Below are 72,089 nucleotides of genomic sequence, written 5' to 3' on the forward strand. Positions count from 1 at the left end.
CATTGCCCACATTGGTCTTTTTTGATCACATCTTTTTTTCCCTAGTAGCGTTCTGGCCTCAAACACTGTTGATTGCTGCTAATCAATAAATTGGTTCCATTCAATTAGGATGATTCTCCGAAGTTGGGGATTTTAAAGAATGTCTAATGGTTGGATTGCTCTTTTTGCTGCTTTCATCTCCTTGGTTGTTCTGCTCAGATCTGAAAAGCTATTTCATGAATACAGATAGAACTAGTTGAAGAGGCCTTAGAGGCCACTGAATTCAATCTTGTCATTGGAGATGAGGAAACTAACAGAGAGGCTAAGTAATGATGGTAAGGTAGCTGGGTGGTGCAGTGGATAGAGTATGGCCTGTGGTTAGGAAGATTCGTCTTCCTAAGTTCAAATCTGGCCTCAGATATTTCCTAGCTATGTGAGTCTGGGCAAGTTGTACAATCCTGTTTGCCTCAATTTCCTCACTTATAAAATGAGCTGGAGAAGGAAATGGCACACTCTTTCAATTTCTCTTCCAAGAAAACCCCCAAAGAAATCACAGACAGTACTGGAAAATGACTGAACAAGAACTAATAATAATAATAGCCAACATTTATATAATACCTACTATATGCCAGGTAATGTGGTAAGTATTTTACAATTATTACCTCATTTAATCTTCTCAGCAACCCTGGAAAGTAGGTGTTCTTATTATCCTCATTTTTCAGATGAGGAAACTGAAATTAAATGACTTGCCCAGGCTCACACAACTAGAATATCTGAGACCAGATTTAAACTCATATCTTACTGACTCTGGGCCAGTGCTCTATCCATTGCACCACTTAGATGCTTATCAAAATGACTAAAACAAAGTTACATAGCTAAGTATGTATCTAAGGTAGGATTTGGATCTAGGTCTTCTCTATTTAAATCCAGGGGATTCTCCACTACACCAAACTACCATTCGACCTGGAAACCTTGAACCTAATTCGATTCAAAAGAGATTTATTCAGTGCCAACTAAATGTTGGGTACTGAAGATAGGAAGATGAAGACACTGTTGTGGTCTCAAAGAACTTTTGAGAACTTTTGAGGCACATATTGGTGGGCCAGAGTGAATACTGAAAGGTACACACCAGAGAGGAAACCCCTGATTTAAGCCTTAAAAGAAGAAAGCTTATGAAATATACAGGACTAGAGGAAATTCCTTTTAGCTATGGGAGATGGACTTGAATGTCAAGTTCAGGAAACAGTTAATGTGCAGTCCATTTTGGCAAGATTATAGAGTTTATGAAGAGTAATTATGTGAAATAAAGAAGCAAAGGTAGATTAGAGTCAAATTTTGGAATGCCTTTTATTGCCAGCAAAGGAATGTATATTTTATCCTGTTTTTAACTCTTCCCAATCCCACCATGTGTGTGTGTGTGTGTGTGTGTGTGTGTGTGTGTGTGTGTGATCCTTTCAGCAGTCTGGTGAAGCCTGTGGAACCCTTCTCAGAATAATGTTTTTAAGTACATATAATAAAATACATAGGATTACAAAGTAAACCAATTATTTTGGAATACAGTTATCAAAATATTTTTTCAATGTTTTATCTTTACTTCATTCAAAATACTCTTTAAAAAACCCAAATTTGTGTGCCCCGGTTTAATAACTTTTATCTAGAAATAAGAGAGGAGGGCCACTGATGGTTTTTGACCTAAGTAGCAACATGGTCAGATGTATTGCAAAAAGATTTCTTGAGAAGGTAGAGAACAGAAGCAGGAAGCCAGTTTGGAAGCATTAACATTAATCCAAATGATAGGTAATGAAATCCTGGATAAAAATGGAGAGAAAGGGTCAGGTGGGAGAGATATTATGGATATAAAATTGGTAACCCCTGTTTACATCAGGAAAATCAATCCCATTCTCTACTCCCATTGCTATGGTGGCAAATGATGACTCTTAAAGGGATTATCCATTAAATGAAAGACGAGAAAATATCATGGACATAACATCACATGCTAGTGGGTTGATTATTGTCCTCTAAACAATTTTCAATCTGCATTTGGCAAATGGATGCATTTGTAGTGGACATACTTGGATAGATACTAAATTTTCTCTGAGGTCACTAAATACTCATTCAGTCTACTTGGATTAGTTCCAAATTAACATGGCTGACATAGTCTTTGGAGCTCAGAGTGCTTTGCCCACCAAAACTATCCCTATGTGCACATCAGTCTTATAATAACAGAAATAATATTCCATGAGAAAAGCAGGCCAAATATCCTAGTTGGCCTGAAAACATGAAATTGCTTTTCTTCTCAGCATTCAAACTCTCAGTTCCCATAGATACCACTATTTATCTGTTCTGTACATAAATTATTTGTGTAAAATAGTCCCTCCTAAGCTTTTTTGAAGTTGTACAAATCCTGGTATCATTTTCTCCCTCCACTGGGAACACAGCAAGAGCACCGAATACCAGTGTGGGAAAATTCTTTCTTTTGTTTTTGATGGAAATTCTGAGATTATTATTATTATAGATCTAAAGTAATTTTGGCATTGTCATGCTATTGGGATAGGACTCTGAAATGTCACTCCCTTAGAAGTGGTGGAGAGCTGTAGGCTGAGGCATTGTTCTCAGGAATTACCAGTTATATCTGCACTGCCAATGAAATGAGAGTTACATGTGTCCCTCCGAATATATCATCTCATCTCAGCTGAACCTGAGAGAATAGTGGCACATCAGGTTGTCCACAATAGAGTACTGTTGGTCCATTTCAGTGCCAATAATGGCTGAAGCAAGGGAGCCGTTGCTCACTGTGGGAAGCCTGAGGATATCAGAATCCCATGACATTGGTGCCTAGACAAAGGATTGCTCAGGAGTCTCTGACTGGTCTGAAGAAAAGGAGAGCACCAGGGAACAGGCATCATGTCAATGAAGAATTGAAGAAAGAAGTCTGAGGCTGTGGGACATTGGTGCTTAGCAAGGGATGATGGTATTGCAAATTGCGTTTGCCATTCTTAGCCTTCAGAAACTGTGGAAGAAGACAACCCAGGGAATTGACTACATGCAGAGAGAGTTGGCAGTCTGGTACCAGAGGCTAGGCAGATTCTTTCATCTAAGGGGTATCCATACTGACTAGCAAGAGACCAAACTGAAAAAAGAAAAAGAAAAAACACAACAGAACTGAATCTTTTTCAATCTGTCTACTCATATGCAAGAGGGATTATTTTCAACCTTCATGAGATAATGACAATTAGCATTTATGTAGTGCTTTAAGATTTGCAAGGTATTTTACAAATATTAACTCATTTGATCCTCACAATAGCCCTGGGGGATAGGTGTTATTATTGTTATTATTATTTTACAGTTGAGGAAACTGAGGCAAACAAAAGCTAAGTGACTTGCCCAAGATCATACAACTATTAAATATCTAAGGCTGATTTGAACTAGGATCTAACTAAGATTGGGGAGTACATTACCAGAGTGTTAGCTGCCAGGTAATGAACCCCTTGGACCACAGTAATTAGAGGCTGTAACAATTGAAATTCTCAAGAGGTAAACACTGGAGACTGAGTTGGGTCAGAATCATGCTTTGATCTGCATTCTGACTTTAACAGTTTTTTTCTTTGGAGGGGGTAGCATTCTTTGTCTCAATTTTGCCATATTCCCTCCCACATTGATCATTTTCCTTCATTGTCATATTGGCCAATTTGATATAGAGGCTTAACTGGAGTGATGCAAATTGCTTATAGTTGAGTCATGTAAATATAACAAAAATGATAATATTCCCTCTGAACCAATGAAAATTGGTTTGCTGTATATGGCCCCAGCCCTCAGGATGCATGAATATCCAGGCTAATAAACCAAAAGACTGGATATTACCTGGTCTCTTGATCCATTTAGAATTAAGTTCCCTGTGTCCCTGCCCCTTATTCCTCGTGCCTTATTGGGTAATTTTTAAAAAGCCCTCTTTTCACTGGCCTCAAATATGTTATTATCTCTCCCTATGTATGACAAGGCAGTCTTTGGTGCCATGCTGGCTCTCTGTATAAAACCCTATATGTTTGGGCCCAAGGTTTTGGGCCTTTGACCAGTGAACAAACCATTGCATGTTTCCACATTCAGAAACCACACTACTGTGTGCTGCGTAATGAGTTTGTACTCTTTTTTGCATCTATTTTCTTCCTTTCCTGCCAGGAGCCATTAAAGACCACACTGTTTGACATGGTCCATGTGAAAACCTGGGACTGCAAAGCAGCCTCCAGGAAGGATGGAAACACCCACTGAAACCCCCCTAAGTGACTTTCCTTATTAACATCCCCTTATTATTGGAATCGCTGATTATTATTCTTACTTAGCCCTAGGAAAAATAGATGAGAGCAACATGCTTGCAAGGTTAATACAGATGTCCCACTCTGTCTCCCCAGTATATTACCAGGAGATCCCACTTACAAAATTAAACTTAAGGATTCTTATATACCCTCTTAGATAGGACCCTCTTATCTAGGCATAAAAACTTCTGTATTTATGGTAAATCTGTGCTCTGAATTCCCTAACCTATATCTGGGTCATGTTGATTCTACTTTCTGATCCTGCACTTAGCACAAATGTTTTATTGACTATCTCCCTAGGCTTCCTGTCTGTTGTTAGATTCTATGGAAACATGTATGTTGAGAATGAAACTGTATGCTAAGTAGATATGTGATCATGAGGGTATAAAATAAAGCCAGGCCTCAGCCAAAGTGGAGCAGTTTATCCTATGAAACCTGTGCTGAGGGTTGAATGAGAAAGCTGTGTCCCATCCACCATTTCAGCGACACCGTCCCACCTCCAAGACTCCATTCCCTGTGGGAGGCTGACCCACCCCACTTCACTTTTCTTGTGAGAATGCAGTTTTGTTAATTGCTATCCCTGTGTAATTCTGCTGTTTTGTATTTTAACTTGTCTGTACTACATTACAAAAATTAATTTATTGACTTTATAAAACTAAGATCTCTGACTTTTCAGACTTTATGTCTCTCTCCCCACTCCCCTCCATTGCTTAGTACCATCCTTGACACATACTAGTCACTGAATGACTGGTCAAAGGATCATAGTTATAGATCAAATGAGATATTTGTAAAATGCTTAGCACAGTCCCTAGCACATCATAGGTGCTATATAGATGCTTATTCCTTTCCCTCACTTCCCCCTAGAATAGCCAGAGCCCCAAGAGGTCCTCTGGTCCAACTCTTTACTTTTGTATACGAGAAAACCGAGGCCCAGAGAGGTTGCTCTTTGTCTAGGGTCACACAAACAGTATATAGCAAATGTAGGATTTGAATCAAAGTTTTCTGGCCTTAGAGATTGCTCTTTCCATTAGATCATATTGTGTCCTAGAGTTAGGAGGATGTTTACTCCCAGGCTTGTGAAATAGAGGAGCAGACAGATGAGAACAATTTATTCCAATGACCATGATGGCAGCTGAAGCAGGTGCTATGGAGCACTTAGAGCTTGGTCAGATATCTAGGACACCAAGGTCATCTATCTCATTGGAGCCATTACATTCATCCTAATTTTTTGTCTTGTCACTGGGCTTTGATGATTCTGGAAGAGAAAGTGAGGCTGGTGACTGTATAATTCTGCCTCACTTAAATCCAGTTCACTTGCCTGTATCACCTCCTGATGTCATTGGTCCTCTGAAAACAAGAGATGAACAACAACAATTTGTTCTTGTAAAGAGCAAGCTAATTTGATGATCAACAACAACTCCAGAAAAATGATGATGAATCACAATTTTGGTAAAGATGTGATGTAGTAGAGATAAGGAATGAGGTATGCATTTTCAGACATGGGCAACAGGCAGATTTATTTTGATTTATTATGCTTATGTGTCAGAAAGGAGGACTTTTAATTCCTTGCTGGGTGAAGGGAAGTGATGGGAAAAAAAAATCACCAATCAAATACACCCAAGATCAGTGGGGAGAAAGGACATAAATAGAAGTCAAACATGGGGAACTGGTATGGTATGGACACACATTGGGAAGGACATGTAGCCAAAGCATGTGTATGAATGGAGAAGTAATTTACTCTCCATGCTGCAAGGACCCTGATATCCTCTTGGGATATCCCCAAACTGCTCTATAATGAGTTGGGATATCTTGCCTGGGCCTCTTGCTCTAATAGTTAGCTATTGTTTTTAGTAACATCATCTTCTAGATAAACTTAAATACATGCCTACAGAACTACTAGTTTCTTTCAGAAAGAACTAGACAGACCCATATCCTAGTACCAACAGAAGGCCCTTCCATGTCTACTTTCTTGAAATCTTAGCTATAAGGTGCATCATGTCCTAGCAGCAGACTCCAGGTGTCAAGCTCTATTTCTTTTCTTTTTTTAATTCTTGGAAGCAATACTGTGTATTGGTTCCAAGGCAGAAGAATGGTAAGGGCTAGGCAATGGGGGTCAAGTGACTTGCCCAGGGTCACACAGCTTGGAAGTGTCTGAGGCCAGATTTGAACCTAGGACCTCCCATCTGTGGGCCTGACTCTCAGTCCACTGAGCTACCCAGTTGCCCCCTTCAAGCTCTATTTCTTTCAAAGCTTTTGTTACATAGGATTCAGGAAGCAAAGTCTTCTCAGAAGGCATGTAAGTATATGTCTTCTATAGCCATCTGCTTTTGCAATAAGATGCCATTATCAGTGGTGAGAACAGAGGGAAGTCTCCCTTCCCTCTGAAGAGAAAGCAGGGAAAAAGTAACGAATTAACTTCTTACTTGGGAAGATAGGTGGTATAGTAAATAGAGTGCTGTAGTCAGGAAGACCTGAGTTTACATGTGATTTCAGATACTGACTAGCTGTGTGACTGTGGGGAAGTCACTCAACTCTGTTTGCCTCAATTCCTCAGCTGTAAAATGAGCTTATTTTGGGAGAAACACACCCAAGTCTGTAGCTGGGTCTCGCCCCAAGAATGGGGGATTCAAACTCCATTCAGTCCAGAAGTAAGAAAAGAATATTATTTGAAGAAGTGGTGGCTTATGGTGCTATAATAGTCTGATAGTTGGTGGAATGGGGACTAATCAGGTAGCTTCTCTGTAGCAGATGGAATAGCAGCTCTCCAAGTGAGGTATAGCAGCTCCAAGTGTGGAATAGCAACTCCACTAGAGTGGCAGCTTCTCCTTTAAGACGGGTAGCTTTTGCTGTAGAGTAGCAGCTTCTGCTCTCTGTGGATCAGGGTCAGCATATTTATTAGGGTTTAGGGACTAGTCATTTTCCATTCCAGAGAAATTTTCACCTTTTCCTGAAAACCGTGGAAAATGGGCATGACTAAATTCAGGTGGAGATGTGTTTTGGAGTTTGACATTTATGTCATAGGGAATAAGAAGCATGCACAGGTTTGGGGGATTCTTTTGGAATGCCAGATTCCCCATTGCACAGGTTCCACGTTCCTTCATTGTCCATCTTGTCATCATTTGTCAATGTGGGAAAGGTCTTGCTGCCCTTCTGGAATGGCAAAATTGGGGGGGGGGTTAATGTGGTACACTGGAGCACCATTATAGGTAAATTAATTATATTACAGTTCTGAACTAAAATAAATATAGAGAAATATGAGTAATTATTTTATTTATTTGAAAACTACCTTACATCTTAGAATCAATACAGTGTATATACACATATAACTATATATAGTTACACATGTAACTGTATAGTTTTATATATATAAATTTATATTTATTTATATGTTATATATTGGTTGTCGGGTTATTTAGGTTCCTTTACACTTCATTATCCAGTTGTTTAACAAAAATTCCTTAATTTGATCAGAGACTTCCTTGAGCCACCTCCTTTACTCTGTTTTTCATAGGGCTTGAAAGAAGTATTTCTATTGGGAATAAGAAAATCTTGGCTAAGTAATGTATTACTCCATCATCCAGTAGAAATTGTATCTATGAAATTTTTGACAAAGAAGGCCATCACTATGTGTTCTTACAACTTTTTAATTATACTCTACCATAGTGTTACTTGCTGAAAAAGTATTTAGTAATTATGTATATGAATGTGATTTTATTTATATATATTTTATTGGCAAATAGCTTTATATACATAGTTATATGTTTCTCTATAAACATATAGTTTTAAGTATATGTTTGCAACCAGCTTTACCTGTAGTTATATGTAACTGTATGGGAGATATATATGTTCAAGAAGGACTAGCACCTCTGGTGTGAGGGCTTGCTGAGTCCTTTTCAGGGCTGCTCATTGACCTTTGGTGAACACCTCTCACTCAGTTCTTACCTGTGGCTCCAAGAAGCTGTGGTATATGAAGTGGCCACATACTGGTAAGCAATCCTAACAGATGGGTTAAACCAGGCTGAGGGTAACCAGTGGGTCACAAACTCACTGGTGAATTACAGGAGTGTCTACCCCAAGCATGTAAATAAATATTTCTCCCAGTGGAATGGGTTGGTAAGAACAATTAGTTCCAATGACCATGAAAGTGCTGAGGTGGGTACTGTGGAGTGCTTAGTTTGGTTAGATATCAAAAAGGCTAAGGCCACCCACTACATACTGAGGCATCATCAATCATCCTGATTTTTGTCTTGACACTTGGACTTTCCAGACTGTGGAAGAGAGTATAAGGCTGACTTTGTAGAACTCTACCTTACTTAAATTCAATTCATGCGCAAGTCAAAGCATCACCTTTACTGGTCCTCCACAACAAGGGAAAAACAACAATATAACTATATAGTTTTACATATACTTTTTATATATAGAGATAGATGCATATATATATATATAATGTTGGCAACTAGCTTTAGATATATATTTAAATAATTATACATATAACTATATATAGTTACACATGTAGCTATGTGTGTAGTTTTATAAATATATATGATATATAAATATAAAACTACACATGTATAATATATATGTAAATATAAAACTACAGTTGTATACATATGTAAGGTTTTTATGTAGATATAACTATATATACATATATAACTATATATATACACAAAATCTCATTGGATCCTCACTACAACTCTGGAGGTTTTATTATTATTATTATTTACAGATGAGGAAACTGAAGCTGGAAGAGGTTAATCGACTTGCCCAGAGTCACGTGGCTTATATTTGAAGCCAGATTTCCCTGACTTTAAGAACAACAATTTATCTACTTCACCAACTAGTAGAACTAGAGACCATTTAGTCCAATTTCTTCCTTTTAAGAAACTGAGGCACAGGGAGGGCAAGTGATTTCCCCCGAGGTCACACAGCAAGGTTCTCAATACAGATTTTTTCACTCTAGGCCAAGTTAACTCACTTCTAAATCGGACCATCCAGGAGATTAGGGGGAAGGGAAAGAGGAAAGTCAGGCCCTGCCATTGGCTGGCGCACCTGCTGTTGTTGCTCGGACAACCTCTGTTCTGCGCCCCTTCTCCGTCTCTGCCCCACCTCCAGTAGTACTTCCAAGCTTAAAGGGAGCGTTTCCCCTTTAAAAGGCTGGACTTCCTGTCGCGTTGCCCCGGGAGTCGGAACGGGAAGTTTCCTTTCCGGAACACTCCGCCCGCGGTTCTCTACCCCCGAATTCGGCCCCGCCACGTCTTGGGGGCTGCACCCGCCGGTCTCCGCCTCCTGTGCCTGTCTCCGCCGCCTGCCGAGGCTTCCGCCTCCACAGCCTCGCGGAGCCGGAGCCGGGGGCCGGCTGCGTATCGCGGGGACAGGCGGGGGGCGGGGAGTCGGCGACGCTGCTAGTCCCGCTGACCGAAGCTGCGAAGATGTCGGATCTCGGAGACTGGTTTAGGAGCATCCCGGTCATCACGCGGTACTGGTTCGCCGGCGCCATCGTGGTGCCCCTTGTCGGCAAACTCGGCCTCATCAACGCAAGCTATTTCTTACTCTGGCCGGACGCCTTCCTCTACCACTTCCAGGTATTGGCCCTTGGCGAAGCTGGGGAATGGAGAAGACGAGGGGGTGGGGAGGCGCGAACTACAAGTCCCAGGTGGCTTTGCGGCCGTTGGAGCCCAGGTGGCTTCAGGTCTGTGAGCACTTTGCATCACGGGATTTGTAGTCTCTTGTGTGAGCGTAGGCTTCTGAGGGTAGGGTGGGGTCAAGTCCTAGGGAATAGGGTGGAGAGGTCAAAGACTTTCGGGTTTCTGACCCTTGAGAATTTTCACTCCTTTTTTTTTTTTTTGAGGATTGTCTCAGTTTTGTCTGTTCTGCAAAATAAGGCCTAGGTAATCAAAATGGGTAAGCGAGAAGAGAGGAAGCATGGTGTAGAGTAAAGTCTTAGAATTTAGCCTGGAATATCTGGGTTTGAATATGGGCGACCTTGGGCAATCCCAGTTAGCTCTGGGCCTCAGTTTCCTCCTCAGCGAGGTGAAGAGTTTGGATTGGATAGAACTTTACAAATAGTAAATCCTGTGAATGTGATGACTAATCATATCTTTCAAACACCCTTTGGAGTTATCTGCATAGTGGTCTAGGAGGTTCCTGAATTGGATTATATTTACAGGGTTCAAAGTAAGACATTACTGGCGACTTGAGTGATTTTATGTATTACGGTGTCCTGCCCCTACCTTCCTTCCCATCCTTCTGTCAGCCCCAGAGGCAGAGAAGAAGAAATTAAGAGATGGTGATCATTCCCAAGGGATTGGTTCCCAGATGCCTTGAGTGTCATAGTTACCAGATGGAAGGAGAAGAGGTGTAGGTTTTGGGCTTATTCAGGAACCTATATCCTCATTTCGGTGAGTGTGTAGATGGCACTTTGTCAATGTTTTCCTGTGGGTGAAGTTTCTGTAGATTTCTGTAGATTCTGTAGAAGTTTCTGACTTGATTTTTAAGGCCTGCTGGAAGAGGTCTTATAGATACCATTACTTTTTCAAAGTGATTAGGGTTAGACCACGAGGGAAACACAAGAGAAGTCAGATTCTGATTTGTATATATCAGCCTTTCTTGACAAATGCTATTGAAGAAAGTTTAAGACATTTTAGCATTCATATAGTAGTTTTTTATTCCATGGAATCATTTACTGCTGGTCACATCACATTCTCTGAAATAACTCAAATGATATGGCACATTTCTCATAACTGTTGGGTTACATATATACTGCAAGAATTACCCCCTTTTTATAGAAGAGGAATGGGGCTCAAAGGTTTAAATAACATGCTTAAGGTCACTCAAATGGCATAAATGGGATTTGAACTTAAGTCCTCATTCTCTAAATCCAACATATTTTCTTTTATATGATGGTGTCAAACTCAAATAGAATGAGATTCCTGTCAGCATCATATTGACTTAGAAAATTATAAAATAACATATGTGTTGATTTGTTGGGCAGTGAGGTGGCCCAGTGGATAGAGTGCCAAGTTCAGTCAGAATGACTTATCTTCCTTTATTCAAATATGGTCTCAGACTAGCTGGACAAGTCACTTAACCCTCTTTGCATCAGTTTCTCATCTGTAAAATGAGTTGGAGAAGGAAATGGCAAACCACTCCAGTATCTTTGCCAAGAAAACCCTAAATGATCAAAAAGAGTTGGAAAAGATTGAACACCATGCTTAATTTTACCAAACATTTACCACTTACATTCTATTCTGGTTCAGGCTATGTTGGGGAATTTTGCAGCCCTCAGGTAATGTGTTTGATACCTCCTCAATTACATAATGATTTCTCAGCAGCAATAATATAATCTAACATATGTACACAATTCAGTCTATTTCCTCACAATCGGTGATATAAAGGCATTTCTTCATATTTACTTAGTGTTATTCTTGTTATTGGCAGCTAATGACCAGTTTTATTTCCCTTCTATTTTTGCTCTATGAATCAACAGATAGTGAATAGGCTCTATATATTTCTACACAAAACCTTTCTTGATCCCCAAGGCAACTAACTAGTATACTCTCTGCCAAAACTATCTTTTTATATGTTAATATATGTCTATGGGTATATTAATATTGGCTTCCCCACTAGAATGTAAGCTCCTTTAGGGCCAAGAGTGTTAGGTTTTTGTTTTTGTATTTCCATGTCTTATGATGACAGTGTGGCACATATAAATGCTTTATACTCCATTTGTGGTTACTAAATTACTCTGAAACTTGTAAGTTGGAGAGAGAGTTGAGAACTTGATCTCATGGACATTTTATTTTGCTCCTCTTCATCCCATAAAACCCCAAATAACCCAGAACCAACTGACTTGCCCATTTTGTGCTTTAAGGGAAAAAGTGGTAATATGGACTCTTTTTTTTTTAACCTTTACCTTCTGTCTTAGTATCAATTCTAAGATAGAAGAACGATAAGTCAGGGTTTAGTGACTTGCGCAGTATCACATAAGTCAGGAAGTGTGTGAGGTCAGATTTGAACCCAGCTTCTCCTAACTTCAGACCTGGCACTGTCTGCTATACTGCCTAGCTGCCCTGTAATGTGGACTTTTTAAGGAGGGTGTGGAGAGCATATAACCCAGAGAATTATAAAACTGTGTATAACCTTAGACCCAGTTGCTAGATTTATTTCCCAAGGAGATCAGAGAAAAAGGAAAAGAACCTCTAAATTCCAAAATATTTATAGTAGCTTTCTTTTTTCTTTTTTCCCCCCTAAAACCCTTACCTTCTGTCTTGGAGCCAATGGCTCCAAGGCAGAAGAGTGGTAAGGGCTAGGTAATGGGGGTTAAGTGACTTGTCCAGGGTCACACCACTGGGAAGTGTCTGAGGCCAGATTTGAACCTAGGACCTCCCATCTCTAGGCCTGACTCTCAATCCACTGAATTTCCCAGCTGCCCCCTATAGCAGCTTTCTGTGGTGTTAAAGAACTAGAAATCAAGATGTCTATTAATTGGGGAATGGCTAAACAAATTGTGGTGTATGATTATGATCGATTACTATTGCACTGTAAGAAATGATGAGCAGATTCAATTTTTTTTAAAAATTGGAAATAACTACATGAGATAATGAGTTAAATGAGTGAAACCAAGAAAGAGGACGTTATTTACAGCTACAGATTTAATATTTGAAGAATAACACATGGATGTTCACCTCCAGAGAATTAACTGAAAAATGGAAGTATGAGACATATGTATACTGAATGATGCCTAATGGTATGGGGAGGGGATGGTGGAGATATCTGGAAATAAATTCTATTAATAAAATTTAAAAAACAAAACAAAATGAAAGGGAGAGAAGATTTGAGTATCAAATGTTAAGCACAGTCTTCAAGGGTTCCCTTGACTGACTTCTCCTTGTATACTTCCTTACCACATATTTGGTTCAGAAATTGAGTTGATACAACCAAAATTCGCTTTTTATGTAAGCCAGTGGGCTTGGGCTATGGCATACTATCCTCAGATATTAAACAACTCCTTGTATTCCATATCCTACCTTGGCTCTCTTTTCTCCATTTACTGGCTTTGTCCTTTATTCTCAAATTCCTCAAGCATGGCTAAGTCATGCAGAATACCAAGAAGATCCTGTCAAGTCTATCTATATACTCTGTCCCCTACTCCTAGAAGACAGTCTTGTATTTACTTGGAGCCTACCATGTACTAGTCTGTGCTAAGCTCCAGGGTTACAAAGAAAGACAAAAAATAGTCCCTGTGTGCAAGGAGCTCATGGTCCAATAAGGGAAACAACATGTAAACAAAAACTATGTACAAACTTACTACAGATAGGATAAATCGGGAGTAATCACAGAGGGTAAGCCCTAAGATTAGGGAGGTGGGACATTAGCTGAGATTTGAAGGGAATCAAGGAAGCTGGGAAGTGGTGGAGATGAGGGAGTTCAGGCCAATGAAGATGCTTGTAGAGGTGGGATGGAGTGACATTTCAGAAACAGCAAAGAGGCTAGTATCATTGAGTCACAGAGTATTTGGAGGGGAATAAAGTATGAAAACACTTAAAAGGTAGGAAGGGGCCAGATTATGAAGGACTTTGGAAGCCAAACAGAATCTAGCGGCTTCTAGCATATTTGGTGTACCATCTGTGGAGAATGTGTATGTATGTATAAATAAGAGAGATTCAGATTTTCAAAGCTCATCAAGGCATAAAGCATATCTTCATTAGACTGCTGAAAACAAAGTTCAAATATGTATACATCTGTTTATATAACATCTATATAAAACCTCACACTTATTTAGAGAGATTTTATTAAATTACTTGACAGGTTAGAAAACTGAGGTCCCTAAAAATGGTCAAGGCCATGTAGTTAGTCACAGCTTCCTATCTGTTGTTATTTCTACTTGATCATGTTTTGTATTGTTCTTTTTCTTCCTTTTGATACTGTTTTAGAAGGGGAACATATCCTCTTGGCAACTGGTGTCATATTCAAATAGAAACAAGGACCAAGTACATAAAGCTCTAGATGGCAGCATATTGACTTAGAAAACTATATATCACCATCATTTATGTCCTATTGTATTTTTATTTGTTTTGTTAAATTACATTTTAGTGTGATTCCTGCTACACTGTCCATACAGAGGACTGTGGCAGGCTATGTTTGACAGCTACCTCACTTCCATTTGTAACAAAATAAATGACTTTTTAGCCATTTAGTTATAGGGTTCTTCTTTGTAACTTATTGGTTTGGGACTTTAGGTAAAAGTAATTTATTTTCACTTTGTTGTAGCATAAATGTATTTGTCACAGGTGCTAGACTAATAAATCTCATTACTTTTTCTGATTTGCTCTGTTCTCAGGCTTGCAGTGTACAATGCCTGAATTATTTTTTTCCTGCTATCACTCTCATGTTTCTAGCTTTTCAGTTTTTCCAATCATCATTAAAACAAACAAACAAACAAACAACCCTGGGGGCAGCTGGGTAGTCATTGAGAGTCAGGCCCAGAGAAGGGATGTCCTGGGTTCACATTTAGCCTTAGACACTTCCTAGCTTTGTGACCCTCGGCAAGTCACTTGACCCCCATTGCCTAGTCCTTACCACTCTTCTGCCTTAGAACCAATACACAGTATTGATTCTAAGAGGGAAGGTAAGGGTTAAAAAAAAGAATCAAACCCTTACTTTCTGTCCTAGTAACAACTTTAAGAAGGGCAAGGACTAGGCAAATGGGATTAAGTGACTTGCCCAGGGTCACACATCTAGGCAGTATCTGCAGCCAGATTTGAACCAAGGTTCTGTCCATTACAGATCTGGTTGTCTTTCCTATCCACTGTGCCACCTAGCTGCCCCTCTTCCAGTCATCATTAACTTAGCTCATAATGATGAAATTTCATCTTCTTTTTGAAAAGTCAACAATCTCTTTTTGTACCTCTTACTTGTTCTATAGACATGAAAAGAAAACTTTGCAATTGTATTGGGCTGGGGGAAGATGTGGAATTATTGTTAATAAGGCTTTCATTTCTTTAGACTTTTAAGAATTAAAAGTGAGAGGTAATAAACAGTATAGTCTTTACTCTGACACATACTGATTTTCTGGTCCTTTGGCAAATCACTTCCTTTGTCAGTTAACCTGTTACTCTAAGAGTTACAGAATTGTAAATTTATATAAGTGAAGATTAGGTTTCTACTGGGATTTGTGCTACACCAGTGAAATCACTGGCTAGTGATAAGCAAAGGATTAACAAAGCACTTTCTTTCCACCAATCCTATGAGTTGGGTCAGAGGATCATTGAACTGAGCTTGAAAGGATCTTTGAGCTCATCTTGCTCAGTCTCCTTTTTTAAAAGAAAGGAAATTGAAACTAATTGTAGGCATTATTATGGATAGTGTTGTCCATTTAGAATCCAGAAGACCTGGGTTCTAGAACCTTCCTTCTGACTGTTACATAACTTCTTTGATTTTTTTTTATTTTTTTCATTCTACCTCAGAGTACTTAGGAAGCTCAAATGAAATAATGGATGTAGAGTGTTTAATGAATCCAGTTGCAGTTAAATGATACCATTTTATAGAAGAAGCTGAGACAAAGAAAGGTTTAAGTTCTGGGTTAGGAGGCACACTTCTGGTAAAGTAGAACTGGAAAATTCATGTTGTCTGGATTTAAGACCAATATTCTTTCTACCATAATTGTTAATATAACATGGGGGTAATGTTGAAAATACATATGTAAATTTGTCCTGAAAATGAACTTCTAACAAATTTACTTGTCATTTCCTAAAGTGTTCTGAAACTTTCTGCTTTCCACCTGTTTTTTCAACCTACAGAAATAGAAACAAATTATAGTTTTGACTTTATCAGAAAAAAAAGATTCAGTTTCTAGGTTTGCTTTTGATAAAGAGGTAATTTCAGATTTTCATTTTCATCATTACCTCTTTAACTCTGATTATTTTAACAAGAATTTTCTAATTGCTCTATTTTTTGAAATTAGCTTTCATATTTTATATTCCTAAAAGCAGAATAACACAAGTTCTCATGAACTTCAGTATCTTGTTTATGGGGAAGATTTTATTCTAAGTTGATTCTACTTAGCTAAGCCCATTACAAACTAGTTTATTTTTTAAAATTACCTTTTAATATGTTTTTATTGTTTCGTTAAACATTTCCCAATTTCATTAAAAAATTAAAAAAATTCAGTCCTTTCTCCTTCCTAGAAAAGGCAATCAGTTTGATAAAGAATATAAATGTGAAGTCATGCAAAATATATTTCTACATTAGCCATGGTTAAAAACTAGTTTGACTATTATCATTACATTACTTAAATTAAAAAAATTGAACATAATGAACACACACACACAAAAACACTTCCATATTCATAGTAGACTAGAAAAAGGGAATTGTATGAAACTGTGAATCTATTATCTACAATTTGCTTTTTAAAAAAGTATATAATAAATTCAACATACTACTTCCAAAGCAGTATTGCTTGCCCATGTTTCCTTCTGAACTTCCTTCTGTTCTCTACTCTGCCTTTAAAAAAAATACTTCCAATGATTATGAGGCCATTTTCAAAGTATGTTGAGGTTGGTCTTGAATTACTTCTGCCTCTCAGATTGAAGATTTGTATTTAGGAATCAGAAATAGTTTCTAAAGCTTTTAGGTTGAGTAAATTGTGAATAAAGCACTTATCATTTGAAAAGTTGTCTGTTTATTTCATGATTATCATATCATGATAATATCATATACATGACATATCATATTACTACTGATTGTCTTATATAATTCTTTTATATGCTACCAAGCAAAGTATATGACTGATGTTTAATAAAGATACTTTGTCTCCATGACAAATTAATTTTCTCCTATTCTATTACATTCATGGCATAGTTAAATGCAATTCTAGTGTCAGTTGTTGAACTGTGGTCTGACTTATGCGTTAGGAAAGTCACTAGTGGCTGAATGGAAGATGAATTGGAATGGGGAGAGGCTTCAGGGCTGTAGACCCACCAACAGGCTAAAAAGGGATATATTCAAGAAATGTTGCAAAGGGGGAAATTGAGAGGCCATGACAACAAATTGGAAATGGGGAGTGAGAGATAGTAAAGAGTCTAAGATAAAACTTAGGTTCCCTGTCTGAGGGAAGATGGTGTTGTTCCTTTATAATAATAGGAAAGGTAGGAACTTTGGGGGAAAGATGAGCTCAGTTTTGGATGCTGAGTATATGTTTATTGGATATCCAATTTGAGATGTGTGAAAGCCATTTGGAGATGAGAGGTTGGTTAGTAGAGAGACTGGAACAGGAAAGATAGATTTGAGAATTGTTAGCTTAGAGATAGTAATTAAATCCATGAGAGGTGATAAAAGATCATCAAATGAAATAATATAGAGGGAGAAGAGATGAGGGCCCAGGACTGAACTTTGAGAGTCACCTCCACAACCGGGGGAGGATCCAGCAAAGGACACTTGAGAAGGAGGGGCATGCATGTATCTCCAGTTCCATCCTTCAGAAGTTACTTAAGCAGGTGATCATATATAAAAGAAATTGTTAGATTGGAGAGGAAGAAGAGATTTTGCTGTATTTGCAGTAGTAATATCATACTTTTACAGCATCCTATCTTTCCAGGATACTTGATGTTTACAATATTTTAATGTTTTACGTGAAGAGTTGATATGTGGCTAGAGTCATTTAAATGCCATTAAAAGCCAAATTCTTGGTTAAGTTTAATTAAGGGGAAAGTTTTTTTTTTTTAAATGTCAACAGTTATGAGTTCTAAATAGCAGGTGCACATTGTATTGCAAAAAATAGTACTGTGGTATCTATTAGCATTTATAAAGCTTGTCAGAAAGAATTATGGCAGTATCTTTAATGAAAAAAGCATTTATTAAATGCTTACTATGTGCAGAGCACTGAGGAACCAAATAGAAAAGTAAGACAAGGAGCTAGTCTCAAGGAGCTCACATCCTAATAATAGCTCATATGAAAGGTTTTAGCTGCAGGTGGCAGGGGTAATGTATCTCCTTTAATGTCATTTCCCCTCTTTTCTTTTCCAAAGTCAGACTCTTGATAATTTCCTAGAATGTAGCATAATATAAGTGGCAGTGTTGGAGAAAAACCACTGGGACTCGGAAGGCAGTAGCACTTTGGATTTTAAGCCTTAGGACCCTTATATGTCAAGTGCTCAGGTTGGACCAGAAAGCTACTTTTAGCTTTAAAATTTTGTTTCTGCTCAATTAAGAGAAGGAAATGTTGTAGAGATATCATAAGGTTGGTTTCAGTTATAATCTAGTACAGTTGTGAGATTCCCCAAGGAGATGCAACCTAAAGTTTGTTTCCTAATGTGAACAATAACCTAAAAAACAACATGAAAGAGAAACAATAGGATTCCTTTTAAACATTCTTGACCATGAACTGTTTTGAACAAACAGTAAAGGAAATTGGGAACGTAAAGCACAAGTACTGTTACACTTCTAGTTTCCTCTCTCTCTCCCTCTCTCTCTCTCTCTCTCTCTCTCTCTCTCTCTCTCTCTCTCTCTCTCTCTCTCTCTCTCTCTCTCTCTCTCTCTCTCACACACACACACACACACACACACACAGTTAAATGACTTGCCCAGGCTAAATTTAAATTCAAGTCTTCTTGACTCCAAGCCCGGCATTCTTATTTACTGTACCTACTATACCTTTTTTCTTATTTTAATGAACTCCAGTGAATTCCTGTTACCTCCAGGATCAAATACAAAATCCTCTGTTTGTTAAAGCCCTTCATAACCTTGTCCTTTCTAGTCTTTCCAGTCTTCTTACTATTTATTATTCTTTATTGTTGTTCTCTCAACATTCTTTACCAATTCCTGGAAGATAATGGTGTTGGAAGACTCACTCTCTAAACCAAGTAATGATGGATGATATAGCTTGCCAAAAGAGGCAACGACCACGAATCTCCTACTCAAATGTGGCTTGTCACAGTGTAACATAAGCCCAGAATGAGTCAGTAGTTATAATATGGTAGCTAGAAAAGCTAAGTGAGTTATAGACTGTTAAAAAGAGTGTTTTGCTTGGAACTAGAGAAGTAATGACCTCATTATACTTTCCCCAGGTGAGATCACACTTAGAGTATGTATTTTGTTTGGGGAGATCTGGTTGTTACATTTTCAGCACATAACTAAGCTTCAAGAATGTCCTAGGAAGGGAGACCAGAATAGCGAACAGCCCCATTATAAAGATTTTAATGAGGATTGGTTGAAGAAGCTAATGCTATCTAGTTTTGAGAGTGAAAACTTAGATGGAGCATGATTGCTATCTTTGAGTATTTGAAAGACTTAGAGAAGGATGTGTGAGAAATAAACTGGAATTAAAAGCTCTTTTCAACTTCATTTTACTTTTCTAGTGTTAGTTCTTTACATACATTCCATAAGCCAGCCAAAGTGGCTGCTTTGCTTTTCTTCCCCAGAACGTTCCATCTTATGTCTCTGTGCCTATACACTGGCTGTCCTCAGTCCCTGGAACACTCTCTGTCCACTTCTTAGAATGCCTGGACTCCTTCAAGCCTTAGCACCTTCTACATCTGTGTGAGACTTTTTCTGGTCTCCTTTCTGACCCCAAGGTTTCTTTGTCTGTGTTTCGTATGTACCTATATGTGTGATTGAACTCAGAAGGCCTATAAGTCCTTGAGGATATTTCATTATTGTCTTTGGATTCCTAGCACCTTTCACAATACCTGGCAGTTGATACTTAAATGTTTGGCAGCTAGATGGTTGGAGTATCTCGCCAGGGCCTGGAGTCAGTGAGTTCATCTCTGGCCTCAGACATTTACTAGCTGTTTGACCCTGGGCAAGTCACTTAACTCTGTTTCCCTCAGTTTTGTCGTCCATAAAATGAGCTGGAGAAGGAAATGGCACTCCAGTATCTTTGCCAAGAAAACTCTAAATAGGGTCATGAAGAGTTGCATGCGACTGAACAACAACAATAATAAATGCTTATTAATAGATTACAGCTTCAACGAGGCAGATTTAGGCATGATTATTAGGAACATTTTCCTTACAATTAGAGCTTTAACACAGTGGAATGGGCTGCTTCTGGAGGTAATGAATTCTCTTACACTGGAGGTTCTTCAGACACAGATTTATTTATTAGATATGTAGAGGAAATTCTTGTTTTGTAGATCATCTATATGCACATATCAGTCTATTATACTGAGGCCTTTTCTAACTTATAATCTCTGTAATCAGGTATTCTGTAACCTGGAGAGAGAATATTGTTAGGAGCCCTCCAACCCAATTTGTTTCTGGCAACCCCCAATATGTTTGTGGCAACTTAGGGGGGTGGGAAATGGAATATCAGTTGATAGAACTATTACTATTCTCTATCCCTTCCCTCAGCCAAGCTGACCACAGTCCAGTATGTGGAGGCAGAATTGAATCTGCCTCACTGGGCTGGTTGGCCCTCCAGTTTCCCAAGGTTCATTGGTATTGAAAGTTGCTTAATTTAGTTGTTGTTTGTTCTCTTTAGCAAAGGCAGTCAGGGTGGTTTGTGAGGATCCATTGAAGCTGAGTCTAGCTTCTATATCATATTTAGTTGAGAGACATCACAGAATGGTAGATTAGGTCTGCTGATTTTTACCTGAAGTTAGGAAGACTTGGGTTAGAACTCTGCTTTGAAAAATTACCATGTTAATGTATGACTCTGGGGAAATCACGTAACCTCTTAGAGCCTCAGTTTCCTCATCTGTAAATGGTCAGTTGATGAACATTGATTAAATGCCTGTCTACTATCTACCAGGCATTGTCCTGGGAATACAAAAAGAGGCAAAAGATAAGGTCCTGCCCTCAAAGAGCTCCCAATTTAATGGGGGAGACAACATGGAATCAAATATATGCAAAGCAAACTATATACAGAATAAATGGGAAATAATTAAAAGAGAGAAGGCACTGGGATTAAGAAGGGTTAGGGAAGGCTTCCCATGGAAGATGGGATTTTAATTGGGACTCAAAAGAAGCCAGAGAAGTCAGTAGTCAGTGGAGAAGGGAGAGCACTATAGGCCTGGGAACAGCCAGAGAGAATGTTTGGAGCTAAGAGATGGAGTGTCTTATTAATAGAACAATCAGGAGGCCAGTGTCACTGGATCCAAGAGTATGGTTGGGGAGTAAGGTGTAAGGAGACTGGAAAGGTTGAAGGTGGATAGTTTATGGGGGGCTTTGAATGCCAAACCGAGCATTTTGTATTTGCTCTTGGAGGCAATTAGGAAACCACTGCAGTTTACAGAGTAGAGAAATGTCATAATCAGACCTTCATTTTATAAAAATCACTTTGGTCGCTGAATGGAGGATGAATTAGAATGGGGAGAGGCATGAAGCAGGTGGATCCACCTGCAGGTTATTGTAGTAATTCAGGTATAAGGTGATGCAGTTCTGCACAAGAGTGGTGGCAGCGTCAGGGGAAAAAAGGGGGCAAAGGTGAAATTGACAGGTATTGGCAACAACTGGGGTATGAGAGTGTGGGATTTAGTGAGGAATCCAGGATGATCCCTAGGTTATGAGTCTGAAGTTCTGGGAGGATGGTATTGCTTTCTACAGTAATAAAGAAGGTAGGAGGTAGGGGAAGTTTAAGGGAAAGATAATGAATTCTGTTTTGTACTTATTGAGTTTGAGATGTCTTCTGGACATCCTGTTCAACATATTGGAAAGGCAATTGGAGATGCAACATTGGAGGTCAGCAGAGACTGGGGTGGTAAAGGAAGATTTGAGACTCATCAGCATAGAGATGGTAATCAAATCCATGGGAACTGATGAGATGACCAAATAAAGTAGTCCAGAGGGAGAAGAGGGTCCATAATAGAACCTTGAAGGATACCTACAGTTAGCGGACACAATCTGGGGAAGGATCCAGCAAAGAAGAACAGAGCAGGAGTTGTCATGTAGTAGGAGGAGAACTAGGAGAGAGCAGGGAGGAGAGGATGATTAACACTGTCAAAGGTTGCAGAGAGGTCAAGGAAAATGGGAATTGAGAAAAGGACCTTGGATTTGGCAACTACAAGATCACTAGTAACTTGAAGAGAGCAATTTCTGTGGAATGATAATGTTAAAAACCAGATTGCAAAGGGTTAAGAGGAGAGTGAGAAGAGAGAGGAAGTAGAGGCATCTACTGTAGGTGGCCTTTTTGAAACTTGCTAATACCTCACTTTGTTGTTGAGGTAATGTATACAGGTGCTTTGTAAATCTTAAAGCACTATATGAATATGAATTCTGGGTTGCCTACACATAGGTCCTGGAATGAATTTTTGTGTGTCTACTTACTTTAGTGAACTTCTCTCCCTTCCTTGCCCTCCAAGTCCACTCTGAATTGAGAAGTGCAGCAGCTAGAAGGCAGTTAGTTAATAGAGAGCCCTGAATTTGGAGTCCAGAATATCTGAGTTGAAATCCTCCTGTCTCAGTTACTTCTACCTGTGCAATCCTGCCCAAGTCACAGCCTCTCTCCATATTTAGTTGCTTATTTGTAAATGAAGGTGGTAATAGTCTGCTCTCTTACAGGATTGCTGTGAGGGGCAAATGAGATAAATTTGTAAAGTGCATTACAAAGCTTAAAGTTCTATAGAAATATTACTATTGTTATTGTTATTAGACCTGGAGAAAGCCTGCCCAGGAAGTAATAGGGTTTCTTCTTACCACTCCTCAGTGATTTGGAAGTTGGATTTATAGGATCCCAGGAAAAACCTGGGTATCCATAAGATAAGACTTAAAAATTAGCACTTACATAGCACTTAGACTTAAGAGAAGACTTAAAAATTACCACTTACATAGCACTTAGAAGTTTGTAGAAGCACTTTAAACCTATTATTCTTGCTTGTTCCTCATCCTAGCTCTGTGAGGTAGGTCATATTATTATCCCCATTTTACAGATAAGGAAACTGAGGCCAAGAGGTGAAGTGACTTGCCTAGAGTCACATAGCTCTTGTGTTTCTGAGACAGAAGTTGAACACAGGCCTTTCTGACTATAAATTCCATGCCCTACCCACTGTGCTACATGTCTGACTTTGTTAATGGTTTCTTTCAACTCTTGAGATAGGAGAGTGCTTATCATTGTAGTATGCTTATTGCCATTAGGGGAGAGAGCTCTGCCAGCATCTAATTTTGGTTTTACTTTGTTTCAGAATGAGCTAAACTTATTAATGTTTTTAAATCTTTGTTTTGATTTGAACAGATATGGAGGCCAGTCACTGCCACTTTTTTTTTCCCAGTTGGCCCAGGAACTGGATTTCTCTATTTGGTGAATTTGTATTTCTTATATCAGTATTCTACACGACTAGAAACAGGTATGTTTTCCTTTACAATGATTTCCATATGGGTGTGGGCTTTTCAGTGTGGTCTTTGCATAATAAATCTGTCCAAACGCTTTCTTCTTTGATTGGGATATTGAGGGCAATTAGGAAGAAAACCTAAATTATGCCTTATATCAGAGAAAAATTGCTTGTCTTAATGTTGATCTTTTATTTGTAAATGGGTAGGCTTGCTTTACTGTCACATTTTTTTGGTTGGTGTGGGGAAAGGTGAAGCATCTTGGATAATTAAGGCTAGATATAGTTTTAAGGGGAAGTCATTTAAAGAGAAACTTAATTCAGCTTAGCTCCTTGCTTGGGAAAACCTTCAGCAAAAAATTTCTATTCACTAAATTGTATTCCCCCTAGTACTCTTCTGTGCTCTTGTGAATTGCTGCTTATGTTAAGAGATAATAAATCGATACTACTCTGATAAAATATGAAAATAATTTGACTGTTAAACCTAAATTATTTTGAAAAGGTTGATTGACTTCAGAATTTTTATATTCTTAAAACAAAATGACTTTTAGCTTAGGATATAGATTGAGGATCTTGAACTGCCCTTGATTCTAATATAAAGTTTATGCCACTGAAAAATGGGAGTTACAGCTTTGGTATTAGGGAAATATGAGGCCCATTTAACATTTTAAACTTGGAAAAAAGTTTATGTTGAACTTTTTTTAAACTGATACTCTCAATAGGAAGTTTTTATTAAAATGTATAGATAGAATTACAGTCATTCTACATATATGCATATTCTGTCATGAACTTTAATCCTTGGAAAAGAGCTTCCAGCTCATCCAGGTTCTCATTTTACATATGAAGAAACTTCAGAGAGACACTAAGTAATTTGTCCAAGGTTGCACAGCTGTTTGATGGCAAAAGGTCTTCTGAATATCAGTGTTGAATGGGGAAGGTGGGTAGCATAGTGGATAGAGCACCAGGCCTGGAGTAGGGAGGGTTCAAATCTGGATTCAGATACTTACTAGTTGACTAGCCTTTGCCATTCTTCTGTCTTAAAATTGTTACTAAGACAGAAGGAAAGAATTAAAAAAAATATCAATGTTGAACTAAAAATGATAGTCATTTGGCATACCTGTCCCCTGGCATATACTTATTGAGCATCTTGTTTCCCTTCATGGAATAGTTTTTGGATGACCAATAAGAACTTTTCCAACTCAAAATCCATTCTTCGGCTAGCAGTACTTACATGTCTTCTGGGTAGATTATTGATGGCTAGTTTTTAATTCCAGACTGACTTTTCCTAGTATGCTTGGCCTGTTTAGGCCCATCTCTATTTACCCAGCCAGTATTTTCTCAGGAAATGTAAAAACCCGACCTATACTTAATTAGATATATCTATTGGGGAAAAAAAAATGTGTTTTAAGGACAAGTGTACTTTTGATTGTCTTCTATTTTTTGCAGTTGTACCCTACCTATTTGCATGACTAATTGAAAGGTGACTTTAGCCACAAATGTCAGTGAGCAAACATGATTCCCCACCAAATCGCATAAGGAGTCAGAGTTAGAAGAAGAGCTAAGAGATCATTTTGTTCAGTCTTTTAATTTTTGAGATGAAGGACTTAGGGTCCGGAAAATTCATTTATTTATTTATTTGTGAAGCCATTACCTTCTGCCTCATAATTGATATTAGGTATCAGTTTCAAGGCAGAAGAGTGGTAAAGATAAAGGCTAGGCAATTGGGGTTTAAGTGACTTGCTCAGGGTCACATAGGTAGGAATTGTCTGAGGCTAGATTTGAACCCAAGACCCTCCCATCTCCAGACCTGGCACTTTATCCACTGAGACACCTGGCTGCCCCTGAGATCCAGAAAACTTAAGTGGCCTGTTGAAGACTATATAGCTTTTTTTAGGACAGTCACTTCTAGAGCTCAGGGTTTCTGTCTTCCAGCTCAGTACTTTATACTAGATTCAGTAAATTGAACTTGATGCAATTTTTATCAGCCCCAGGTGTTGCTTCCTGAATATTTACCAGCCTGACCAAATTTTTAAGGTGCTCAGTATGTGTGGGTGCTTGCTTATTTATGAGGCTTCTGATTTGAATGGGAAATTGCAATTTGAGATCTGTTAATTTGCAAGTTTTAATTCACTCAAGTAACTAAAATGTCAGTTTCTTCAGTTTGTGTGATTACAATGTCTTAAGTACTCTGAATCTGAAGTTGTCTTAGAAAAAAATTGTAAGATTGAAAGCTATCTCAAAGGCTCAAAGCCTTTATTCAGAAATCCCATTGGACTTAGATTTTATCACTAGGAGATTCTGTCGTTAGGCTTCTCAGTGTGGTGGTTGGAATACCATACACTGCAATGTGGCAGTTGAGGGGAAACAAAGGAATTCAGAAGAGACCAGTGCTCAGTAGTGTAGACTGGATTCTGCTGGGAGTATAAATCTCCTTCTGACTTTCTTTTCAGTATCCTTAAAGATTCCCTGTAATCAGGAATAGTCTAGTATGTTCTGGTCAAGATACTTTCTGCCAAGCTTCAGTTTCCTCTGCTATAAAAATCATTAGCAGCACCTACCATTGCAGAGGTGTCTAAAAATCAAATGTGATAACATAAAGAGAGACCTTTGCAAACCTTAAAAGTGTCACAAATGCTATTATTATTACTGCTATGACTAATAAAATTCAGTTCAACCCACATAGCTTAAATCTTTGCTATGTGTTAGGCCCTGTGCTAGCCACATATCATATTATAATTATAATACATCATAGAATTGGCTGATAGGAACGAGTTACCTTTTGTAGTAGGTACACCTCCCTGTGGAAGAAGGGAGCTGACATACTGGAATGACTTTAAGTTTAGGATTTTATGTATCTACATCATTTAAAATGCCTGAAAGGCTTGTTTTAAGTTAGCCCTTTATTTGTTCCATTGATTTTTGACCTCCATCTCAAATGTAGGAGAGGAGTTGTATGTGTGAGCAGTGTTACAGGTGGCAGGACAAGCTTGGGTGTGTGCTCCAGTGACATGAAATAAACCCTAGCCTAGAAATCAGTGTCTCAGGCCTTGTCTTGTTTCTGACATAAACCTGCTGTGTGACTTGGGGCAAGTTTCTTTATTTCTTTGGTTCTTGATTCTACAAAATAAGGAAGACACTTCCCTTCTTACATTAGAGAAATTTTCTAAGCCTCTATACACTTTCACAATACAAAATGTAGTAGATATGACATTGCTACCATATTTGAAAAAATGATTGACATCTGGAACATAGTAATTCTTTGTTAAATGTTTTCACTAAAATGGTTCCTTTTATTAGGAAATACTTTGCTAATAACGGAATTTGCATTTTATTTCATGGATTTTGAAGGATCAGTGAATGATTTTTTAGAGCTGAGGTTTGAGGGTACTAAATTAAGACTTAAAAAAATCCTTCAAATCCATAACTTTTGTTTTAGTATCAATTATAGGACAGAAAAAACGGCAAGGCTAGGCAATTGGGGTTAATTGACTTGCCCAGGGTCACACAGCTTAGGTGTATCTGAGGGCACTTGAACCCAGGCCTTCCTTACTCTGGGCCTGGAGCTTTGTCCACTGTGCTACCTAGCTGTTCTAAGCTCATATATTGTTAAAGAAATATTTTGCTGTTTACCCTCAACCTAGTTCTTTCTCTGCTTGGTGTGTCTCCCTCCTTACCCCTCCAGTACTTTCAGGAACACAAACCTCTTGTAAAAGGAAGACTGATTTTATTCTAGGATCACACGTTGCCCCAGTTACAGTGGAATGACTGGCACATGCCATATGGCCACTAGCTTTTTGGAAGACCCTTGCATACTGCCTTATATAGGACTTGGGAGTCAGATGAACTGGATTCAAGCCATGACTTTTCATTTACTAGCTCTATGATTATAGGCAAGTCATTAAACTTCTCCAATTCTCAGTTTTCTAAAATGGACATAATGCTACCATCATACAGGATAGTTGTAAGGAGGAATTGACACAGCATACTTGGAAGTGCTTTGTAAATGATAATAATTATTTAAATGTAGTTATTGATACTTATATGCTATATAATTGTAGAGAAACATGGGACCTTAGTTGTTAATCTAGTCCCTTAAAATAACAAGGGAGACTTTTAAGATACAGAGTAGTCAAGTGACTTGCCTGAGGGCACATGCTAGTTAGTGACAAAGCTTTGATAAGACTCTAAGTCTTCTGGACTTTGTCCAGTACATCTTCTGTGATGCTTAATGCTGGCTAGCTGCAGTTTTTCCCCATCTCTCATCCCTATGGTCTCCCTTGGTGTGATTATCCTTAGAGAGTTTTGATTTAGTCCCAGGGCAGTGCATCAAAAGCTTTGTATTGAAATTCAGATGGGAAACCAGAGCTGACTTTATTGCAGTGACTTGAGTTTGGGGTTTTATATATCCGCATCATTTAAAATGACTGAAAGCTTTATTTTAAATTAGCCCTTTTTCATTTTATTCAGCAGTCTCTCTCCTGCCCCTCCCTCCACCCCCATGAAATTGACTTTCTTTGTATGGCTTTCCACCATTATTTTTTGTTCCCTTATTTATTCTGGAAATGTGGTCTTTTATTTATTTGTTATTTTTGCCACAGGACACTTCTTGATCTGGAAATCTGAATTTGTTTGTTTTTTGTTTTCAGGGGCTTTTGATGGAAGGCCAGCAGACTATATGTTCATGCTCCTTTTTAACTGGATTTGCATCGTTGTATCCTTCTGCTCGTCGTCGTTATTTTCCTTGTTAGAATGAGCCCCTCCTTTTCGTGTTTTGAAAATCCAACAGGATTTCATCAAACCCTGCACAGTGTTGGTCTCTTTGCTTGCTAGTTAATCCAGCCTCTTCTTAAAAGCTACCCCAGGGTTGAGAAGAGCTTGTGATGCTTTTTTCTCACCCTTTCCTTTGTGAGACTTTTTTGCATTTTTCTTGTGGGTTTCATTCCTGTTCTTGCTTCCTGTTCTTTGTGTTCTCATGTGTGACAGCTCATTGACTGCAGAAAGAAGAGATGCGATACCTTAAGGGAGCTTTGGAAACTGTGGTTATCTTGGAAATAGAGTCTGAAATCAGCACCCTTTTGTCACTACGTTGTTGCCCTCGGCTTCAGGTACTCAGTGGTAATTAAGCCCCCCCCTCCAATAAAGAACCCATCTCCGTAAAAGGACAGCATGGAGTCCGCTTTGCTCTTTGCATCAACAGAATTGTCAGCAGGCCGGGCCCTCCAGCTTCCGAGTCCTTATGACAGACGGTGAGATCAGCAGAAGGAAGGAACTCAGTGGTTCAGATCCTGTGCAGAGTTGGTGAGGCTGGCAGCAAGAAAAATTGCCTTTGGGTTTTTAAACTTCCATTTTCAGCTTGGAAGAGAGCCAGTAAATAGGGCCCTGTTGGGTCTTTTTTCTCCTTCTTTTTGGGAAGTTGCTTTCTGACTGTAGCCACTCTTTGAAGTTCCAATAATGAGCACAGCCCCAAGGAGCATTGGCAGTCCCCATTCCAGAGGGATGAGCACTTGCATTCTCTGCCTGAGAGAGAAATGCTGAAACTCTTAGAAGAGAGGGCAGAGGCTAGGCAGATTTGAGTTGTGTACATAAAAGCACTTCATTTCTACTGTTGCTTGTTTCTTGATGCGTCTATTTAAAAATGTGAAGAGTCACCACAGACTGTGGCAGCAAACTGTATGTGCTTGGACAATTTTAAGCAAACTGAACTTTGGAAAATGTTTTTCACTTCTTAATTTCACTCTCATGCTTCAAAGGAATGTCTTGGACCAGATAAACCCCCGACACACCCCTTCCAACTCAGAGTCTGTGAAGGAAAACCCTTATATTGAAAAACACCACCACTACCACCAGCTACCAGAAACCAATAACGAGATCAGATTTGATTATGCCCATTATTTCCTGTTGAGTTTTCTTTAACTATACAAACTAAGATTACTGGTTTAGTAATGGACATGCAGGTAAGTACCTCCATTAACAATACTTACTTGTTTGCAAAGATTAACATATTAACTACTTCTTTCAGAAGAATTGCTTGTATATTGCATGTATGTGCTTTGGGATTTTAAAATAACAACATTTGATTCCAAATAAGCATTTAGCATGAGAAAATTGGTGATACTTAAAACAGTGCTTTGGGGACTTACTTGCCTGTTTCTTGCCTTGTGTTGTCTTTAGCTCTCTCTTAAGATAATGGACATAATGCTTATAATGTCCTTCAAGTAGAAAAAGAAAGGGAGTAGAATTTTGAAGAAAGCATTTGTCCTGCTTGCTAGCAAAATCATCAGTATGCATTTTCTTCTCTCTCTTAACATGTCACTTGTGTCTTTGTTAGATATTCCCAGCTGTGAGTTTCAGGTCGCCCCCTCCCTTTCCACTCCCACTCCCACATAGCTCTTGTTTGATAAAGTATCCATTGAATGGATTTATGTGGATTAATCCATTTGAAAGTAGGTAGTTGTGTTGTATCTTACCTTGTCTTGCCTGGTGGAATTGAGGCATTCATTTTGAGATTTGAGATTTTCTTTCCCTGCAATAGTAGTATTTAAATTGCTTTTGGTTACTAATCCTTTCATTTTCCTCTTTGATCAGGCATATGGCTATTGATTATCTCCAGTTTATCCTGCATATATCTTGTTGGTATTTTTTCATGTTTCTCTTGTTAGACTGGGAACTCCTTGAGAGCAGGGGTTACTTCCCCCTGACCCTTCTTTGTTATTTGTAGCACTTTGCACAGTGCCTGGCATAGGGAAGCTGTATAAGAATGCTTTATTGACTGACAGAAGATGGGTGCTTATTTATAGACTAAAAAATAAGTAGATTATGACTTTCAAAGATTAAATCTTAAAACTACTATATTTGAATAATGTTCCTTTTCCTCCTTGCATTCCAGCATAGAAGTATGTGTGTTCCCTCATTTTCTATCAAAAATAGTACCACCTTTGAGATGCTTGGGTGTCTCATCAGGTTAAGTTCTAGCCAGATAGGCATCAGAGAGAGTCAAGACCTAGCCGGATTTCTTTGTGAAGTCCCTCTGTTTCTTCCCTTGGCCTTACATGTCTGATTTCTTTTGCAGTTGCTGATGATTCCTTTGATCATGTCAGTCCTCTATGTCTGGGCCCAGCTAAACAGAGACATGATTGTATCATTTTGGTTTGGAACACGATTTAAGGTACATTCCCTGAAGAGGGAATTATTCTTCCTTCACCCCTCTGGATAGAGGGCTCAGCTTTCCTCTCTTGAGCTCTGAGATCTAGTTTCTGGCTTCTCCAGAAGAGGTCACTACAGAGCAATATACTACAGAAAACTCTAGTGTCTGATTTTATTTATTTAGTCTACTTAAAAGAGATTAATCTTGTCTGAACTCCTATGCTACTTTAATATGGATAACACCTGTTGGAGCAAAAGGTAGTAGGTGCTTTACCTCACCAAAAGGTCAATTTGTCTGAATGCAGGAAAGGTTTCTTTTGTAGAAATCCAAGTAGGAGGAAATGCTTCATTATTTAAAATCCTGTTTTTGAGCTTTTCCCGGCTCCTGTTTTCCTTTTATCTGATTACAGTTGTGTGGGTTTCAGGCCTAACCATGAAATGAATGATTGGGGTGGATATACTTTTGTTTCTCTTCAGCTCTGGGATAGAACTATTGAAGCCCCCTTGTTTTCTACAATTGAAAAAACTGAAAATGAGGGTTGTAGGTGACTTGCCTGTTTTTGTATAGTTAGTTCATAGTAGAAATGGCTTGTTTTAAGCCAGTCAACAACATCTCCATTGAAAAGTACAAAGTGTACTATAAATACCACTTATGAGCCAAGAGATGAAGGGGATCTTCCAAGACAGAAACAGTGAAGCAAGGCCAGTAAAGTGTCAGAAAAATGGGGCTCTGGCCCCAGCTCCTCTGGCCTCAGATATTCTGGGATGGGATGAGTCACTTCACCATTTTGGTGTTCAAGTCTCAATAATTCCTGCCCCTGGACACTGCTTCCCAGGGTGCTTATGTAATGAGCAAGGAAATGTGCTTTTGGGGCTTTCTTTCACTCTTTCTCCTCAGTTAAAGAACAGCAAACCACAATCAGGAGGTTTACAAGTCATGCACATGTACATGGCCTAGGTCAAGATTACATACATAATGATTTTGCCCATATATACCCTCAGTTTCTATGATGTAAAAAGTTTAGAAGTGGTTTTTATGCTCAAAAAGGCTTTGTTGAGTTCCATTCCTGCCTGTAGTGACTGATGAGGTGCTAGCCTGCTCATCTATTTGCGTATATTTCTTCTTAGGCCTGTTACTTACCTTGGGTCATTCTGGGATTCAACTACATCATTGGAGGATCGTAAGTATTATTTTATTTTGTTTGTTTCTTTGGGAATTTAATAATTTTTTTCTCCCCTTTACTCTCCTTTCAGTCTTTATAAATATTAGAGAACACTTTAGGAGCATCTAGGTGGCTTAGTAGATTGAGAGCCAGGCCTGGAAACAGAAAGAAGGTCCAGAGTTCAAATCTGACCTTAGACATTTCATAGTTGTGACCTTGGGGCAAATCATTTAATCTCAATTTCCTAACCTTTACTACTCTCTGACTTAGAATTAATACATAATATTCATTCCAAGACAAAAGGTAAGAGTTTTAAAAAGATAAAAGTTTAAAAATAGAGAGTACTTGCTTGGAATGTTCTGTTATTCCCATGAACAAGTAACTGTCTTGCACTAATGTTGCATTCTTTGCTTCCTTATTGATGCAACTTAATGAATCTAAGCGTACTAAGGACTTTTGCTATAAAATGGTTACCATTTTGATAATACACTATTCAGTAGCACATTTTAGTTGTAGTAGAAAGTGTCTTTGAACTTTTTCTTTATACAATATGTCTTCTTGTATTTTTCAAATTGATTTTGTGAATATGTAAAAAATGAGATGGGTTGATTGTCCCTCAGGAATATGATCTTTAAATAATCTAACTAAAATGATTGATTTATTGTCAATAATTTTAAAATGCTTAGGAAACTCTTATGTGGGGAGTCTTTTTTTTTTTGAAAATTTTATTTAATTAGTGAATTTAGAGTATTTTCCTTGGTTACAAGAATCATGTTCTTTCCCTCCCCCCCCGTCCCTCCTGTAGCCGACTCGCAATCCCACCGGGTTTTACATGTGTCCTTGATAAGAACCTGTTTCCATATTGTTGATGTGTGCACTAGGGTGATCATTTAGAGTCTATATCCCCAATCATATCCATGTGGGGATTATTTCACCAACCACAGAAGTACAAGTTTTTTCCTAGGTGGGATTTGTTTTCTTAAGTGTAAATAATTTTTTTAAGCACATGAATGGTCTGTCAAAGTTTGCTTATGAGGTCAGATTTCAAAGTCCTCTCATTTGAACATGCTTTTGTTGTTTTCATATGCAATATCTGGATTTCTACCAAACACTATTTAAATGTGGAATGAAGAGTCAGACTTAGGAAAATATTTGATCTAATAGGAATAAAAATGCTTTTTAGTTAAAATTTAATAACGAATGTATGTAGGTGGAAATAATCAACTTTTAGTGTGCTTTTATTAAACTCCTACTACATGCCAGGCATTGGTGATAAAATGACAAAAAGGAAATAATTCCTGCCCTCAAGAAACTTTACATTCTATGAATTCTTTATTTCTAAGAAGTGTAATCTGTTTTTTTGTTTTGTTTTGTTTTGTTTTGAATAACACTTACTTTCTGTCTTAGAATCAGTACTGTGTATTGGTTCAAAGAGTGGTAAGGGCTAGGCAATGGGGGTTAAGTATCTTGCCTGTGGTCACATAGCTAGGAAGTGTCTGAGGCCAAATTTGAACCCAGGACCTCCTGTCTCTAGGCCTGTATAATCTGATTTTGAATGACTCCAATGACCAATAGGTATGATATCTGTCTTGTCATCTTATACACAGCTAAGATTGTCTCTACTGAATAGTGAACTGAGAAAAGTTAATCATGGAAACAGTACCTGCACAGAGAATTTCTGTTTCTGAACTTGGGAAAGGAAATTGTTCTTCCTATACAAATTGAGAGAACCACCTCATTTGATTAATGTTGTCTGGGGATAGTTGTGCCTATTTACTGACAACTGACAAAAAGCATGGTAATCTTTGAAAAAGAGATTTTCAGTCTGGAAACAGAGGAAGAGCAAAGAGATGGTGATCTCTGTAATTTTAATTACATAGAAATTTCTAAATATAGGGTTGTGGAAAAAATAAAAGGGAAAAATTTATTATAGGGATATCCAGTGAAAGTCAAACTTGCTTTTGTATTTTTTTAAAAGATATTTTATTTTCCCAATTACATGTAATGATAATTTTCTACATACGTTTTCTGAAGTTATAAGACCCAAATTGTCTCTTTCACTCCCCTCTCTCTTTCCTTTTGGAGATGGTAAATAATTTATTCTGGGCTATACACAAATTATCATGTAAAGCATATTTCCATATTGGTGATTGTTGTGAGAGAATACTCATATAAAACCAAAACCTCAGAATAAAAACACAAACTAATGTGAAAATTAATATGCTTTGTTCTCTGTTCCCACTCCAACAGTTATTTCTCTAGAGATGGATAGCATTCTTTGTCTTAAGTCCCTCAGATGGATAGCATTCTTTGTCTTAAGTCCCTCAGAATTGTCCTGGGTCATCGTATTGCTGAGAGTAGCTAAGTCTTTCGCAGTTGGTCATCACACAATATTGCTGTTACTGTGTACAATATTCTCCTGATTCTGCTTGTTTCATTCTGCATCAATTCATGTAGGTCTTTCCAGCTTTTTCTGAAATCATCCTGCTCATCATTTTTTTGTAGCACAGTAGTATTCCATCACCATCATATACCACAGTTTGTTTAGTCATTCCCCAATAGATGGACATCCCTTTAATTTTCAAGTCTTTGCCACTACAAAAAGAGCTGCTCTAAATATGTATTTTTTTTTAACCCGTCACCTTCTGTCTTGGTTCCAAGGCAGAAGAGTGGTAAGAGCTAGGCAATGGAGGTTAAGTAACTTGCCCTGGGTCACACATCTGGGAAGTGTCTGAGGTCAGATTTGAACCTAGGACTTCCCATTTCTAGGCCTGGCTCTTAATGCACTGAGCTACCCAGCTGCCCCCTATAAGTATTTTTTTTTTATAAATAGGCCCTCTCTTACACCCCTCCCCCCTTTTTAAAAAAAATATCTGGGATACAGACCTAGTAGTGGTATCATTGGATCAGAGAGTATGCAGAGTTTTATAACTCTTAGAACTCTACTAACAATGCACTAGTGTCCCAGTTTTTCCACATCTCCTCATCCCACATTTATCATTTTCCTTTACTATCATATTGGCCTATCTGATAAGTGTGAGGTGGTATCTCCAAGTTATTTTAATTTCCCTTTCTCTAATCAACAGTGATTTAGAGCATATTTTCAGGTGATTATCAATACCTATCAATAGTTTTGATTTTTTTATCTTAAAGCAGCCTGATCAAATCCTTTGACCATTTGTCAATTGGGGAATGATTTGTCTTATAAATTTGACTTAGTTCTCTAAGTATTTTCTATATATTTGAGAAATGAGAACTTTTTCAGAGAAATTTGTTTTAAAAATTTCCCTCCAGTTTGTTGATTCCTTTCTAATCTTGGTTACATTGATTTTATTTCTACTAAGCCTTTTAAATTTAATATAGACAAAATTATTCATTTTACATCTTGTAATACTCTCTATCTTTTTGTTTGGTCATAAATTCTTCCCTTCTCCATAGATTTGACAGGTAAATTATTCTATGTTCCCATAATTTGCTTATGGTATTTCCCTTTATTTCTAAATCATATACCCATTTTGACCATATCTTGGGATAGGGTATGAGATATTGGGCTATATCTAGTTTCTTCCATAGTTTTCATTTTTCCCAGCATTTTTTGTCAAATAGTGAGTTCTTATCCTAAAAGCTGGGATCTTTGGGTTTATCATACTCTAGATTGTCATTATTGTATATCTAATCTGTTCCAGTGATCCGCTATTCTATTTCTTAACCAGTACCAGATCAAACTTTTCTTTGTTAGTGTAGTCATGGTGCCTTATATATCTCTTAAATTAATGACTTAAGGAATAAGCTGCAAATAGTTCTTCCCATTAATCTGTCCTGCTTTTCCTACTATCCTTGCCTTTTTGTCAGGGTTGTGAAGATTGTTGATCATGAGGATAGTTAGAAGCCATCTATTGTGAATTCTGTTAACTAAATTCCATATTTCAAATCTCAACATCAGTTCCTATTATTTCCATCTTTTTCTCTGTCTCAGAAGAGGTATGCTTTCTTCTTGTAAGGCTAACCTCTCTTTTTGGGTCCTTCATATCTCTTTCACTTTATGTAGCCATACCCTCAAGCTACCATTCTGCATCTCACCTTTTCTAACTTCTAGAAAAAGCAGTCTGTACTAAGTTATTTTGCTTCCTCATCTTCCATTCACTTTTTAGCCCCTTAAAATCTGATGTTCAGTCCTACTACTTGCCTGAAGCCAACTCCAGATTTGTGAAGCTATGAAAATGATCTCTTGCAGGCTTCACAGGAGATCTTAGTTACTCAATCCATTATTCTTTTCTCAGTTCTCATTCTTGAACTCTTCAGTCTCTAGCACTGTGATACCATCCCCTCTTCCCTGAGTTTTCATGACATTCTTCATTCCTTGCTCCCTTCTTACTTGTCTGATCAATTCTTAATTCTTTCTTTCCTGGATCATATCACCATCATTACACATGTTTTTCCTATATTAGTGGACCTACATGGGCACTGGGTGGGCCGCCTTCTCTTATTTCTCTACATTCTCTCTCTCTGTCTCTCTCTGTCTGTCTCTGTCTCTGTCTCTCTCTCTCTCTGTCTCTCTCTCTCCTCTCTCCCTCCCTCCCTCTCTCTCTCTCTCTCCTCCAGTGGTAAGGTCTAGGCAATGGGGGTTAAGTGACTTGCCCAGGATCACACAGCTAGGAAGTGTCAGGTCAGATTTGAATCCAGGACCTCTCATTCTACATTCTTTTTAGTAGAGATCTCATTACTTCCCATAGAATTATTTCTCAACTTTGTGCAGATGGTTCCCAAAACTTATTTCTCCTGAATTCTCATTTGTCTGCTACATTTCCATCTAGGAAGTTCAAAGGATGTCTCAAGTGCAGCATGTCCAAAATGGATCTCATCTTTGCCCCTAAGGCCATTCCTTTTCCTTACTTCCTGTTTCTGTTGAATGTACTATCATCCTTCATGTCTTTTGGGTTTTCAACCTAGGAATCATCTTGTGGTTTTCCTTCTTCACATTCCCCATTTTCTCTTTTTCATTACTTCAGATTGCATGTTTTCTCAAGGATGGGGAGGGCATGAGGGAGTGAGAGAATTTGGAATGTAAAATTTTTAAAAATGATTATTAAATTTTTTTTACATGTAATTGGGAAATAGGTAATGAAATAAAAGTATATTTTTAAAAAGAAAAGAAATAATGAACAACTTACATAATCCTTGCAAACTAAAAAAAAAGTAAATAAACCAAAAAAGACATTCTTCATTTCCAATTTGTTAGCTCCATCTCTACAACTTCTCTCTCATCCAACTCCATTCTATTTACCCATTACCCTTATTCAGAGTCTTGTAACTTCCTTATCTAGACTATTGAAATAGTCTCTGAATTGGCCTTCCAGCTTCCAGTCTCTTTTTGTTCCAATTCATTCTGTACATAGTAGTCAAATTGATAAGTCTAAAGACCAAATGTGAACATGTCACTTCCTTGCTCCACAAATTTCAGTGGCTTCCTCTTACTTTTAGGATAAACTAAAGATTCTTTTGTTTTGTATTTACAGACCTTTACATATGATTCCAGTTCATATTTCTAGACTGATTTCACATTACTTCTTTCTTTTCTTTCCTCCAGCTCTGCCATGGTCTGTCTAGCCAAACGGACTATGTAGATGTTCCCTTTACACAATATTCCATCTTGTCTTTGTGCCATGGCACAGGATGCCCTATGTCTGGAATTCTCTGCTGCTTAGGAATTTTAGAGCCTTTGCTCAGGTTCTACTTGCTACACAAAGCCATTCTCTCCATTCCCCTACACCCAGTTTCAGGATATTCCCCACCTTTTATTTACTTTTTATGTATTTTGGGCTTTCTCATCTTTGTACAAGCTATTTCCCTCAGTAGATTGCAAGCTTTTTGAAGTCAGGGACTATTTCCCATTTGGCTAGTAATGTATTTAGCACAGAATAGAAGGGGAAATTGGGACTAAATGACCTTGGAAGAGTTTCAAATAACTAACTTTTGCAGGATTAAATTTTCCCTGTCTGTCACTGTAATTTCTTATAGGAATATAGTCTCATGGAATTCTTTTTGTGATCCTGGGGGATTGATCATTTCATGAGCCACAGGGCAAGACATTATTGCCAATACCCCATAAGAGCATAGTCAGTAGGATGCTGGCCTTGGAGTCAGAAAGACCTGTGTTGAGATCCTGCCCCAGACACTTAACTAGCTCATTGATCCTATGCAGGTCTCTTCCAGTCTCAATTTCTTTTCCTGCAAGATGGGAATAATAATACTTAATCTCACAGGGTGATTGTTAGGATTGAATAAGTACCATATGTAAAGTGTGTTATATATCATAAAGCATTATACAATTGTTAAACTATCTTGTTGAACCTTTTCATTGTTTTCAAAATTCCTGGAAAATAATATGATTTTTATTTTGCAGGGTTATCAATGAGCTGATAGGAAATCTTGTTGGACATCTATACTATTTCTTAATGTTCAAATATCCAATGGATTTGGGAGGAAGAACTTTTCTATCTACACCTCAGTTTCTGTGAGTGGTTTTCTTTTTTCCATTTTAAATGTCACTACCTATATTCCACCAATTCTGTTAGCCTTTCTGTGAGATAAATGGGATGGGAATTAGCTTCACATTGGAAAGAGAAACCTGAGCCATAGACAGTAAATGCCTTGAGAAGGATCATGGGATTAGTGGGAAGTTGTGTAATTAAAGACAGAAAGCCATTGCTCTGATCATCACATAAGTCTGTAAATGGCTAGATTATTGGCCCACAAAGACTATTTCTATAGAAGTTGGAGAAAAATATTCTCTGCCTAACAAAGTGATTGAATTTTGAGGCTGTTCCCCTAGAAAGAGAATTATCTGCATTTTATTCCTTATTTACATACAACAACACAACATAGAGTTTCAGATTTCTACAACTGGAAAGCGGCCATCTGGTTCTAACCCCTTGGTTTACAGATAAAGAAACTAAAGCTGAGAGTTTGAGCAATTTGCCTAAGGTCACAGGGTAATAGGTTACAGAGATGGCTTCTTGATTCTTGTTCCAATATTGAGTCTACTCTCAATTTATCGAATACCTGCCATTTGGACTAACATTTACTGTTTGGAAGTCAGGATGGGTTGCTGTTGACACATGCCACCAGCTTCTGCCTTGGCCTTTTCCCCCCAATTCTGAACACCCGAGGGAGTGTTTGGCCCAGCAAGATGAATCACATTAGCTTAGAACAGGTGTAGAGAGTAAGCAAGTTACTTATATCCAGAAACACATCCCCATTACCTTTCTTATGATACCCCCTGGACATCATACCTGACTTTTACTATAGAAATCACATTAGAAACAGGTTAAGTGTGTGATTGAGACATTACCTTACTGATCTTCAGGTTTTTTGTGGCTTAGGTAGGTTAAGAATCTAGCATAGTGCCCAGCACTTCGGAGGCATGTAGAACCTGGTGGAATTGAAATTAACCACTGTTTTCCTAACTTCATTTCTGTTAAAATATGTATTTTATTCCCTAATGCAAACTAACAAATGAACTTTTAATATTAAACCTGTTTGTAAGGGACAACCTTTGTTGTGAATACTTGAATGAGAATACTGCCAAGTACTTCTGGTGGTTAGGCCATGGGAGAGGAGGCAGGACTACCCAGAGGGAACCCAGGAAAAGATTGTTTCTCTTCCAGAGACCTGAAGGGATACTCTGATTAGTGATAACCCCTCTGACTTGGAGGGGAGGAGAAAGGTCTGAATCCCAAGGGTGAGAATTCGAATTAAAGGGAAATGACAGCGTATATAGAAGGCTTTATTTGATACTTTTAACCCATGCCAAAATAACTTAATAACTTGAAATCTGCAGGTAAACATAATTTATGTGCTTTACTTCTCTCATGTTTAGCAACAATGAATACTAATAACAAAATCAGCTCACATCTATATAGCCTGTTTAGATCTATAAAGTATTTTCTTAAGGTGAGTAGTGCAACTATAACTATTCCCCTTAAGGCTCTGAGTGTTAACTGAGATATTAAGTGATTTGCCCATTGTCACACAGCTGGTTAAGTGTTTAAGTGAGAGTCAGAGTCTAGTAGGAAGATAAGACAAGTTCAGTACTATCACATGTTTTTACTGAGAAGAAATGGTGTGAGGTCTGAGGGGGAAGGCTTCATGGAAAAGACGGCATCTGAGTTGGGCTTTAAAGGCTGGGTAAGATTCTCTTCAGCAAATAAAGGAGATAGGCCTTCTAGACATAAGGGACCAGTCTGAGCAAAGGCACAGAGTTTTAAGAGTACTAGAGCCATTCAGGATGTGGCTAAACTGGACCCTAGAGTTAATAAAGAGGAGTATTGGGGGCTGAGATTAGAAAGATAAAGTGGTGCTAGTTTTGGGTAGGGGGAGGTGGGGGAGGAGGAGAAGGAAGTCCTTAAATGCTAGGCAAAGAAATTTGAATTTTATCTGGTAGGCCCTAAGGTGTTATAAGAAATATTATTATGACAGTGGAATGATGGGTTAGATAGCACAGTGAATACTAATAGAAACATTTGGTACAATCTAGGCACGTGATTATAAGCCCCCCATTTCCCTCCCTTTCTGTATTAGAGTTTTGGTGAAAAGGAAAGGAGGGGATAGATGCAAGATATGCTGTGCAGGTAGAATCAATGAGGCTTAGTAATTCAGTGGATATTAAAGAGGAAGGGAAGACTCAGAAAGAACCCCAAAGTTAGGAATGTGGAGTACAAATGGATATTGGTGCCCCAGACAGAGGTAGTAAGAGCTGAAAGGAAAAACAGGATTAGGAGAGTGTAATAGTGAATTCTGTGCAGATACATCTTGGTATCCTAAAGCGATGGTACTTGTGAACAAAGGAGATTACGGTGGTAAAAGCCTTGACCGTCTAGGGTAGAAAGATGATGAACCAGGAGAATCAGAGGAGATCGAGGAGAAAGCATCAGGAGATTCACTAGGAGGAAAGCAAATGGCAGCAAGTTCCTCTCATGTTTGGAGGACCTTTTGTTGGAGGTGAATAGAGGCATTCTCTGCAGCTATGTCTAAGTGTAGCTGAACTTCTGTGAGATGGTGCTCAGTGCCCAGCTTGTGGTATGGAACAGTCATGCGCATTGTTGGGCACGGCCAGGCTTTGCTTTGTTTAACTTAACTGTGTGCCTTTATTACAATGAACCATTCTTTTTGGGAGGGAGGAAGGAAATAGCAGCAATTTTTGGATAAAATGTCCAAAATAAAAAATCAATCAGTATGACTTTTTCACTTTAAAAAGAACCCCTTCTGTTTTAGCACCAGTCTAAGACAGAAATCCAGGGCTAGGCAGTGGGGGTCGAGTTACTTTTCCAGGACCAAACAGGCAGGAAGTATCTGAGGCTAGATTTGAAAACTTTCCTTTTTAAGTGTTAGCCCTGTCAGTGCTGCAGGGAGGAGGAGGAGGAGGACTTTTCAGTCTTGCCTTTGGTTTTGGGGGGAGAGGGCAAACTGAGGAAACCGATTACAGTGTGGGTTGGACTGCAGTGGATATGTGTGTGAGGCAGATTTGAACTTAGGACCTCCTGTCTCTAGACCTGGCTCTCAATCCACTGAGCCACCTAGCTGCCCCCAACCATTGCGCTTTTGGGACATCACTTCTCCCTTATTTCTCTCAATCCAGAATATCTCAGGAGCTTTCTTCCTTGGCCTTCAGGTTCCTGGACAGTCATTATCAGGAAGCATCTGAAAGGACTGTCCAGGCTGGTGGGATGTTGAGGTCCCAGAGGCATAGAAATGTGTGAATGGTGGCATCATGCCCATCTTAAAATCTTGATCATCAGTTGATCCACAAGTGTTTATTAAGAGTTTATGTACTGGGCATTTTGCTAAGCCCTAGAAATATATAGTTGTGACCTCTCTGCATAGCCTTTCTCCCTGCGTTTGGGGAAGCCCTAATTCCTTATCAGGGCAGGGACAGAGCTAGATTTGGAATTGGAGAACTTTTATAAATCATGGCTCTAATACTTAATCTCTCTGTATAGCCTTGGAAAAGTTTTTTTTTACTTCTGAACCTCAGTTTCTTCATTTGTAAAATGAAGGACTTGAATAGAATGAGACCCTTTTAAATTCTGTTCCAGTTCTCAGGCTATGATTCTATGAGCTCCTTTATAGAATAGAAAGGAGACAGAAAGAAAATATCCTCATACATTCAGGCATAAGAATGGGGAAGGAGTCAGAGAACTTTAGTTCAGATCTTGACCCTGCTATTCTGTTGGGCAAGTCCCTTAACCTCTTTGTGCTTAAATCCTCTGGTTTGTAAAATGAGAAGGTTGGGCTCAGTGGTTTAGAAGGTCTAAACCAGTGATTTCCTGTGACCATCTAATGAAAGAAGCAAAAGTCCATTAAAAGAGGGCATCAGGGTAGCTTGGTGATCTAATGGATAGAGAGCCAGACCTGGAGACAGGAGGTCCTGGGTTCAAATCTAGCCCCAGATACTTCATTGCTATCATCTCATGGCAAGTCACTTAACCCCAGTTGCTTAGCTATTACTACTCTTTTGCCTTGGAACTGACATTTAGTATCAATTCTAAGAAGGTAAAGGTTTTTAAAAAAAAGATTAGGTCAGTTACAGAACCATCTGGATGCCTGATCCTGGTTGGCAATCATGCTTGATGTTATGTTCGAAACATGAGAACATTTTGCCTAACAATTTGTATCTAGATTGTGTTTTTACTTTTAAACTATTTTCACATCCCATCTTTTGAACTCTTGCAACAAACAAGATGGATGTCTTTATTGTAAAAATAAAACTTACAAAATAAAAAATAAAATATTTATATGGAAAAACTGTTCCAATTTAGGTTCAAAAATGTTTGGATACTTTTGATATAGTTAATCAAAAGTATCCTCAGTGATGAAGTGAAGCTCAGATGTGAACTTCCCTTCAGGGCCAGGCACAAGAATGCTAAAGAGACTCTTATTATAAACATAAAATATTTATTGAAATATATGAGGATAAATAAAGGATTTCTAATTCTAAGGGATTCTGAATCCACCCAACTAAACCTCCCAGGTTCTACAAGGAACTGCTTCTCCTGTGTTTCACAGGCTACACTAATCCTGCTTGATCTGACTAACTCAAATTTATGCTATCTAAATAAAACTACCGCTAATATCCTTATAAATCTTAACTTCGCCTTCAAATTATAAAATAGCAAAGGCTAGCTGGTTGAGTCTCAACAAGAATCAAGTTAGGGCTCTGAGTGTTAAGACTCAGAGTCTAAACCAAAGACCAAGTTTTTCTTTGGTCTTCTCAGATATAAACCAATTTATAAAAACTACAATAGATATTCAATAGTGTTTCCCAAGTTGGGAAAGGAAAACACTGAGTTCCTTCAGATCTTTCCCTCAGACAGAGAGAGAGGCAAAGATGTTACCTCCTCCAGCCCTGAGAGAGAGTCTCTGAGAGGGTGTCTCTGCTAACTGCCAGAGAGCAACTTCCAACTGCCAGAGAGTAATTGACACAGAAAAATGTTATAACTGTCAGCAGTTGAAATTAACATGCTCTCTCAGCTCTGCTTCAAACTCCAGCTCTTGTCTCAAGCAGCCACTTTACTTCTTATCTCTAAACTAATAAACAATACTTATTTTCTAATATTATCCTTACATTGTCTATGGACACAAATGATAAACCTGTTTTTATTTTAGATGATCTTAGGGTGCACCAGCTGAATAACATTTACATTTCTGATTCACACCTCTCAGATTGTGCAAAATAATTGTATGAATACAATGAGCTAGTTTGGTTTGCCCCTTTTGGGAAAAGCAGGTAGCTTCTTCCTCCCACCAGCTCCCATAGATTGTGGGACACTGAATGGAAGAGAATACGTTAGATTTGTGCTTTAGATTAGACAGTTCTATGATTTCTACTCACACCGTAGCCCCTTTTCCATGTGAGCCACTATTGACTGGTGGAAGCCTTTCTGCTAAATTGTATGAGAGGATCAGATTACAAAATACAACTTAAAATATGTTCCTTGCAAAAGCAATAACTGTTTCAAAATTACCATAAATTTTTGTTGATTATGTATAATTGGGTGCCTTTTTATACTAATTACTTGCATTTAATTTCCCTGTAATATGTTTGAGCAGTGGAAACAGCTTGAGTATTATCTTACCAGTAGCAGAACAAAATTGCTTTTAGTGTGGTCTTTTTTTTTTTGGTGTGAATATTGTTGGTGTGAATGGTGGTGAATAGAACCAGTTATCATGGGATTGAATAACAGGCATTGAAAATATATTTTAATTTAATATTCAACATTTATTTGTTTAAAGGGGAAAATGTCAGTGTTTGAGTGCTAAAATGTGGCAGTGTTTTTGGCATTCTATTTTAAAATGGTAGTGTCCCAGAATGGATAATGTTAGATATTCTCCTTTGGTTACTTTTTCTCTTTGATGAAGAGTGATTCATGGTACTTCTTAAGAAAGTAAACAATGCAATGAGAGATGACATTCATGTAGGGAAATTAAAATATGTTTCATTCATAAAATAGAGAATGATTTTCACTAGAATCAGGGACTTAGGTTTCAATGCCTACCTAGTCCAACTGTACCTCTTTATGACATTTCTGATCAATAGTCATCTATCCTTCACTTGAAAAAGTCAAGTGAAAGAGCAGCCATATATACTTCCTTAAGCCATTTTGGGACAATTTGAATTGTTAGGAAGTCTTTCCTGTCTCATGCATTGCTTCTCATTCATTCTGCTTCTGGGGCTAATCCTTCTTTCACATGAGAGCCTGTCAGCCAGATGAAGAAAGTTATTACCTCTCTCTGCTCTAAGTCTTTTCTTCTCCAGGCTGAACATTCTCAGTATTCCTTTGATTATTAATGTATTTCTTAAATGTGGTACCCAGAACTCACTTTGGTATTCTAGACATTGTGTGACCAATACATAAGGTAGCTAGTTGTAATTGTTCTATCACCTCTCCTGTTGTGGATGCTATGCTTTTTTTCTTAGTGCTTCTTGAGATCACATTAGCTTTTTTGATTGTTGACTTATTTTGGATTTTCAGATTCCTAAAATCCCCATGTATTCTTCAGAGAAACTTCTGCCTAGCTGTATTTTACCCCAATTTTTACTTGTGAGATTGTTTTTCTGAGCCCAAGTGTAATTATCCTTACTGACTTTTTTCATCTTAGATTGGGCCCAGCAGTTTTGGTTTGTGGCTTGATTTTGGCAGTCTTTTGTGATATTAGATGTCCTTCCCTCTTTTGTGTTATCTGCAGGATTGAGAAGGATGCCATCTGAGTAATAAAAATGTTGAACAGCACAGGGTCCAGGGGTAAGACCCTTGGGCACTCTGCTGAAGACTTCAGAGCAAGTTGACATCATCCATTTAACAACTACTCTTTGGGACTAGTTATGCAACCTGATTCCACCATTTATTTAGTTATGTAGTTTCCCCATTTCTCATAAACTGTCTCCACAAGAAGAGCATAATTGTCAACTAATCTGGATGTGTATTCTATTTTGGTACCTTTTATCTATCATGCTGTGGTCAAATCAGGATAAAGAAAGGTAAGGAGTAAAGGTCTTCAAGGAATCTGTTTTTTTTTTAAATTTTTTTTTAATTTTTTGGTTGGGGAAACAAAATACACATGAACTTCCAGGAGAACCACACCATGTAATAAATAAGATGTAATAAAGGAACCAGATTGTATGATGCCAGACAACATTACCTGGAACAGGAGTTCAGAGAGAAGGGAATGCCCATGTGGGCTGGAGTAATTGGTGAAAGCTTTGCTGTGGAGGGGTGGGCTTTAGAGGTAGGCCTCAAAGGATGGGGAGGCCTTGGTGCAAAGGAGAGGGCTCCTAGGAGCTGTGTGTTGAGCTCTAGTTCCCACTTAGAATATGGTTTTCTACATTAAATAGCTTCTTTATTAAGCCATGTCCCCATAGCTTGAAACTGCCTCAGCTTTCTGCTTTGTTTTCCCCCCTCCAAACCTTGAAAACATATTTTTATCATAATAGTGCAAATCTAAGCACAACTATACAGCTGTTTTCTCACTATTCTGGACTGGGAAAAAAAAGGTATGAAATAACTTTCTAATACAGAGACTCTTCAGCTGGGTGGTAGCAGACTTGTTCTGAAACTGATCCTCAGGAATGATTTAAACCTCATCATGTAGACTTTCTCGGTTTCTATTTTATTTTGCATTCACAGTGAACATTTGGATAGGGCCTAAAAGTACATGTAGAGTACTGTGCTATGTGCACTTCTTCAGTACTATTGGGCTGTAGCTGAAAAGCAGAGTGAAGTCTGCCCTCTTTTGGAAGGCTGTCAGGCAGATACATTGGAACTCTACTCAGTGGGTAGTTGGAAGCTCCAGAAAGACTAAAGACTGCACTATGAAGGGAGACAAAAAAGGATTCTTTTATTCTGGGAAAAAAAAGAACAAAAAACTCCCCAACTTGTACAATAATGTACTTCCTAGTACCTAATTGAGAAAAGAGGCTGCTTTGGAAATATTGAGGTGGTTAAGAAATATGGTGCTTAAGAATGAGTTGTTATTTTTATATTCTGAAACTGAGGAATGCTCACCCCGTAAGAATTTATCTGATAGAGGTGTGAATGTCATGCTTCAGATTTGTGGAAATTCATCTTTGTCTTCTCTTTCCCTCCTTCCTTTTGTCCCCCTTCTTCCCCTGCTCCAGGTACCGCTGGCTTCCCAGTAGGAGAGGAGGCGTATCAGGATTTGGCGTTCCTCCTGCTAGCATGAGACGAGCTGCAGAACATCAGCTGGGTGGCGGTGGTCGACACAACTGGGGCCAGGGCTTTCGACTAGGAGATCAGTGAAAACCTGGATGGTATTCAGCAAACAGTGATACTGTTGCAGTTAAGGATTCTTCCTGGTGTAGGTTGTGCTTAAGACCTGAGTTTTATCTAATGCTGGTGGATCTGGCCTGTGCAGACTGTCATTTTTCCGGTACAAGACAAATTGTTAAAAGTCTCGAAGAGAAATGTTAAATTTCCCTCCAAATTACTGATCACGCTCCACTCTTTACTACTCTGAAGAAAGGAACATCAACTCTGCATCTTTCAAAACCAACTGCTGTTTTTGTGTCTTCTCTTCTTCCTCTCCCTTTTCTGAATGGCAGTACTCTGGTCCAAGTTCAAATAGCTCTGTAGATTTTTGTTTCTGTGGCATTGTAACCAAAATTTTGTCAGAAGAATAAGGAAAACACCCCCATCCCCCACTCCTCTCTCCCACCCTACCAAAAATGCCATCACCCTTCAAAATTTGGAGAAGGTTGTTTACTCAATGATGCTGCCTTTATGGTGAGCTCTCTTACCTTATGATGCTGACTCTTGGGATCTGCTTGGGTACCAGGAACTATTGTAGAAGGACAATTTTCCTTGCTTTTGGTGGCAAAAAGGAGGAGAGAGCATCAGAACTTGAGAAAGAAGACAGGAGAGAAGATTAGTGGAGAGCAGAAGATGAGATAAGGACAGAAGCTAGCTTTGGCCTGACCCTTAGCATGCTGGGTGTCAGAAAAGGCTGGGCACTGACCCCTCTGTGGGGGCTCCTACAGAGCTGCAGCCGGACCTTATCTGTGACTGTTTGCCACACTTCTCCAGAGGTTTTTATGTTTCATTTGACATTTTATGAGTCATCGAGACACACAGATTTGTATTAGGATTAGCAACCATGTGTCCATTGTGGAATATGAATGGGAGAGTGTTGCTTGCCAGATTCCCCTTTTTAAAAGAAAACAAACATGTGAATTGATCCCAAACTTCATTATATATTAAAAGTTACATGTTTTAAAGGTGAATCCAAGAAGGTCCACATGGATTGCAAAAATGTGTTTTGGGTTATCAGGTGTATTTAGAATTGTTTCTGTCTTTGTCATTCTTGAGATGTGAATGTATAACTTCTGTGAATCAAAACCATATGGAAGTCTTCTTTTTCCTAAGTGGGTTATTTTTTCCCCCTCAGAGCAAAGTTTGTCACACAATAAAGCTTTTGAAGCCTACGGTGTTTCACATAGCTAAATGTTTTTTTTTTTTAGCATATGTTTTTAGTTTCAAATGAGCTGACTTTGCCATGATGTACTTGGTTAGGTCTACAAATTTGAGTCCGACTGAATTAGCTTTGAAACCTTTCTGATCTGTGATTTCTTCAAAGATTGGCCCTGTTGATGTGTTTTGTTTTGCCCTACCCAGGCATATATAGAGAATTTAGTGATGGGTATATGTGTTGTTATTCTGGGTATATTAGTGGAAAAATAGTCCCTTATTTTCAATACTAAATTTACATCTACTATCTTAATACCTGCCTCCCCCCTCTTATTTTATTTATATTTTTAAAAAATTAGAAAGCATCTGAAATTCACATGTCATACATGTTCTGCTGTTGGCTATAAATATAATTTACCTATAAAATTGTAGAAGCCATTATTCCCATGATGTATTATCCATCCCATACCACTGGTCTTGGGCATCCCTGGAGTAGTCTTTGATAATGGCTAGCTGTTTAAAGTGATTACTTCCTAGGCTGCTTTTTGCCCTTGCTTGGATCAACTGCATGGGAGAGCAGTGGTTTTTAGTACTTGGCAAGTGATCTGCATTGCTATCATATCATCACATCACATCATCATAACATTCACTCTCTGAAACCCTTCTAAGAAGATACACTTGATTGATCTTGCTGGGACCCCTTGTCATGACCGAGGCTAGAGGGATCTCAGCTAAAAGTTCTGAAGCCCATGATGACGCTGGAACCCTTGGGCTTTTGTATAAGAAGTATCTCTTTTTGTAATCACATTTTTTGTTGGCATAAAGATGATAAATTTTACAATTTAGAGGATGGCTGTATGTACTAAGTTTCTTAAAACCTTTTGCGTTGTCTATCTCACAGTGCCATTTCCAGGATGATGCTCGTGAGACTTGAGGTCATGGGCTTGAGCACTTTGGGCCTATTACCATCACACCTTGAGTTCCTCATTGCTGCAGGCTACTCCTAGCCTCAGCCACTGGCAAAGGAGTCTAGTAAAGGGACCAACTTATTGCCACCCATTCCCATAGCTGGAAACCAACTCCAAGCACTGTGCTGGCAAGGAGGCAACAGCCTCACTTTTGCCATTGAATGACTGCCTTTCACAGCACATGCTTAGTAATATCCAGATCAGCTAAGTGGCACTGCCTAAAGCAGTAGTAAATGTCTACAGCTTAACAAATGTTGACTGACTGACTAAAGCGGATGTCTTGCTATGCCTGTCTTGGCTTTTGAGGACAGCTAAGACTTGTATTTGGAATATAGTGGCTTTCTTTATCATGAGATATCACTCTCATTGATTTACATACTTCACACAGTAGTGGTTCTTGGGCATATTTAGTTTGTGGACTAATAGCAGTGCAACACCCTTCCTTCAAACTTTCTGTTTGCTGTGGCAAAACAAGCCCCAAAATCCACCAGATATTGTGGAAAAATGAAACTTTTCAGTGTGTATTTGGGGACATGTTTATTTCTTAAATGTTGTACCTATTCAATGACTATTGAGTTCTAATGCATGTGAGGCTCTGTCTAAGACATTGCTTCCTTCCAATGAGGTCCTTATAACCATGTAGAAGATTTATTTAGATAGGCACACAACCGTAAAACAAGGCCACAGTTATATGCCATCCCGGTGGATGCATTGTATTTTGGAAGAGCCCCAGGGAATCAGGGGAAATGTCATGGAGGAGGGTGGATATTAGAACTAGGTCCTGCAAGATTAATAGCTTTTTGATAGGCAAAGATTGGGGGCATCAATGGCATGTTAGACTTAGATGCCTACATTTCAGAAACATAAGCAAAGATATAAGAAACCAATTTTTAAGTTTCCTACTTAAAGACCCCATTATAGAGGAGGGCACATTGTCTAAACCCTACATACTTGTGTTCACTAATGGCATTAGTGTAAAGTGGAGTGTTAAAAAGGCAAGCAGAGATGGAATTCTAATTCTTTTTGTTTCAGAATTTTTCATTAACCTAATGGCAACCAGACTCTTGGTATCAGTGAAAGGCCATAATGTGGAGTTAGTTTAACTGAGATTATTATGTATGGAATATGCCTTTTTAGAATGAAACAAATTCCCATCTCCCTCTGAGTTGGTTTCTTTCTCTACAACTGTGAGAGATTCTTGGAATCTTGGTTTTTATTTAGAATGTTAGACATGTTGAATTACTGAAGGGAAAGGATTTTTTTCAGGAGGAGGACCTGAGGAAGACTTATTGGACTCGCTAATTGAGTATAGTACAAGAACATTTTACTTTTAGCCCAAAGACCTGGCTTTAGTCCTCGTCTTTGGTTTTATTTGTTCAGTCTTCATGACCCCATTTGAGGTTTTCCTGACAAATATATTAGAATGTTTTGCCATTTCCTTCTCCAGCTCATTTTATAGGTGAGGAAACAGAGGCAAACAAGGTTAAGTGATTTGCCCCTGGTCACCTAGCTATTGTGTCCAAACCCAGATTTGAACTCAGTAAAATGAGTTTTTCTGATTCTAGGCCCAGCACTATCGATTGCGCTCACTGGCTGCCTTCATCTTTGATACTTAACTGTTTGCCTATGTGCAATGTTTCTGGGCCTCATAAGAATGCTTCCTTCCTTAGGGGCTTGTGAGGAAAGTGCTTTGGCAGTTTTAATGTTCCCTATCAATATTAGCATATTTTCAAGTATCTGGGACTCTCCATGGTCCTCTACTGGGAAGATAAGTTGAAGCAACACAGTAATGGTAATTAAAATCTCATTAAGTGAGATTTAAAATCAGTTGGACAGTAGGAGATTCTGTAGAGATATTTCCACGTCAAGAAAGACCACTGGATTTGGAGCCAGAGGAACTGAATTCAAATCCTGGCCTTGCCACTTAACTACCTGAGTGACCTCAGACAAGTCATTTAGTCTGTTTTGGCCTCAAGTTTTCTCCCACTGGTCAAGTGAAGAGTTAGGATCAGCTAAACCTCTAAAGTTCCTTTTAGACTTCAGTATATGATGATGTGGATTGAATAATTCACCTCAGCCTCTATTACTTTTTTCCCCCTTTTAAGTGTTCAGCATTAATTTACTGTCTTTTCTCCTTTGCTCTTATTTAACCGTAGAGTTACTATCCAAAGGAATCAAAATATTTAGAATCCCTGACATATGTTAATTGCCTTGCTATCTGGATCGCTCTAAATACTTTGCTTTATAATACTCTTCTCTGCAGGTAAGACCATGCTATATTTTGATCAGAGCAGCAAAAAATGTCAGCTGCTCTTTTGGGGCAGTCAGAATAAATAGTGATGGAAAATAGCTATTTAGCAAGTAGGCACTTTGCAAGTTTTACCCAAAAGTTTAGCAGGAATTAAAAAGTTCTGTGATGCTGCCAGGAAAAAACCACGGCCAAACAGGATAATAGCCAAATCATTTGGCAACTTGGGCCTTTGGCCACCCTTGCAAAAGGCTGTTCACCTCTATCAGGACATGAGAGCTAGAAAGGACCTCAGAAATCATCTAGGCCAACACTCATGCCCTACCATTTTGCTTTTTAATCTCATCTGGGTGTTGATTATCCTTTTTTTTCTCATATGTTAAATTCATGTACTCCTGTGTGTGTTCTTCCATGTATTACAGCTTCAATATTAGTTCTACTGAACATGTCGGGCATCTTCTGGGTCTTTTGTCAGGTGGGTATAAATGGAGTACTTGGGCTGACCATCAGTTGTCCATCATTCATACTACACAACAGACCTGCCTTCCTTTCTAATTATGCATCTCTTCGAACCTATTCAATATTATACACAGTTCTTTGTTGGTAATATGCTGCTGCCAGTTTATGTCCAGATCTTCATAAATGAGAGCCATAATCTCTGAATAGAATTTGGCCTTCCTAGTGATACAGAAGGGAAACCCCCAAACATTTCTCAAAGAAATATACAAAGGTCCAGATATGGGAAATGATGTCCAAACTTACACAGATAGAGACTGGCAAAGCTGAGGCCAAACCCAGGTCACCTCTTTATCTAGTCCTAAGATCTCATGCCGCCATTTTGATGCTACTGAAGATAGTATGAAAAATCAAACACTTGTGGTCTAGGAGTTCCTGATCTCATTCAACAGTGAAAGGCTACAAGCTTTGCCTCAGGATGTTGCAATTCAGAGTTGATTTTCTTTCCTTCCAATCATAGGAAAGTGTCTTCCTTTTCCTCTCCACCCCTTAAATCTCCATGTTCTTCCAGGATCCAAAATGACTAGTTTTGGCTCTGTAGCTGTGGTATTGGTTTACATATTGTGGTTCCATCTACATTTTGTTGAAATAACCTCTTGGAGAGTCTTGCTTTTTCAGAAGATTCAAGTATGGCCTACACTTGATTGCCTTTTTAAGCTTGATATGATTCCACATGAAGGAGCAGACCTGCAGAAAACCGCCTCTGGCCATGGAGGCTATATACATTGGGAGTATTGACTTTCTTAACTGTCATTTAAAGCGCAACACTGGACTGTGTTTAAGATATGTATTTGCTGGCATTAGCTTTGGTACTGACTTCTGTTTGTTCCCAAAGATTCAAGGGTCGGCCAGTTGTTAGTAATTATTGAATTTTCCAACAGGGATTTTGAAATTTGCCATTAAAGCAAAGAGACGTTTTCTGGGAACATAGTTTTTAGCACCAAAGTAAGAATATCTCTATAGCACCCATAGTTCAGGGGAAAGTAAATTGGACAAGAAATTGAGGGCAGGGGTTCTATTTCCAATTCTACCAGTATCTATGTGACCATGGGCAGATTACTTAACCTCATGGGAACTCATCTGTAAAATGAAGGGTTTGGACTATGTGATCTTGATACAGTTAAGAGGGGCAGCTAAGTGGTAGAGTGGATAGAGTGCCAGGCCCCAAATCACAAAGACATCCTCCTGAGTTCAAATCCAGCTTCAGACACTAGCTGTGTGACCGGGCAAGTCGTTTCACTCAGTTTGCCTCAGTTTCCTCATCTGTAAAATGAGCTGAAGAAGAGAATGATAAAATCTGCCCAGTATCTTTGCCAAGAAAATCCCAAATGGAGTGATGAAAAGTTGGACACCACTGAAATGACTGAATGATAGAGTTAACAGATTACTTGGAATCAAGAAGACCTCTTCAAGGTTTGAACCTTTTTTTATATTGAACCTTTTTATAACCTAACCCTTTCCTTTACAGTCTTCTTATACCTTGCTCTTCTTGTTTAATTTTTTTAATTTTAATTTTATTTATTTTTCAGTTACAGGTAGAAGCAATTTTTAACAATTGTTTTCTGACATTTTAGGATTTGGATTTTCTCTCTCCCTCCTTTCCCCAGCCTCCCCAAGTCAATAAATAGTCTGATATAAGTTACTTTCATGTATATGTGCTTTCATGCAATACTTTTCCATTTTCCTCAGGCCATGACAGAAGACACTTATCACATATCCAATGAAAAACTCATGAAGGAAATAAAATAGAAGATGGCAGGTTTTGATCTGCAATTAGACTCCAATGATTCCTTCTTTGGCTGTGGATAGCATTTTTCATCATGGGTCCCTCTGCTGATAATAGTTTAGTACAAAAAGATTTCTAAACTCCTCTGGCTCTTACTAGTTGTGTGCTCATGAGCACTTAAGCTTTCTGGGGCTCAATAAATGTAAAACGAGAAAGTAGGATTGACTGAGTGGCCTTTAAATTGGTGATCCTCTGACCTGCATACCCTTCTTGCTGCAGTGTGTGATTCCATGTCATGCTAAGTTGAGCATCTCTAATGATAAAATAAGTGTTTGCCTTCAAGGAAAATCTCATTGACTTTGTGTGTGTGTGTGTGTGTGTGTGTGTGTGTGTGTACTGTCAACTGATACCTAAGGTGAATTGCTAAAAACATAACAATAAGGATTTGCAATAAATCAGTGCTTCCTGGACATCATTCCAACACAGGTTTTTTTGGGGGGAAAAAAAGGTGGCATTATGATTTGCTCTTACAAACTTGACATATGGTACTTTATAGTTTACAAAGTGAACTCTTAATTTTCACAGAAACCCTGTGAAGTATCTGTCCCTCCATTTTACAATGTTGCTTTTTTAAAATTTTAAACCCTTCCATCAATCTGGATACTAAGACAAGAGCAGTAAAGGGCTAGGCAATTGGGGTTAAGTGACTTACCCAGAGTCACACACAACATTTGGGAAGTGTTTGAGGTCAGATTTGAACCCAGGTCCTCCCAACTCCAGGCCTGATGATACTCATCTACTGTGCTACCTGGTTGCCCTTTAAGTAATTCATAAGTACCTACTATGTTTCAGGTACTGAAAGAATCCCTGCCTTCAAGGAACCTCCATCCTACGGGGATAAACATCAGATGTCAGATATCATGTTTTTGCCTTACTCCCAGTGTTTAGCAAGGTACCTGGCACATAGTAAGTGCTTTATGAATATTTATTGACTGACTTAACTGCTCTATACAGAGCCAATCCTGGGTAACCTTGAAGGGAGTAGTACCAACATCATAAAGTGGTTGAGCTGAGTCAGTAATATGAAAGTTTGGAAGAAGTGTAGGTTTAGGAGAAAAGATATGGAATTACATTCAAATGTAATATTATTAAAATGCAATTGTTTGGGGCAGCTAGGTGGTGGCTCAGTGAACTGATTGCCAGACCTAGAAATAGGAAGTCCTGGTTTCAAATATGGCCCCTAGCTGTGTGACCTTAGGCAAGTCACTCAAACCCAATTGCCTTGCCCTCACTACCCTTTTAACTTGGTACCAATATGCAATATTGATTCCAAGGTGGAAGGTAAAGATTTTAAAAATGCAATTGATTATTGCTCCTAAATCCACCTCTTTCCCTCTTTCTATTAATGGCACCCTTATTCTAGTCATTCGGATTTCCAAACTATGGGTAATTTTGGATTCTTCTCTTTAATTCCCATGTCCAAATCAGTTATGAAGTCTTTCCATGTCTGCTTCCACATTCCTCATGTTTAACTCCTCTCCATTTAACATGGACTATGGCTCAATGGATAGAATGCCAGGCTTGGAGCCAGAAAGACTCATCTTCCTGAGATCAGATCTGGTCTCAGACACTAGATGTGTGACCCCGAGCAAATCACCCTGTTTGCTTCAGCTTCCTCATCAGTAAAAATGTTTTGGAGAAGGAAATGGCAAACCCCTCCTGTAGCTTTGTCAAGAAAACCACAAATAGGGGGCAGCTGGGTAGCTCAGTGGATTGAGAGCTAGCCCTAGAGATGGGAGGTCCTAGGTTCAAATCTGACCTCAGACACTTCCCAGCTGTGTGACCCTGGGCAAGTCACTTGACCCCCATTGCCTAGCCCTTACCACTCTTCTGCCTTGGAGCCAATACACAGTATTGACTCCAAGACGGAAGGTAAGTGTTTAAAAAAAAAAAGAAAACCACAAATAGGGTCACAGAGTTGGACACAACTGCAAAATGTCTAAACGACTACCTTAATTCAGGTCTTCATCGCCTCCTGCCAGGATTACCACAGTCTCATTGGGCTCACTTTTCAGGTCTCTCCACACAGCTTTCCAGGAGAATTTTCCTAAGGCACATATCTGATTTATTCCTATTTTCAAAGCTCTTTGGTTGTTCCTTATTGCTTCCAGTACAGGAATGTAAACTCCTCAGCCTGACATTTAAAGCCTCTACAGTCTGCCTTCAACTTTACAGATTTATTTTTAAAATTCTCCCCTATTCACACCTTCTGCATTCCAGCCATTGTGGCTTATTACTATTCCCTAAACTTGATCTTTCGACTCGTATTTCTTTGTACTACACTCTGTCCACCATGCCTAGAATGCTCTCCTTTCTTGCCTCTGCTTCTTAGAATGGCTTTCTTGGCGTGTCTGGTGTTAACCTCCTATTGCTTTAAGCTTTTCCAGATTTCCTTTCTCTTCTATTGTTGGTATTCTCTTCCTCATCAAATTACCTTGTATGATTAGTTAGTTACCTGTGCACATAATATCTTCCCACTAGAATGTAAACTCAAGGATGGGCATCTCTGTTGCCTAGCATAGTACCTAACTCAGTGCCTGGCACAGTGGCAATTAGAAAGTGTTTGAGATGAGTTGTTGATGCTGAGTGTATACCCCAGATCAGTATCGCCAGATATTTGTAGTGTACAATCCACCTATACTCAGGAGCCCATGCTGAACCCTTTTTTTTTTCTGTTGTGATTTCCTCTGAAATCAGCTCTACTGGGCTGTATTGCTGGATAATTATCTTTTTATTCAAGGCACGTGGACAGTTCTTGCTCATGGGTATAGCATGCTTACCCATAGGAAATACTTAGAAAGGGAAAGGTACTATACAAGGTTATTGGCTAGTCTGTGTTTCTGAACAGGTAAGAGAGCAGTGAAGGAGAATCTCTTTGAAACAAAGAATATCCATAACTGGTTGCCTGACTAGTCAATAAATAAATTATTAAATTTCTATTATGTATGTTCCACGCTCTGCACTAAGCTCTGGGAATGGGATAGAGTACCTATTGTTTAGTTGTTCAGTCTTTTTCAACTCTTCATGACCCTATTTAGGGGTTTTCTTGGCAAACATACTGGACTAGTTTGCCATTTCCTTCATTTTACAGATGAGGAAACTGAGACAAACAGGGTGAAGTGACTTGCCCAGGGTCACACAGCTAGTACATCTCTGAGACTAGATTTGAACTCAGGAAGATGAATCTTCCTGACTTTAGGTCTGGCACTCAATCTACTGTGCCACCTAGCTGCCAAGAATGCTTATAAAGGAAGAGTAAGGGATGGCTATGCAGCAGAGAGCCCAGTAGAGATCAGGTAAAATTTTCAGTGGAAAGTGCAGTTGCACGACTTCCTATTTCAGAGATCAACATCATGTCTATAAAAGCAAAGAAGGTAGATGGTAGTTTGGCAAAGTATATCAAAAGTCAAGGGGGCAAGGATGTTGAAGGTAGGGGACAGAGTAAAGTTGTACTGTATGGTCAAGGTTTTAAAGGGAATAGACTGAGACCAGAGAAGGGGTAATGGACTAGGAAAGGAGGGAAGCATGGAGTGGCTGGGGTGGTGGAGATTGTGGAGAACAGCTTTGATGCAGAGGGGTAGGAGGAATAGGAGTGGAGGAAGGAAGAGCTAGAAGGATGAGGTGATGGTCAGATGGGGAACATCAGAATTAAGCAATTTGGAGGCAGAATGCATTGGTGACTAAATAAAGGTATGACCATTCTTATGTGTGCCTACCATGAAGTGAAAGCTACTGACTCTGAGTGTTGAGGTTTGTTCATGAACTGGGAAGCATGGATTTTTCTTTTTAAACCCTTACCTTCCATCTTGGAATCAATACTGGGTATTGGCTCCAAGGCAGAAGAGTGGTAAGGGCTAGGCAATGGGAGTCAAGTGACTTGCGCAGCGCCACACAGCTGGGAAGTGTCTGAGGCCATATTTGAACCCAGGACCTCCTGTCTCTAGGCCTGGCTCTCAATCCACTGAGCTACCCAGCTGCCCTCAGAAGCATGGCTTCTTGAAGGGACATCAATGTGTAAATTCAAGTTCTCAAATATAAGGGTAGGGATTGGGGGATAAAAGGAAACTGAGAAGCATTTTCTTGAGAAAGAGTGACTTGGAAACTAGAGATTATAACCACTGGGTTCTGGATAGGATGCTATTGCTTTTGTAATCTTTCAGGATCCTTATCCCAACTCATTCACACTGAGTTAAGTGGCTCAGATTAAGATTAAAGAACCCTTGAGTGATTCTTATCTAATGCCATCAACTTGAGTTGATGATTCCAGTGTGTTCTCCCCAATGTTAACTGCCAGTGATTGGTGCCCACATTTCATTTAACCAATTTGCATCTATTAGCTTTTACAAAATATTTGCTGAAATTTAGCAAGAATATAAATATAAACATTCTTCTAATACCTGGGGGCACACTTTTCTCTCTACCTTTTGGCAAGACAATTTTGGGTTATATAGAAAGAGGGAAAGGGGGAGGTAGGAGAGGAGCAAGGAGAAAATGAGGGAAAGAGGAAGGAAGGAAGAAAAAGAATAGGGCTCACTTTCTTTTTAATTTTTTAATTTAAATTTTTAATTAAAAGTTTTCAGTTCCAAATTCTTTCCCTCCTCTACTCCTCCACCCATTAAAAAGGCAAGAAATACAGTACCCATTATACATATGAAGTCACACAGATCATGTTTCTATAGTAGCCATATTTCCCAAAGAAATAATGGAAAACAAATCTTCAATCTGTACTCTTGAGTCAGTTGGTTCTCTATTTGGGGGTGGACAGCATTTTTCATCATGAGTCTTGGAGTTATAGTGAATTATATTGATCTATTACTAAATCTCTTACATTTGATTTTCTTTAAATTGTTGCTATTATTGTTTATATTATTCTCCTGTTTCTGTTCACTATATCAGTACATAAAGTTCTTCCTAAGATTTTCAGATACCAGCTCATTATTTACTATAGCACAATAGTTTTTTTTAATCAAATTGATATATTATAACTTGTTTAGCTGTTCTTCATTTGAGTTTCCAATTCTTTGCCCACCATGAAAGGAGTCGCTGTCAATATTTTTGTACATATAAGTCCTTTTCCTTTTTTCCCCCCCTCTCCTTGGGGTATAATCCTAGTGGTGTATTGCTGGGTCAAAGGATAGATACTGTTTTATAATTGTAATTTTCCCTTTTCTGTCATCTTAGCCAATTTACTGGGTATGTTGTTTTAATTGGAATTTCTATAATTATTGGTGATTTAGAGTATTTTATCACATAACTACTGATAGTTTTGATTTCCTTGAAAACTGTTCATATCATCTGACCATTTTGTCAACTAGAGAATGTTCTTCTCCTTTTCCTCCCCCTCTTCCTTTTCCTTCTCTTCCTCCTTCCCTAGTTTCCAATATATTTGAGAAATGACACCTTTATTAGAGAAATGGCATAAATTTTTTCTTAGCTTATGTTTCTTCTCATTTTGTCTGCATTGACTATCTACTGTGAATTTCACCATCTCATGATATCTCCTTTATTTCTAAACCAAATACCCATTTTGAGCTTATCTTTATATATGATGTGTGATGCTTGTGTATGCCTAGTTTCTTTAAAAAAAAAAAAACAAAAACCCTTATCTTCCATTTTAGAAGCAATACATGTATTGGTTCCAAGGCAGCAGAGTGATAAGGACTAGGCAGTGGGGGTTAAGGGACTTGCCCAAGGTCACACAGCTAGGAAACGTCTAAGGCCAGACTTGAACCCAGTACCTCCCATCTCTAGGCCTGGCTCTCAATCCACTGAGCTACTTAGATGCCCCCTTGTTTTGCTCCTGTCTATATCTAGTTTTTGTCAGACTACTTAGTTTCTGAGCAGTTTTTGTCAAATAGTGAATTATTGCCACAGTAGCTGATATCTTTGGGTTTCTCAAACACTATGTACCACAAATGTGCTCATTTGCCTCTATATATTATATGCCTGATCTAGAGAGGGAACTCAAACTTAAAGCAATTTCTACAAAATATTTTCTTCCACCAAGTTTACTTCCAAATGCAGCATGATAGATGAGTTGTAGAAAATGTAGAAACCAGCATCTTGACTGCCAGTTATTCTATTGCTAGCTTGTGTTCCAGTTGTTCCTAAGGTAGAAAGCACAAAGCTTCCTGAGTTCTGGTGGCTTTCTCTCCTGATCTTTTAAAAGTTCACAAGGTCACTGCTAAGACTGGAATTCCTTCATATAAGAGTAGGAAAGAACAGACCCAACAGAGAGAAACATCATCAGAGCCAAGCAACACAGCAGTGACTTTTCTCCCCACTGGAAAGTTTCTGGCAGTCTTAGACTCCTTACTTCAGTGTAGCCACAGATGAAAGAACTCATTTCTGGTTTATCAGCCACTCAAAAAACTTCCCTTTATGTGACAAGAAGGCAGAAAACAATAACTTCCTGTGTTCAGCCATTTCCCAATGGAAAGGTATTCCCTAATGGCCTCAGTGAACCCTGGGTATAAATTGAATCATCAGATTATACTGCAATATAATGAGGATTTGGCTCCTTGGCCAGTCCTGGTCCCCCATCACAGTGTTACAATTACATGGGATGAACCTCAAAGGACAAGTTCCTGAGTAATTGAGGTAAGGGAGAGTCTGAAAGTGGTAGTAAGAAACAAGAAGCCCAACAACTTCTGTTGGCCTAATATGGTGGAATGAATGGAAGAAGCACATCAAATACTAGAGAAGGGGGTCGAGTATGATGCTCCAATTCTACTTTTCCTTTCTCAGAACTTTTAGAAATCTACGTTTCCAAAATGTACATTGCACACCAGACCATCCTGGACTTTCCTTGCATTCTTAATGAGGAATTCTAAGATGGAGTGGTCATTTCCCCCCATGGTATCCATAATTTCTGTTTCAGGAACCAGAAATTCTTCCTAGACAGGCTGATTTAGCTTTGGTATCAGGAAAAGCATCCTAACAATTAGAGCTGCCCCAAAGTGGAATTGGCTGGGTTGGGAAGTTGTCCTTATTGGTATTTTAGAGATTTTTCTTCAATATGTTGGACTTTGAGGTCTTCACCAACTCTGAGATTCTAGAGAAAACTATTATTGACTCCAATGGAGCTCTCCAAGCAGATGGCAGTTGAATTGGGTATTATCCATTCAGTCAACTAGAATCTGTGCCTACAATGGACTAAACATGAGGCTATAAGGGGAAAATCTCACAGAGGACACAATACATAATTAACTATGTCCAAAAAAGATGGATACAGGATAAATTGGGACTGCTTAGCAGAAGGAAGTCACTAACATTGAGGGAGATCAAGGAAGGGTTCTTATAGAAGATGGAACTTGAAGGAAACCAGAGATGGCAAAAAGCAGAAACATGGTTACCTTAAAATTACATCACTGTGATGATTATGTTGTTATTCATTTGTTTCAGTTGTGTCTGACTTTGTGACTGCATTTGGGGTTTTCTGCCTCCAGATTATTTGATAGATGAGAAGATTGAGGCAAATAGGGCTAAGTGACTTGCCCAGGACCACACAGCTAGTATCTGAAACCAGATCTGAACTTAAGAAGATGAGTCTTCCTGACTCTAGGTCTATTCCCTACACCTGTGACTATTGTTTGATGATGTTGTTTAATATTGTAAGTTATGTTATAATGATAGAACTCCAATATGAAATCATTAAGGCTAAGTGATCCTAATGCCCATTGAAACAGATAGGCAAAACAGTCAGTTGCAATTTTCCACTGTTAACTGTATGTTAGATGAATAACACTTAGAGGGTTTTTTAAAAACTACCCTGTCTTAGAATCGATACCATGTATTAGTTTTAAGGCAGAAGAGTGTTAAGGGCTAGGCAATGGGGGTTAAATGACTTGCCCAGGGTCACACAGCTAGGAAGTGTCTTAGACCAGATTTGACCTAGGACTGCCTGTTGCTAAACCTACCACTCAATCAGTCACCTAGCTGCTCCCATGCTTATAGTTTTTGATGGGACAAAGTCTTGATCCTATTTCAGGGGCCTCGAGGCATTCTTCTTCCCCTGCCTCAGTTAACATTAGACGTTCCTACTAGTTTGTAGTCTGGAGACAGAAACTCCATCTACCCGAGCTTCCCTCAAGCCAATTATCAATAGGGACCCTGAGAACTTTTCCAGCACATCTGGAGCTGATAGGAATTCCCCCCTTCTACATCTGGCACTGATTACTTGTTCTTAACCAAGCCTATTTTTAGGGTATATAATCTTACCACCTGGACCCCAACTTTGATCGAGTTCCTTCCCAACATGTCTCCTTCACTCTCACACTGACGAGTTTCTTGCCTGTGGTGAAAACCTCTATCTGTTTATATTGCCATCGTGTAGGAATCTATTTTGTTTGCCTGCTTGCTGAACTGCACAACAGTAAAGCTTGAGAGTGCATCATTTTCCGAGTACCATTTTTAAAGAAATCCCGTAGGTAGGCATTTGCACTAACCATATCGGAGAGTTCCAAATCAAGCAGTCATCAGCATGGTGATACATACGATTGCATTCACATTTCTAAAGTTCTGAGTCATTGACTGTTGTGCAACCATTAAATTACGAGACCAAATTAGAAGGGATATGGGAGAGGCAGAGAAATTATTTATGTCACATAACACCAATAAAGTCTTATATCCAAAATAGGAGTTTAAATATAAATAATAAATATAAACATAAAACAACCAGAGCCTTTCCTAATGGATAAGTGGGAAAATAATTTGAGGGGCAGTACTGGGACTGGAGTCAGGAAGACTCATCTTCCTGAGATCAAATCTGGCTTCAGATACTAGCCATTGTAACATGGCTTGACATTTAAAAGCCATTGGCTTATGATTCAGGGCTGGGAGGATCAGAGGTTTGACAAGTCAGTGTGGAAAGCTGAGGAGCTGAACCAACTCTCTCTCTGGATTTGCTCTCTTATCTCACTGGGCCATCTCTGACAAGCCGAGGGTCACAGTGCTGGCTGCAATGGAGGATTGGATTTTAATCTAAAATTAGAAAGGCTGAAACCCATTTCTCTCTTTTTTCTTTACCAGTAAATGCTTATAAATCTAGTCATATGACCTTGAGTAAGTCATTTAACTCTGCCTCAGTTTCCTTATCTGAAAAATGAGTAGGAGAAAGAAAATAGCAAACTGCTCCAGTATCTCTGCCAAGAAAATCCCAAATGCACTCACAAAGAATAGGACACAACTGAAAAATTACTGAACAACAACAAAATAATATGAACAAATAGTTTTCAAAAGAATTGCAAACTGTAAATGACCCTATGTATACTTGTTTAAAATACAGAGAAATCTAGCATGCATATTAAAACAACTCTGAGATTTCACTTTACCCCCATGCAAATTGGCAAAGATGTAAAAGGGTAAGAATAGTTTATGTTGTAGGGGCTAAAGGAAAACAGGCACACAGATGTTCTGTTGGTAGAGCTGTGAACCAGTTCTGGATTTCAGTTTGGGATTATGTAAGAAGGATGTCTAAACTGACTTTGATATAGCAATCTTGCTACTGTGTACATATGCCAAGGAAGTCAAAGATAGCAACAAGAGGCCAGTATATGCCAAAATATTCATAGCGGCGCTCTTTGTGGTAGCAAAGAATTGGAAACAGAGTGGGTGTCTGGAGATTGGGGAATGGTTGAAAAAAAAATCAAACCTGTGGTCTATGATTATAATGGAATATTATTGTGCAATAAGAAGTGACAAATGTGAAGAATTCAAGGATATGTGGGAAGTGAAATGAACAGAACTAAGAGAACAATAAGACACACAATGAAAACAAGAATGTAAATGAACTGATTTATTGAGGCAACTAACTTCTAACACTTCCCAGATGTGTGACTGTGGGCAAGTCACTTAACCCTGTTTGTTTAGCCCTTGCCCTTCTGTCTTAGATTTGCTACTAAAACAGAAGTAAGGGTTTAAAAAAAAGGAAGTTGGATTATCAGGAATGGAGAAACCAATGAAGGGTCTAGAAATGACATAATGAAACATTTATTACCTTGTATCAGAGAGGTGGGAAGATACTAGAACAAAATATTGTTTACATTGTTATTTCTGATTATTGTCCCAGATATTTTTGCCTATATAACCCAGACTTATCTTACTCAAAGAGTCTTTGCCATGGAAACTCAATGATTCAGGTGAACTAGCAGACTACTCTAAGTTACTGAAGTTCTTGTGATCTTGCTCTTGGTCTTGAATAGACTTCTGGGAAGAAACCAGTAGGACAGGTACAGGAAACACTGGGCAGAGTGAATGGAGGGTCAGGGCAAGGAGACCCCATAGAACTCCATTCAGTGTTTCTTGAGTACAGAGAAGAATGATGACTGGGAGCAGCACAGGTCACTTAATAAAGGAGCCAAGGATGAGTCTGACCTGAGTTGCTGACCAAGCAGGAACCAGGAGAAACAAATTGGTGACCTCTAGGTCCTAGAACTGGTGAGAAACATCAACCCAGCTAGAAGCTGTTTCCCCCCTCATAAATCCCTTCCCTTACTCATTTTCCCCAAAGGAGTTTTGATTTCCTTATTTATATTCATGTTTGTGTTCTCTAAAATGTTGTTATAAAAACTTGATGGCCATCATTCCCAAAACTGCTTGGTTATTAAACATGCACACACATTACAGTATCCCCTTCCTTCAAGGGATAGCAAGTTTTTTCCTCCAAGTAAGCTATGGGATTGGGGCAAGTATTGAAGAAAAGGAGAATGTCTATTGTGTTCCTAGTCATCCAGAATGCATATCTGTCCCAATTCAAACCCTAGACTTATTTGATTTTCCTTTTATATGAATCTGAATCAAGAAAACACACACACACACACACACACAAGCTGGAAAGAAACATTATGGAGAACAGTAGGCTTCCTGTATGGCTATTTTGCTGAACAGCTTCTCCCAATGGGGAGTGATAATTCACACGTGTACTATTGCTCAGAATGAGGGCTTTAATCACTCATGCTCAGCTTTAGTGAGGCAGAGCTAGCAAGCCGGCAGTGCCCAGGGCAACAGGGCTCCTAGCCTCATTCAGCACTCCCCCTCTTGCTTAGATTCTCTGTTTCGAATACAGGATGGTCTTCCTAGAAGGGAGAAAGTAAAGAGATTTAATGGGGCAGATAGAGGGAACACTGGATAGAGTGCTGGGTCTGGATTCAGGAAGACTCATCTTTCTGGTTTCAAATCTGGCCACAGAACCTTACTAGCTGTGTGACTGGGAAAGTAATTTAATTCTGTTTGCCTCAGTTGTCTTAGTTGTAAAATGAGCTGGAGAAAGCAAACTTTTCTAGTATCTTTGCCAAGAAAGCCATAAATGGGGGGTCAGACACAACTGAAATGATTGAGCAACATCAAAAGGGGATTCCAGGGACACCTCTCCATTTTTGGTTACCAAAGAGAATGAAGTATTCCTTGAAATAACTAGAGAAACTTCATATGAAATCAAAGAAGGTAAAAAGGATCTGAAGTGACAAAAGGGAATAGAACCTACTTGAGGCTGTGGGAAGAGTAGAAGAATGTCATATGGGGGAGAAAGGGAAGAACAACTTAACATCAAGACATAAAAATGCTGCTCTTTGTGAGGAGGAAAGATTGTACCTCAAAGAGGAAGGAATTGCTTATCCTCTAGGAAATGCTGTTGTTGACTCAAAGATACTAACAGGTGAGAGGTCCTTTCTGAAGTTTAAAGGGAAGAAGATCTGAGTAGTAGAACATGACAAAATGGTCAGAGAAGCAGCAAAATAGGAAAGACATGGGCTCAAGTCCTGTCTCTGAAATAAACAGGCTCTGGAACCCTGGGCAAGTTACTTAAACTATAATTTGCTGAATAGGTGCTGATTTACATGGATAGAAGGGGGTTTCTCCCTAGAAACTCCCCACACTGATGAAATCGTGGTCTAGGAGAGACAGAGATAGAAAGAGAGATAGAGACAGGCAGAATCGGAGAGACAGAGAAAAAGAGCCAGAGTTGGAGACTGAGAGACAATCAGAAAGAGAGATAGAAACAGACAGGGACAGAGACACATGCAGAGAAGATAATGGTAATGATAATTCACAGCTGAGGGGTACAGGTACAGGTATTTATTGAGTTAATAGAAATAATTAAGAGATTTCCACTCTTCTCATATGTCTAAGATGTGACAAGAGAACCTCTTAAGACATGTCAAACCCTATAACTACTATTCACTTCTGATGATTCATGTGGACATAAATGTTACTGCCAAAAGGAGCCTATAAAGCTTTCTCAAAATTACAAAATTGTTTAGAAATTGAAGACCTAGGGGGCAGCTGGATAGCTCAGTGGATTTAAAGCCAGGTCCAGAGAAGGGAGGTCCTGGGTTCAAATTTGGCCTCAGACACTTTCCAGTTGTGTGTCCCTGGGCAAGTCACTTGACCCCCATTGCCTAGCTCTTACCACTCTTCTGCCTTGGAGCCAATACACAGTATTGATTCTAAGATGGAAGGTAAGGGTTTAAAAAAAATAAATTGAAGACCTTAGGGGCATAGGCAGTGTTTTCATTCCTACTGACTGAAAGGAAGGAATTCAGAAGAAAAAGGTAGATTTGGAAATCTAACATGTTATAAAGAAGATGGCATCTGAGAATGGGATTTGGATTTCTCAACAAGGTCTTAAAATATTGGAATGAACGACAGGCTCTTGGTCAGGGATAGAGTGTACCTAACAAGAGCTGGTAAGAAAAATTCTATTCTGCATATGACTTTCATAGGGATGAGCTGGTTGCTTGAGTGAAAATGAGAGAAATTTTGGAGGGTAGTGACTATTTCTTTGAATTGAAATGGATGAATAAAAATGCACTGACTAAATAGTCACCATGAACCATGCCAAATCCTAGGGATCAAAAAAACCCATGAAGGTAAGATGGATTTTCTCTGGCTTTATTCTGGTGTTTTAGCTTGAGAAACAGTAGCGGGAAGGGAAGAGAGAGTCTGAGTGCATATGGTGGCAGGATGGATGGGAAAGAAAAGCTTGGGGTAGAATGTGAAGAGTGTTTGGGGCTGGATAAATGTAGCAGGCCATATCACACACTTACTCATTAAGGGGTTGTGAGGTCAAGAGCTTGCATTTCAGATCAGAGAAGATTAAGTTCTCTTGGGCAAGGTCTGAGGAGATTCAGTGGTTTAAATGGTACAATGGCGGAGAGCACCAAAAGCAAAAAGATGGCAGGGTGGAATGTGGAAGCATGGCTGGAGCTGACTTGATGGAGTGGACCACATGAAAATTCAGCAAAGAAGGCAGCCTGCTTATGTACCACAGTATGAATACGAGAGTACAGAGAGCTAAGTACCTCAGGTCAGGGAATTTTTAAGGGTTGAAGAAAACCAGCCACAGTCTAGTTGTTTCCTAGAGAGACTTCAGAGAAGGGAAACACAAACACAGACACATGCACATATACTATACATATTGTTCCATATGAATATATATTTATTATAAATAATATATGTAACAATTTAAATTCTCAAGTCACTATTTCTAAATTTTAAAATAATTCATTAATTGAATGCTCAAGATATCGTTAACTGTCCAGTTGACTCTCTCCACAATTCAAATGGGCACCCCAAAGAGGGAGGGGGCAAAATCCTGGTACAGGCCAATATATACCCCGTGTGAGCTCATCACGTATTCCTTTCCTGGACATTCCAAGACTTCTCTGATTGGTAGATAGTCACTGAAGAGGTGAACTTAGAGACCTCAACTCCTCCCTCATTACTTCATCCCTAGAGAGGAGTGTCTTTGCCTTCAACTTGGAAGATGCCAACACATTCGGTCAGATGGAGTCCAACATGACTTGCTGGCTTCCTTATAATCTCTCTCATGGCGTAGGTTAGGGTTTGCCCTGCCCCTAGTCCTTTTAAGATTGAAAACAAAAGAAAGGAGGACCCAACCTAGTTTCATAGCCTGGGAGAGAAACTGTTTCAGACTGATCTTAAAATCACTGTTCTTGGAGGCAGGAGAGTGTTAAAGGGAAAATTACTTCACTAAAATATCCCACGTCAATATTATTTTTCCACATTATATTATTTATAGTGAATGTAAATATAAACCCTTTATAACATATGTATATTGTATATAATATAAATGTAAAATAGTATTACATGTAATATATGAAATATTAAACTATATAATCCCCTGGAAGGAAATTTCACAGGGAAAGTCAACTAAAGAAGGATGGGAAGATATCAAGAATGAAATTCCAGACATACAAAGAGAGCATCAGTGAAGAGGAAAGGAAGAAGTTGTTTAAAAAGATAGATTTGAATAATGGTAGGCAGTTGAGTAGTATAGGGTTAGAATACTAGACTTGGAGTCAGGAAGTACTGAGTTAAAAATCCTGACTCAGATATTTATTAACTGAATGCCCTTGGTCAAGTCACTTACCTTCTCTCATATTCAGTTTTCTTATCTGTAAAATGGGTACTAATAATAGCACCTACTCCACAAGATTGTTGCAAGGATCAAATGCTGAATGTAAAGTGCTTTATATACCTTAAAACAATATATAAATATTGGCCAGCATTCTAATAAGAATTGATACTTCTGTAGCCACTAAAGTTTACAAAGTACTTTACATAGATGATCTCATTTGATCCTCACAAAAGCCCTGTAAAATAAGTGCTACAAGTAGCTACCCAGTTTACAGATGAGGAAAATGGACTCAAAATCAAAAAGCTTGTTTGGTTTTCTGAAATTACCCATAAGCAGCTTCTATCTAAGTTGTATAATTATCTAGGAACGAACACATGTAAATTGGTTGATTCAAACAAAATGATGCTGTTAGTCTCAAAAGTGAATGCAAGCACAAAGCATGAGGATTTGAGGAAATTAATAGAAGGTATAAATTTAGCATTCTGTCCCCAAGTAAGTTCCTTGGCAATGTGTACAAATACACACATTTAATCCAAAGGAAATGTTTTTATCCCTGTGTCAGTGGGGTTGGAGAATCCAAGGAAGAGCAGAATTAAAGAGTCAAGAATGGGTCAGAAATACTCTTGGAAGGGGCAGCTGGGTGGCTCAGTGGGTTGAGAGCCAGGCCCAAAGATAGGAGGTCCTGGGTTCAAATGTAGCCTCAGACGCATCCTACCTGTATGATTCTGGGAAAGTCACTTAACCCCCATTGCCTAGCCCGTACCACTCTTCTGCCTTAGAACTAATACACAGTATTGATTCTAAGACAGAAGGTAAGAGTTTAAAAGAAAAAGAATCTTGGAAATATTGTTTGAGGTTTGTTTTACCTTGGACTAGGGTGAGGAGTCATCATCTTTTCTGAGTGTCCCAGATTCCTTGGACAGTCCAATGACCCCTTCTCAGAACAATGTGTTTAAATGAATAAAACAAAATATTTAATATTTCAAAGGAGACCAATTATATTGAAATACAGTTGTCAAAATATTAAAGGAAAGGTTCACTGATCTCAGGTTCGGAATTGGTAGGGCTGGGCTGGGGCAGTTTAGATGGCTCAGTGGATTAGAGAGCCAGGCCTAGAGATGGAAAGTTCTTTGTTCAAATCTGGATTCAAACACTTCTTAGCTGTGTGGCCCTGACCAAGTAACTTAATTTCAATTGCCTACTGCTTTTCTGTCTTGGAACTGGTTCTCAGTATCGATTCTATGAGAGAAGGTAAGGGGTTAAAAAAAAAGAATTGGTAGGGCCTCTTTTAGGCTTAGGTCAGAATTGGACATGTTTCTAAAATAAGAGAATGTCAGGGCTGGAAGGAAGAACCTTAAATAAATAGCCATTCATTTTACAGAGAAAGAAACATGAGACCTGGAGAGGTGAAGTGATATCCCTAGGCACAATATATTTTGTGACAAAACTTGAACTAAAATTCGTATCTCCAGACTTGTGTGAATTGTATTGTCCTTTAGACCATGATTCTCCATTTCTTTTATACCTGACCTCAGATACTATCTGTGATTTTGGATAAGTCACTTAACCCTGCTTGTCTCAGTTACAGTTCATCTGTAAAATGAGCTACAGAAGGAAATGGCAAACCACTCTAATACCTTTGCCAAGGAAACCCCAAATGGAGCCATGAAAAGTCAAAACATGAATGAAAAGACTGAACAACAACCAAAAAATGGCCTTTCCCAGTACCTCTAACTGTTAAATGTTTTTCCCTCTGAGGTTACCTTCATCTATTCTTTCTATATTTTATAGTTACCAATCATATGAAAAAGCAATTTTCAGAGGAAGAAATGCTATCTATAATCATATGAAAAAATGTTCCAAATCACTCTTGATTAGAGAAATTAAAATTAAAACAACTCTGAGGTACCACCTCAAACCTATCAGAACTGGCCAATATGACAGTAAAGGAAAGTGATAAATGTTGGAAGGGATGTGGCAAAATTGGGACACTAATGCATTGTTGGTTGCATTGTGAATTTATCTAACTGTTCTGGAGGGCAATTTGGAACTATACTCAAAGGACTATAAAACCATGCATACACTTTAATCTGGTAATACCACTACTGGGTCTGTATCCCAAAGAGATAATAAAAATGGTGAAAGGATCTACTTATAGAAAAATATTTAAAGCAGCTCCTTGTGTGGTGGCAAAGAATTGGAAATTGGGGGGGGGGGCTGTCCATCAGTTGGGGAATGGCTGAATATACTGTGGTATATGATGGTGATGGAACACTATTGTGCTATAAGAAATGATAAAAAGGATGATTTCAGAAAAAGCTGGAAAGATCTACGTGAACTGATGCAGACTGAAATAAGCAGAACTGGGAGAACATTGTACACAGTATGGAAACATTGTACAATGATCAACTATGAAAGACAGCTATTCTCAGAAGTACAATGATCTGGGACAATTCTGAACAACTTTTGACAAAGAATGCTTCCACCTCTAGAGAAAGCATTGTTCTGGAGTTTATGCAGATCAAAGCAGACTATTTTTCACTTTAGTCTATTTACAATTTTATTTGGGGGTTTTGTTTCTGATTCTACATGAATATTCTCTTACAACAATGACCAATATGGGAATATGTTTTGCACAATAAAACATGTATAATTCAGATCAAATTGCTTACCATCTCTGAGAGGGGGGAAGGGAGAAAAGGCAACTATTTGTATCTTATAATTTCACAAAACGTGTGTTGAAAATTATTACATGTAATTTAGAAAAAAATACATCTTTGAATAGTTAACTCTTTATGTATTTATGTATCACTTCCCATTTGAATGCAAGCTCTTTGAGGGTAGGGATTATTTTTGCTCTTTGGGGGGGGGGGGGGCAGGGTATCAGCCCTCTGCCTACTGCTTGGTGTATAGCAAGCTTTTACTAAATCCTTGCTAATTGATCCATTGAGGAGACAAGGCTTCTAGTCCAACCCATAGCTCTTCAAGAATCCCCTTTCCAACATATCTGTCAAATGGCCATCTTGTCTTTGCTTGAAGATTTTTAAAGAGGACTTTTGGACTGGCTTTTTTATTCCACTTTTGGACAGCTCTAAGGATGCTTTTCTGACATCACACTTAAATTTGCCTTTTGGTAACTTCCATCTGTTGTTCCTTGTTTGGTCTTTTGGAGCCAAATAGAATAACCCTAATCTTTCCTTCATCTTGACAATCCTTTGAATACTTGAAGACATTTATCCAGTCTTCTTTTCCCTATCAGAATTGTGCTAACAGAAGGCAGAATAGCAATCCTCATGCAAGCCGACTTTGCCATTCCGTGAATCCAGCTTCACTGTATGATCAGCATCAGGATGGGAATAAAAGGGAATGTTTAGATTTGATATAAGGCAAAGGAACTATACTGTGAGAGCTGTCCAAAAGTGACTGGGGAGCTGTCATGGGAGGGAGAGACCACTCCTTTCCTGGAGGTCTTTCAAGCAAAGGTGAGGTGACTGATCACTTCTTGGCTATTGTGAAGATTGGATTTAACTATCTCCTGATTGTAACAATGAGGATACTTAGCTCTTTCCTTTATTGTGATAATAAAATTGTAATCTCCTGATTGTAACAATGAAGGTATTTAGCTCTTCCTTTATAGTGAAGCTAGAATTGTAAGCTACAATCTATTGTTAGATTTTAACCACAAAAAGGTGTTAAGTAACTACAAAAGGTGAATTTACCAAAAGAGGTGTTAAGTAACCCAAAAAGAAATAATCTAACCAGAGAAGGTGAGAACTAAAGAATGGACAGTCCTGGAGAAAATCTAATCAGAGAAGATGATTGATAGACGTGAAAATTTAGGGGAGGACACAATTTAGGACACAAGAGAAAAAGGTCTTTTAAATAGAGGAAACAAAGACTGAAGAGAAACAGTCAGTCACCCAGGCTTGGAGTGAAGGATCAGTCACTCAGAGCTGAAGGGAAGACAGACATTCATTCGGAGATTCGGGCACTGACTTCTTTAAGACTGTCTCCGCTGGTGAGTGAAAAGCTGACTTAGTGACCCTGCCTTTCTGGAGGCATGAAGCCTCCAGGAAACGTCCAACTTCTTGAGACTCTCTTCCCCTGGCTGGGGCTTAGAAATTCTAACTGGTATCAGAAGAAGCCAGAGTTTTCTCTCTCTCTCATTCTTTAATATCTTCCTTCTATTGTAAATAAACTACCATAAATTTCATTTACTTTAGTAATTTACTTTGAGATTTAGAAATTAAATCCTTGTTGACCATCTAATTAATAATATATCCAAATCCAACCCACAATTAATTTTAACACTAGATTATAGAAGGGTTTCTTTTTCAGGGGAAGGGTTGTACTAGATGGCCTA

The 72,089-nt window shown here is 38.7% G+C and overlaps 1 protein-coding gene and 1 long non-coding RNA gene across 3 annotated transcripts; one reads left to right on the top strand and one right to left on the bottom strand.

Annotated features, from left to right (window-relative positions):
- Positions 1 to 1,305: 1,305 nt before the first annotated feature.
- Positions 1,306 to 9,414, bottom strand: LOC130458335 (uncharacterized). Its single transcript, XR_008917510.1, has 2 exons — positions 9,265 to 9,414; positions 1,306 to 7,439 (listed from the first exon to the last, which is right to left on the bottom strand). It is a non-coding gene; the product is annotated as an uncharacterized LOC130458335 (long non-coding RNA).
- A 35-nt stretch (positions 9,415 to 9,449) lies between these two features.
- On the top strand, positions 9,450 to 47,848 carry DERL1 (derlin 1). 2 transcript variants are annotated; one of them, XM_001370311.4, is made up of 8 exons: positions 9,450 to 9,871; positions 23,452 to 23,563; positions 28,192 to 28,256; positions 29,473 to 29,499; positions 30,615 to 30,710; positions 31,817 to 31,869; positions 38,255 to 38,365; positions 46,526 to 47,848. In XM_001370311.4, exons 1-8 carry the CDS (start codon positions 9,719 to 9,721, stop codon positions 46,665 to 46,667), a joined length of 759 nt encoding a protein of 252 aa, XP_001370348.1. In that variant the 5' UTR covers positions 9,450 to 9,718; the 3' UTR covers positions 46,668 to 47,848. The 2 variants fall into 2 exon arrangements, with proteins under 2 accessions (XP_001370348.1, XP_056679120.1); XM_056823142.1 differs by lacking the exon at positions 9,450 to 9,871 and adding an exon at positions 15,762 to 15,888.
- Positions 47,849 to 72,089: the final 24,241 nt, after the last annotated feature.

This window comes from Monodelphis domestica, chromosome 3, assembly GCF_027887165.1.
Source record: "Monodelphis domestica isolate mMonDom1 chromosome 3, mMonDom1.pri, whole genome shotgun sequence".
NCBI lineage: Eukaryota > Metazoa > Chordata > Mammalia > Didelphimorphia > Didelphidae > Monodelphis > Monodelphis domestica.

What these genes read in the sequence shown, in the direction of transcription:
- DERL1 (XM_001370311.4), top strand. Translation starts at nt 9,719, where the DNA reads ATGTCGGATCTCGGAGACTGGTTTAGGAGCATCCCGGTCATCACGCGG. An exon ending in TTCTACACGACTAGAAACAG is followed by an intron (nt 23,564 to 28,191) that starts GTATGTTTTCCT and finishes TTTTGTTTTCAG; the next exon opens with GGGCTTTTGATGGAAGGCCA. An exon ending in CTATCTACACCTCAGTTTCT is followed by an intron (nt 38,366 to 46,525) that starts GTGAGTGGTTTT and finishes CCCCTGCTCCAG; the next exon opens with GTACCGCTGGCTTCCCAGTA.